This window comes from Bidens hawaiensis, unplaced genomic scaffold (genome assembly GCF_021521415.1).
Source record: "Bidens hawaiensis isolate Kalapana, Puna unplaced genomic scaffold, B.hawaiensis_p1.1 tig00023395_1, whole genome shotgun sequence".
Lineage (NCBI taxonomy): Eukaryota > Viridiplantae > Streptophyta > Magnoliopsida > Asterales > Asteraceae > Bidens > Bidens hawaiensis.
Window position 1 is genome coordinate 1 of NW_027493665.1, and position 72,089 is coordinate 72,089.

General features: G+C 35.5%; 1 protein-coding gene and 2 pseudogenes across 2 annotated transcripts; all 3 read right to left on the reverse strand.

Moving 5' to 3' along the window:
- Nucleotides 1–3,057: 3,057 nt before the first annotated feature.
- Nucleotides 3,058–19,045, reverse strand: LOC143567376 (caffeic acid 3-O-methyltransferase-like; annotated as a pseudogene).
- Nucleotides 19,046–23,044: 3,999 nt separating this feature from the next.
- Nucleotides 23,045–26,074, reverse strand: LOC143567375 (caffeic acid 3-O-methyltransferase-like). The gene is made up of 4 exons (XM_077053815.1): nt 25,660–26,074; nt 24,419–24,729; nt 23,551–23,615; nt 23,045–23,464 (listed from the first exon to the last, which is right to left on the reverse strand). Exons 1-4 carry the CDS (start codon nt 26,052–26,054, stop codon nt 23,150–23,152), a joined length of 1,086 nt encoding a protein of 361 aa, XP_076909930.1. The 5' UTR covers nt 26,055–26,074; the 3' UTR covers nt 23,045–23,149.
- Nucleotides 26,075–49,405: 23,331 nt separating this feature from the next.
- On the reverse strand, nt 49,406–51,971 carry LOC143567377 (caffeic acid 3-O-methyltransferase-like; annotated as a pseudogene). Its single transcript, XR_013141403.1, has 4 exons — nt 51,571–51,971; nt 50,334–50,646; nt 49,865–49,929; nt 49,406–49,770 (listed from the first exon to the last, which is right to left on the reverse strand). The product of XR_013141403.1 is annotated as a caffeic acid 3-O-methyltransferase-like (transcript).
- Between the last annotated feature and the right edge of the window lie 20,118 nt (nt 51,972–72,089).

Here is a 72,089-nt window from a genome sequence, read left to right on the forward strand (position 1 = left end):
TGGTGATTAGTAACAGACAACAGGTACAATACAAAGCTTCGACAAGGACTTTTGAAAAGTCAAACGTTATTATTTAGTAATCAGTTTATTAAATATGATTAATTATATTAAAAAGCATGCCTGCAACTATGCAAGAATGTATGTTTTTTAATAAGACGATTAGAGAAGATTAACATATATAAACAATAATCTGCACCGGTTTAACCTTTTATATTGGGTCTAAACCAGATTTAAAGTGGAGACATTTTTCGTAAAAGAAAATATATTTTTCCATAGAAATCTAACACATGGGAATATGACGGCACACATTTTATATGAACTTCTCTTGGATAAAATCATACTTCAAATGTTAAAAGTCACACAATTAAACATTTATAGTTGTGGTGAACAACTGATCCAACAGTTATAACAATTAAGTATAGTCAACATACACCCTTATAGACCTAAGTATAGTCAACATACATACACCCTTTAAAGTGACTTAATATAACAATTGACAGTGTCAACTTAGGATCAACTTAGGGTATTTTATTTTGGATTTTTAGGCTAATAGTTTTGGTCCAACAAAAACTCATCAAAATGAAGCCTTCTCTAGTTCTCTTCATGTTTCTTTTTGTCTTAACAGTTCTCTATTGGATCATTTCAGCACACAAGATGTTAAGTTCAAATATCTAACATAATATTGGTTCCATTTTGTTGGACTAGTTCAAGCTATACATGGTGACATGGTGTCAACGTTTAACTTGAAAGGGCACGTTAAAGCATATAGAAGCAGTTTCATTTTCTATTATAACTAGAACACACGGAGTCGAGCCAGGTAGAGACGGGGAAAGACTAAGAAAAAAGAGGTCGAACAAGAACCCCCGACCCGGTTTTTATCCCGGGTTACAACTTACCTATTCAAGGAAATTAAGTCTGTTTACTCCGTGTGTGTGCGTGCAGTGGCGAAGCTTGGACTAACACACCGAGGAGGCTGGACTCAAAATGTATACAAAATTTCACAAACGAAGGAGGCCGGGCTCAAATTTTCGGCCAAAAACGACTAACTTTACACTACGTAAACAAAATTTCGGTAGAAAACGGCTAACTTTGACTACAAATAAAAAATTTCGGCCGAAAACGGCTACTTTTTCACTATGTATATAAAATTTCAGCCGAAAACGGCTAACTTTACACTACGTATAAATTTTTTTGGATAAAAACGGGTAAATTTACACTATTGCTTAAAAAAACAAGGAGGGCCCGGGGGTGACAACCTTCGCCAATGTGTGCGTGATGCATGTTCCTGTTCCCTAACGGGCCGAATGACAGTTAACATTTAAAAAAAAACTTGTCCTACAAAACCGCTCAAACTTAATCAATTTTTCCAGACAAACTCTCTCAAATCTTAAACAAACTCTCAATATTCAAGTTTTTTTTTTCTTTCATAATATGGAATCATCATCAAAGTCGGCACGGAAACAAAAAGAATTTCGAAATTAAAAACTCTCAATTTATTGAGAATTTGTTTTTAGTTTTACATATTGTTTGATATTTGTTTAATTTAAAAATAATTAGTATTTTTGAATTTTAAAAGTAAATCAAAACGTGGAAACTGGGACAAAATTGGGCGACACCCTGCTGTATAGAGAATCATGAGAAGAAACTGATATGGCCCCTAATGCGAGATACAGTTAGGAAAAATGTAATAAATTAGGACTCCCAAGTTCCTATTAACATATATTTGGTTTCTTGTAATCAATCTCAATAAGCAATCTCTTTATGTAGAGATTGAAATTTGAAACCATAGTTATAAACAAGAAAGAGTAAACTGCGGTTTTCATTTTTGTGTTTTGTCTAAATCTGCGGTTTTCAACCTTGTGGTTTGTCTAAATCTGCGATTTTAGTCAAATAGTTTCAAATTCGTAATTTTCGTCATTGTGGTTTCATTTCACTTGCAATTCCCGGCCTCACTAACCCCATTATGTCTGGTCGTTAAACCCGTCTCCCCAGCCTCACTTGCCAAAAAAACTCGAAAAAAGCTCGCTCCAACCACCACCCCCTCTTCTCTGCCACCATCGCAATGGCGGTGGTGGCAAACACAAATTTGATTTTATCCCTTAAACTTTGAAAAATGACATTTTTTACCCCTAACACTAACGAAGTTAATGTTTCTTACTCCGGGAGTGCCAAAAGAAAATATGTTAAAAGTTGGGAGTGTTGGGGAACATTTCATAAGTTGGAAGTGTTATCTACCAATGGGTTAAAGTTGGGAGTATTTAAAACAAATATTCCTATTTCTAACTATGTTAGGTACCCATGCCCTACACATGTTGAACAACTTAAATTCTGTAAGTGATAGCTTATAAATAGAAGAATGATAAATAAAGTTAAGTATTATTACAACTACAATTCACAAACTTAAAAATAAATCATAAATCTCTTAATATTTTGTTCGATACAACATTATATAATATACTAAAAATATGGTAACAACTAAAGTAAAATAATATTATGAGAACATAAACAGACGAACTAGTCATCAATGGAAGAAAGCTTTCAATCAGTCGAAGAATATGCAATAAAGAGAATCATTAAGGTTTTGATCAACAAGATCAGTAAAAGAGAATCAATAAGATTATGGTTATAGAGGAAAAGAAGACGGATCATGTTCAGTTAAAGATCCACGTGTTTTTAACAATGAACCAGCTGAGTAAGTTTTAGAAGCTAAAATGTTTCATATATCTATAAATGTTTTCATATATAAAAAAATGATATAATTTATAGTAGACAAGGTATATAATGAAAATGTTCAGTTTATAAAAATGTTTTATAAACCAACCTAATTTAAAAAAATGTTTTGTAAAAGCAATTATAGAAATTATTAAACAAAAAAATATATAAAAAGAACTTTAAATAGTATGGATAATTAATGAATAATTAATAGGAGAGAGACGTGAAAAATGAGTAATAATGCATATAAGAGAATGACATTTGACAAAACAAAACATTTATTTATTATATAGTATAGAAATAGAAGGAACTTAGATATTAAGTCCAACTTCAAATCCTCTTACACAACCATGACATTCAAAATATAAGTTAGATATTTTTGTAAACTTCCATGACCCAAAAAGTAGAGACCCTGCAAACAAATTTCATAGAAGTGAATCCAACCTCTTTGGCCAACACGTTGAATTCTTTTGTGGTTCGCTCTTTGCCGCTAAGGTTAGCAATCAACATTATCATATCACCGTGGTGATGATGGTCTTAGGAGCTTCATCACTACAGCATATATCACTTTTCGGGTCGGGAATGATTGATTCCACCACCACCATCATACCACAATCTGGCAATGCCGCCCAACAGTTCTTTAGAAGCTTGAGGCAATAATTGTCATCCAACTATCATACCACAATTGGCAATAATTTTCATCCCAGTCATGAAGTATCCACTAAAAAAATCACTAAGGTTATTTAACAAAAGGAAAATATTATTATTTAAACATAGATTATACTAAAGAAAAGAAGTTGATGCGCCAACCTTCATGAAAATAACATCTCCTTTAGGAACGCTTTCGAACATATCTCCTCCCACATGCTCCACACCTATTCAAGAGAATCATGCCAACTATCATTAGATCCTTTGATAAAAGGGATATATCCCAACAAACTAGGACCATCGGTAACAACTCTAACCAGTTATTAATAATTACGTAACATGACCTGGCACGGATTAGAGATCACATGCGGGGGTCTGCCATCTGTGTTAAGGGAATGGGCGTAGTTACTACTGGATCTAGGATTTTTAGTTTGCGGGGATCAAAGGATAATGTTATAATGGGTTATGTACGTTAGACTATTCAGAACGGATTGTAAAAAAAGAAATTATTTCAACTCATAGCAAACTCCACGAATTATTCATAGTTTTAAGTAACAATATATGCTAAACTATTAGGTGGATTTGTGATATGATTCAAAGATTGTAATTAGTTAATTACCATGAGTATGTGTTCATTAAATTGAATGTATGTATACCTGAGCAAGGAGGTGCATCTTTAATGACATGGGGTAGGTCAATGTTAACTCCCTTAATATTAGGGTACTTAGAAACAATAAGCTCAAGATTTGCACCTAAACCATCACCTACATCTACCAACTCTTTAACCCCTTCAAATCCCTTGTACTTACAAGTATCATATTCTTCGCTATTCTTGTGTTATCATACATGCTTTTGTTAAACACCTCGTTGAATCTATTGTCTTTTGCAGAATACTCAAATGCATTCATCCCATGGGCCTTGTCAAATGGGTCTGATCCCTCAATAACCGCATCTTTTAGGTTATACCTATCCCAAATAATTTAAAAAATGAAAATTAGATTAAATAATCTCAATTATGACTATGGAAAATAATCGTCCCAACTAATTAAGGAGTTGGATGATGGTCCCATCTTATGTCATTTTTGGTCCCAATGGTCTTCGAGTAACAGAAGTTTTACTTCGTTAGTCTGATGATGGCGTGGGATGCCAAATTTTTGCCAATCACGTCCAAACCGCTAACCGTGTTAATTTTTACCGTTAAGTCAAGGGTAAATGTGTCTTTTCACTTAAATATATGAAGGGACATTTTTTACATAAAGTACAAATTAAAATTAAAAAGAAATCTAATGTCTATAATCATGTTTGATTTCAATCTATATACTATTTATAATACATGAGAGACACTTGATTTTAAGAGTTTTATAAATGCTTATGCATAAAATATATGTGTTAATAGGGGTTAATTTGTTTTTTAAGCATGATTTATCCAACTTACAACCTTGCCCCTAATCTTTAACCATATTATGTTTTTAATTTAAATTTTAAACTAACTTCCCGCCTATGATTTTTAAACGACTAAAATTACACCATGAAAATGAGCATTTTATTCTCTTTAATTTGAATATAATACTTTTATAATTTTTTCAATTTAAAGAAAAATTAATATGTTATGTAGAGGTGTTCAATGCCGGTTTTGATGGTTTTTAAGTTAAACATGTGAGCCAACTACTCACCGTTTTTTGTTGTCCAAAACTTAAACTGAACCATTGAAAATTGAAACCTAACTGTTACTAAAGGTCTTGTTCCCGTTTGGCCTCATAGTTTAAGCTTTGATAATAAATTTTGTTTAAAATGATTATTAATTTAATTGTACCATCAATCCTAACTAAGTATCAACAAAATACGATACTTGAGAGGATAAGGAAGATAATTCTAGCCACAAAAATCGTAAACATTAATGGAAGACCTAGGAGGCGAAACAATAAAAAACCAAAGATTGTAACATATCATACTGAAATTAGGTTAATTTAAAGTTGTAGTATCCAAGTTTACTTGTATTAAAAAATATTTTGTCAAATTATATTTTAACTATATGTAATTTATATAATAAACCATATCTAACACTAAGTGTCACACCCCAAACCACGGCCTAGGAGTGTGACGACTATGTTTGTGACAACTGTCCAATCCGATCCGACCCATGTACCCGTTTTCGAATCCGATTCTTTTTATGATTTAAAATTTGTTTATTAATCTTTGTAAATTTAACATTTAATAAATTATATATATATTTTTATATTACTTACTAATAATAATAATTTCCTTTCCGCCATCCCGCCCCTTTCTCCCTCTTGTCGCCGTCCCGCCTCTTTTTCTCTCTTGTCGCCGTCCTGCCCCTCTGCTTAACCCTTAAGCCTTGAACCCCCCTTTTTCTCTTAACTCTTTGCTTGTCTTTTGGTTCTTTCCGCCTAAGGATGTCTGCAGCTCCACGCGCCAGACTCCTTACAAGGAAGCCTGCGTGAAGACCAGTTGTTCCTGCGATACGCGAGGCGAACTGTTCCTGCAGCGCGCTAAGAATGGTAGTTCTTCCCGCGGCGCGCTAAGGATTATAGTTCTTCTCGCGACGCGCTAAGGATTATAGTTCTTCTCGCGACGCGCTAAGGATTATAGTTCTTCCCGCGGCGCGCTAAGAATTGTAGTTCTTCCCGCGACGCGCTAAGGATTATAGTTCTTCCCGCGGCGCGCTAAGGTTTGTTCTGTCTGCCTTCGCCCTCGCGCGCGCTCGAATCTTCTCGCGCTAAACCTTAAGTCTTTTCTTCAGTTTAGGTCAGCCTGTATGCTTTGTAATATCTTATCTTTTGTATGAGCGCTCTAGGTCAGTCCGACATCTGTCCGAAAAGCCACTTTCGGCGCAGCATGCGCACCAATCCTATTGGTTGACAGAAAAAGTGACTGACATTATCTTTTGAAATCTTCTTTTGCATGTCTTGAACAGTGTTTTATCTGACACCTCCCATGCTTTGACCTGTAACCTGTCAGCCTTTCCCCATCCCCCTGCAGCTGCCGGCATATCTTTTGATATCTTTTGCTTTTGTCTTCTTGTACTTTTTAAATATCTTTTGCTTGATTTGATAAGATCTTTTCCTCTTTTTAAGGGATTGTGTTCCCTAGGGTTTTCCTATAAATAAAACTATTTTTCTTGTTTATTAACACTACACACACTACACTTAAAACTCTCCCCAAATCTCTCTTCCTTTGCTCTCTGCCGGAGTTTCTCAGCAGCGCCATCCCTCTCTTGCCTCCGTCTTCTCTTCTGTTCTGCCCAGAATCTCGGTAAAAATAAATATATATAATTCGTTTTAAATTGTTTAACTAACAAAAATAGATACTTACTGCATATATTCAAGACATAAAAACCAATCGTTAAACCAATAACCTCTTATTTATAGGTTAACTTGTGCTTGTTTAAAAGTTGGTTCTTGCATTATCTTTCAACACACCTTTTTCAGGTGAGTAATCTCGTACTTAATCCCCTTTTATTTTTAACGTTTTGGGATGTTCATGTGTTCGTACAACTTGAGTCTTAAACTTGTTTATGAAATTTATGTGCGCAAAACCCCATGTGTTATGGACGTTTACTTGGCTGTTTATTTGTATGTGTGAATCATTAACCGCTTTGACGGCCTATTCCGAAGTTTTCATGGATCCATTAGATGAACACGGGAGACCTATCGTTTACGGTTTTCTTGTTTTGTTACACATGCACGTATGATTTCTCGTTTTTGTGCTCAATTGGGAGCACGGATTGAACTATGAGCTATGATCTAAGGCTTGATCACAATCTGATTACACCCTATGTTAAACCCCAGTTAAGCACATGTTGCGCGCTGAGTTTGTATTATCTATTTATATCTATTAAACTTGATTTCTCACTGACACGCAAGTGTTGACGTTTTATTTTAACACATGTTCAGGTTTGCTGTAGCTGCTTTTGGGAATCTCAAGGACACGTAGGATGTTTTCTTTTTCTTTGGACCTAGATTAAAATGTAACAAGACAAATTATGTTATTTGAATATTTTAAGTTATGATATGATTTATGTTACTTTATGTCATGTTCTGCGCGTGCGCAATGAAAGTATATTTATTAAATATTGACACCCAAATAGTGTCACGAGTAATGAAACAATACGTGGCGCCCCGATGTATAATCCGCCATCGGTCGGGGTGTTACAATGTTGGTACCACATTTGTAAATAAATCAGAGTTACGTTCAATTAGCGGAAGTCTTATAAACATGTGGATTTATCTTATAAATATTTACATACAAAAGAAGGGATATAAAAGTTTCCCGTTTTAGTGTTTACAACATTACTTGTTTTACAAAACCACCATTTTAATAAATTAAGTTTATACAAAACAAATCCGAGCCATCGGATATTCATAGCACTTTGTCACTCCAAGCGCTATCATTGTTCACCCGCAAAATGTAAATAAAATACACCAGCAACGAATGCTGGTGAACACGCTGACGCTAAAATATTTTCTTTTACTTTATTACCCCTCGAGACTACACCTGCCTCGGCCCATCGTGGCTTAGGAATAACAAAGTTAAATAACACAATTATAAACTCGAGCCTCTACACTAGGTCACCTCAGCAAACACCGCAGCGTTCGACTTAGTTAAGTACCCGTAAGTATACACATGGTCGTGCTTCCTATAGGAAAGCGTCCAACGACCAGGCGTGGTGCGGTGTGCCCACCGCGTACTACCACATATGTAAGGATCCAGACAAACGTATACTATAGCCTGAGGGCTAGGCTTATACCCTTATTTATAACGGTTTTAGGAACACGTAGTTCCTTGTAAATAATTTTCATATAACATGTTTGACTCGTTTTAAAATAAGTTTGTAAAAGTTTTGGGGCGTATTCACCTTTTCATTTTAGGATCGGCTTCAAACACCGTCCGAGGGTCTTTCCCTTGCTATCTCACACCTATAGTACGAGTATAACTATTTGTTAGTCGGATATACAATCCGGCTTAAGACCTTTAGTCTTATTTTATAAACTTTACCTCGATGAACCTTTAGTTCATAAATCTCTTTTACTTAAAAGCCTTTAGTTTAAAAGTAATTATAAACCTTTAGTTTATTTATAAAACCCGACGTTTCTTATTCTCCAAGAAACATATTCTTTTCTTTTTATTATTTATGAATAACTATTATTGCTTAAATAATATTTTTCATAACCAAGAATAATATATACTTACAATAAAACACACATATATATTATCAACTATTTATATTCTTATCTTTTTGTTTCTTTATTTGTTATGTTTTCTTTTCTTTTATCGAGGCATCGAGTATAACCTCGACTTAAGGTTTTAGCCTTTAATATAATATTCCATTATATTTAATTGACGTTACGCCTACCTTGTTGGCGTTTTGGAAACCCTAGGAACTTGAGCAGCACTCCAACGCTACTTGGTCTCCCTTGCCGTCTTGAACAACTCTTAGTACGTCATATGTTCAACACCAATTTCAACACTCGTCGACACGCCTTTCGAGATTCATTGCAATAACAAACACCTTCTTAATCATATGTGGGTGGTGTCACACCTTGCCAATAGGGGGCCTGGGAGTTTCAAAGACAAATTGGTACCAAGGGTAAGCAGCGGAATGTTATTGAAAAAAGAAATAAGTTACAATGTTTGCACTAAGTATTTATGACAAGGTGTAACTACACAACTATCTCTTCTCTGACACTGCTACAATCTCGAGGTTGGTTCTACTAATCTTCTTGGTATCTATTCTTCATAATTCATGTTCGGCATACGCCTCTATCCTTAAGCATTCTCATTACAAAGCTAATCCAAATTGCTAATCCCCATAGTACCTGAATACATGCTGAAAAGTGTCAACTAAAGAGCTGGTGAGTTCGTGAGTTTAGCTCACATACACATAAAACAGATCATTTATAAAAGCGCGTAAGTTTGCGTGTATGTGAGTATAAAACATGGTGCACATCAATCAAGTCCACAATCAAACCTACAACTAGCATAAGTATCCCCAACTCATACTAGAAGTTAAACTGTCCCGGATTATCACCCTGCTAAAAGCAATAATCAAACACGTAGGTTATATGCCGCAACGATCCACAGATCTCAGTGTGGTTTACCCAACATAGGGTCACTGTGCGTGGGGGTCTCCCAAATAGTACTATCCATACAATCCTCCAGCCCATTCCCTCGGGCTAATGATTGTGTAAAAGTTGGGACAAAATTTCGCAGTAAAACACCTCTTGATAAATATCACACCATAAGTAAAACCAGCATGTATCCAGCCCAAAAAGTTTAAGTAAAAAGGGCAGCACGAAACTCACCTCAGTCTGTATGCAATATATGTAAATGAAAGACAATCTATGAGCTTGCAACTACGCTATAAGCCACCAAGTACGCCTAGCATATATTAATCAGCAATAAGTTATTTGACAACACAATAAAATTCATTATTGGTATTTTATATTAGTTAATTCTAAGTGTTGCCAAAGTGTGTGGTTCGCGATGATTAAAGTTTCCTTTTATGGACGGTTAACGTTTATGTAGTCTTATGATGTTGGTGTTATGCATTAAGTTATATATTTCTGGTATCAAGAGCATTAGACACATTAGTTCACTTGGTCGGTTTCAGCAAAGTTTCTACTTTTAGAAAGTTCAGGACCTCGGTTGGACTTCGGATTACCCTATGACCTTAGGGGTTATGTGTTTATTTATATCCAAGGTTTAATGGTTTTAGTTTGAATCAACACGTCATCATGAGGTTACAAAAGCTAACAATGTTGGTTACCACCGGTGTTGTCGGGCTTTATCGATGTCTTGCAAATATAGTTTACACAAACAAATACCCTTGTAAGTGTAGGTTCCCAGCCGGATCTACACAGAAGTATCTCGTAACACGAGGGTGCGGAATCCCCACGTAATACGATACGAGCGTAAGATATGTAATACGTTGAGACGATTCACAAACACACGTTACAATACTAATAAACACGTTGTATTGCAACACTTCAACACGTGATCTCAATTATCACTTACACGTTCTCTAAAAACTTCTAAAAAACTTATTCTAAACAAGCCGAAGTTAGGCATATATAGGCCTCGACAACTTCGCCTAACAGACCAGGCGAAGTTGTCTTAACTTCGCTTGTCCACAAGTTCGCTTACATCAGGCGAACTTGTGTGACACCATATCTAAAACCAAAACAACCAATCTAACACGATTATAGACACATACAAAACACTAGATACTGAACTACTGACATTATGCACCAACAGACTCCCCCTTGGCAGTAGCTTCATATCTCTATCTTCAATCACGTGTCTAGTAATCCCAAAATCTTGTGTCACCCGTCTTCAAGCATGAACGCCCTGTCTGACACACACAGATACCTGTCTCTGATACTTCTTGGCTTCATCTTTCCATGCAGGAATATAGAATATCTTCTTATCGTTTAGCACCTGCAAGTCAGCTTGAGACAAATTTACCAAGTGCATGGGATCATACACTCTCAGAATTTCTTCTTCATCTTCATCTTCCATAACCACTTCAGCTATTTGACTATCAACGTACCACCACTTGAGATTCTTTAAGACATCCTTAGGCATTATCTTCATCGGTACTTCTTTTAAACACCGAACCGGCTTATATTTCATCACCATCCAAGGTTTACCATCAGCTCTCATTCCTCTTTCCTTATCTTCAACAAGCTTCCCTTTCTGTGGCTTTAACAACTTAAACTTTTTCTCTTTCACACTTTCTTTCCACACAATCTTCCCAATAATTCTGGCCATATTATCATCACTTCTATTAATCAACCCCAATTTAGCCAAATCCTTCACCTCACACTCAGGCAAGGTATTGAGAGATCTCAACATCCTCTTAAAGTACTGAATCCCATCAAAGCGTTTAATCACAAATAACCTCAACTGCTCATCATACAACCAGCATATAATACCCTTCTTCGACTCAGCATACCCTTTGATATTGTAACTCTTCTTGAACATGGTTGGAACCGCTGGCTTCTTTGTCTTTACAAACCACTGAGCGTATCCTTCTTTCCATCTCGGCTGCTCTTCCCACTCAGACTCATCTGACACATCCATATCTTGACTCACATTACTTTTGTCAACGTCTGGAATATCATGTTCTATACTGTCATCCACAATCTCTCCCTCTTCAATCTCACTATCAATCATAATCTGTTCTCCTATCTTTTCTATCTCCTCAACAGGTAACACATCATCATCACCCACAACATCATCATCCAACATTTCTTCATCATCCACAACCACAACATCTTCACCACCTGATCCACCTGTTGTACCAGTTGACTCCCCCTGAGATGTGGAAGTCCCAAGAGTTTGTTCAGTTCTTGGCAACTCACCACCTGCACCTTTCTATGCATTGGGATCATCGTCTCTATCACGACTTTTCTTTGTTCTAAACACATCGCCCTTGCAGCTCGTTTCCCCCTGAGATGCTAAGAACTGTTTTAAAGCATCAAAAAGTTTACCGTGCTCAACAAGGAGGGACGATTGGATCTGATTTTCTGCTAAAAGGCGCTGGATAGCTTGTGTCTGGATTAGATTTATTCTCGACTGTTCAGCAACCACCCTTTCAAGAGCCGCTAACCTTTCAGAATCAAACAAGGTAGCATCAAAATCAAACCGCATGTGAGAGACGTCTTGAGCGTAAGGTGGAGGTAATCCCAGACTGATTGGAGTATCAGAAGCAGGCTGAACAGTAACCACGGGTGGTAATGTAACAGATAACCCCGCAGTAGCTACCAACGTCGACTCAACAAATCCTGCAACAACCTCCGATGGAGTAAGAGTAGGAGGTGGCAAGGAGACTATCTCTGGAGCCGAAAACTGAAACGTGGTTAGTGGAATACCAAATGATGATAATGTCACCACGGGAACACTGGAGGTGATCGGTACTGTTACAGTCATCGAAGCCAGAACCATGGTCATACCAGATAACGAGGGTCGAGAGAAATGAACCACCCTTGAGCTTTCACCAGCTCTTGAACCCTCACCAGTTCTGGCCCTCTTTGATCGACGTATCAACTGGTCTAACTCCTCCTCGAAGTCAGATTCACTGTCATCTGAGTCTTTCTTACTCTTACCGAGTATTCTTTCTTGTGTGACCAGAATCTGTCGTGCTTCAGCAATATCGTCAGCGGAGGAGTCAGAGTCGGTTCTCTCAGAATCTGCTACAGACGTATCTACCATCGAAACATTCACACCAGATGCCTCAGCTTTTGGTGCTTGAATCTCTGTTTTTTTTAATAATAAGGATATTAATACAGCTTAAAATAGTATATAACTGCAAGTCCCGAATCTAGATCACTGCAGGTACTTGACGCTCCATCTTCTCGGGAATCAGAACACTCACGGGCTCGTGTATGACTGGGTAATCACTTTTCTGCCAATCATTCGGAAAGATGTATATGGAGACATGCACAACTCAGAATGATTCTCCACATTAAATCGAGGAGATTTAGTTTGTATCATTTCTACTTTTACGCACCATATAAAGCTACCATAACTTACAATGGCTGTTCTAGAGTCTTTTAGGCCTAATAACTTCACCAGTTAAGCATACATAAATAGTTTTTCTATCACTTTCCAAGGTTAGATCAATTTTCTTGTAAACATGGTATAGAAACTTCTTACGAAGTTATAGACTTGAAAAATTATATCATCTCCCCTTAAAAAATTTTAAATTCTATTGCCCCGATCAAGTCAAAGTCTTCAGGTAAACGGCTATCCTGAAGATCCAATGGATCAGCTGGACCGACCACATACGAGTATGTGTCCTTCTAACTAAGTATGAACGACTATTTTTCAGCGAAAGAATAAAAACCCATCATAAACCGCCCTGGTCACCTTCAGTCATCTGGTTAATGGCTATCCTCATAATCTACTAGTAGAAGTAAGGACCAAACATATCCGAGGATGTGTCCTTCAAACTGAAGCAACCGACTTAATTCTAAGCGTTAGTGATTATTTTTTATTATTATTTTTATTATTTTTTTTATTTTTTTTTTATTTTTTTTATCACAAAGTGTACCCGGAAGCAAAGTGTACTCGGAAAGCAAAGTGTACTCGGAAGCAAAGTGTACTCGGAAACAAAGTGTACTCGGAAAGCAAAGTGTACTCGGAAGCAAAGTGTACTCGGAAAGCAAAGTGTACTCGGGAAGCAAAGTTTACTCGGAAAGCAAAACACTTGTGATTTTTCAATTTTTCACCGAGCACAGAGTGTGTTCGGGAGCAAAAGTGTGCTCGGAATTACAAGTGTACTCGGAAACCAAAGTGTACTCGGGAACAAAGTTTACTCGGAAAGCAAAACACTTGTGATTTTTCAATTTTTCACCGAGCACAGAGTGTGTTCGGGAGCAAAAGTGCGCTCGGAAGTACAAGTGTGCTCGGATTACTTACTATCACTAAGTGTGCTCGGGAATACTTGTGATTTTTCAATTTTTGCACTAGCACAAAGTGTACTCGGAAGCACTTTCCTAACACAAAGTGTATCCGGAAAGCAAAACACTTGTGATTTTTCAATTTTCAACTAGCACAAAGTGCGCTCGGAAGTAAAGTCTACTCGGAAAGCACAACACTTGTATTTTTCAATGTTTAACTAGCACAAAGTGTACTCAGAAGCACTTTCCTAACACATAGTGTACCCGGAAAGCAAAATACTTGTGATTTTTCAATTTTCAACTAGCACAAAGTGTGCTCGGAAGTAAAGTCTACTCGGAAAGCACAACACTTGTATTTTTCAATGTTTAACTAGCACAAAGTGTACCCGGAAGCACTTTCCTAGCACAAAGTGTACCCGGAAATCAAAACACTTGTGATTTTTCAATTTTCAACTAGCACAAAGTGTGCTCGGATTACTTAGTGCTCGGAAACAAAGTGTGCTCGGATTACTTAGTGCTTTTTCATTTTCTTTCACATAACACCAAGCATGCTCGGGAGAAAAAGTGTGCTCGGGAGCAAGGGTGTGCTCGGGAGTACTTGAGATTTTTCATTTTCTTTCACTTGTACATCATTTTGCGAAGATGTTTATGCCCCATTCTTCGATGCCATAACTCTGACTCAGACTCAGTTGCCTTTGACAGAAGACATGATTCTTCGGTTGTCATCTCAGTTGACCTCATATCCATTACATAGGTGTTCTTTTCTCTTGGAGCTCTCATCACCACCCATGCCTCTGGTATCTTGAAACCAGGATAAAGGACGATTTCCTCATTTTTAGTAAAATGCACCGTGTATTATTTGTCACAAATCTGAGACACACTCAACAGGTTATGCTTCAACTCTTCTACAAAATTCACCTTCTCTAACTTCATTTTTCTATTTGTTACCGTTCCTATTCACTAATTCTACCTCCACTCTCTCCAGCAAAACTAACTCTTCCTCCTTGAACAGATTTCCAGTCACGTAACAAATTCTTGTTACCAGTCATGTGCCGGGAACAGCCACTGTTCACAACCCACAGATTGTTTACAGCCCTTTTCAACTGTTCCTGCACAGTTGAAGAAAAAGATTAAAATCTGGGGACCCAAGACCTACTGGTCTTGGGTCGATTAAATCTGTTGACCGGCATCCAGTACTTTGGTTGCCCAAAGTCAGTTTGAGAATGATTTCTGTAAGTTCTGAAAGGAAACCTTCTCGAGGATTGACTATGAGGCCATCCAAACCTTAGTGAATTAACTGAGTTATAATTGTTGGTTTGGTTGTTAACTGGGAAAAACTGAGATCGATTTCTTTGAAATCTTGGATTAGACCAATGTCTGAAATTTGGTGTGTTCACATTCTTACCATTATTATAATTAAAATTCATTTTATTCTCAGTTTTCGGTTGCCTCATACCTCTAACTTTTCTCTGGTTTAGAGGACAATCAGCAATAAGGTGTCCTACTTGATTACATCTGAAACAACTTCTGTGTTCAACTCTCGTCTTAACAGTTGTTGTAGAGGTCGATGTTGCATTACTACCCGTTTGTCTAACATATGGAGGGACAAACGGGTTTAGGGAAGAATTCTTTTCATCGGGCTTATATTCCTCCCCACGTTTTAGTAACACTACCTCTTCTTTTATCTCACCCGATTCGGATGACTTGTCCGAATTTGATGAGACGGAGCTAGGAACAAAAATCTTAACATTAGAAATTGGCTTACTCGTTTCGCTCTTATCAACTTCACGTTCTTTAGTCGAAATTTTGACTGGAACTGTCTGACTAATCTCAACATTAGCAGATTTCTGATTACTAAGATTATAAGTATAGTTATTGTTATACGGTGGTGGAACTTCAGAAAATCCAATTCCCCCTTTGTTAACCGGGGAACGTTGAACACTTATAATGTGATCTAGCATATCTGATGAATTTCTAAATTGTTCAATTTTTCTGTTTAGTTCTACCACATTTACCTGGTAATAAGCTATCTGTTTATCTCTTTCAGCAATTAGTTTGGTTTTTTCTTCTAACACTTCATAACTAAGATCAATTACTTGTATTTTATCAGCTAGACTTGCTTTAAGACTTCTGATATCCTTTTCACTAGCTTTTATTTTTACCGAGTAACTGTTTTCTCTAGTTTTAGTGTAGTGATGATCTTCTTTTAACGTTTTAAATTGTGCATCCAAACTAATAAACTGATCAGTTACTATTTTCAATTGTTCAGACAGATTTTCACATTGTATACAATGAGGTTCAGAACTTACCTCAAAGAGCTGATCGTTCACTTCTGCCATATATGCTTGATTTTCTTTCGTCTCCCTCTCACTTCCTCCAGTTTCGATGTTTACTAATTAGCATGTTCGAACACTTCCTCAACTTGTATATTCCAGTTATATCCACCATTTTGTCTAGATACCATAGCCCTATTCTCACTACCACCCCCATTCTGTTGTGCAGGCCTGTTCTGACTTCGTTCGACTCTCTCATTTGTACATTCCTTAGCAAAGTGACCATTCTGTTGACAGTTGTAACATCGAACCCGGTTCGGTGACCAGATTGTAAAATAAGAAACATGACGTTTATATTTTGGATACCCGGTAAAGTGTAAATAATTATGGAATGATTAGTCATATAATATCTTTGTTTTCTTTTCTTTTTGTTTCGAGTTATTGAGTTTGGGTTCAACGAGTTCCGGTTCGTTTTGTTTCTATTTTGGTCAATCCTATAGACATACGGTTCTTTTCGACCAACATTTCACTCGGTATCTAACAAAAATTTTATTTTATAGAAAAAAAATTTGGCCCATATTTTGAGTTGTTACAAGTGGAGGGTGGCAAGAACTTCGAGAAAACGTTGACACGGAAATCGAGGAAATCGGGGCACGCTTATCGAGGTATTATGGCACGAACTTCGAGGTATGATAATATGGCTAGAGAGATGTTAGAGAGAGAGAGTTGTACTGAAATTGGGTGTGGGAAATGAAGATCCCGGACCTGCTATTTATAAACAAAATCTTGGGTCCCATCGCGGTACGCGATGGCCTCCTGGGCACCCGTCGCGTACGGCCGCGACGTAGCCCTGGCCAGTCACCCAGTAGGTCTGCCACGTGGCAGACGGTGTGCCACGTGTTGACACGTGACGGACGATGTGCCACGTGTGGCCACATGTCGGGACACGTGGCGGACGATGTGCCACGTGTGGCCACATGTCGGGACACGTGGCAGACAGTGTTCCACGTGGCGAAACTGGTGCCAGACGTGTCAGGCCACGTCATCGCGGTACACGATGGCGTAGGATCAACCAGCGATCGCGTATCGATATTGACCCTTATAGAATCCTTGACCAAGCCTCTTCGTGATACGCGATGGGCTTGTGTTTTGTCCCGTCACGTATAGCGAGAGGACAAGAAAACAGATTTTCAATTTTAACCCTAAGGTTTGGAATTTGACAAGTTTAGTCCCTATACTTCATCTTTTTGACATTTTGAACTCGAAATATTCACGATGTTACACTAAATAATAACAAAAGATTAAAATTCGTTCAACATACGGCTGATTTCCTTTATAAACTGCGAATCAAACCGTTTGCTATGGTTGGAAATATTTGAAACCAACCGAAAGTACAAAAACCAACTATGAAACTACACCGATGACCGGTCTAAACGATTTTAAATGTTTAAACCGAACAAAAAAAGATGGGAACTTCTTCATTGTTCACAAAAGTTAGGTGCTACAATTGCTTGACATGATACCTATCTACTTATTTTACTACTAGTGCCATGATATCATGTCACCATGAGATCATGTCACCAAATCCAAATTGTAAGACCATGTGTAAAGGAATTATTATTTTATCTTTTTTATAACTATAAAAATGTAAGTGAGATATTTGATTGGTTAGAATTGTTTGTAGCCCCACCTCCGGAGCCCTTCCCTCCGTTATTGTAGTAGCGCTCAAAGGAGCTTCCCCGGCCCCACCCCCACCCCACCTACCCCACTACACCTATGCTAAGGAAGCTAGATATAAGAAGTAAATGAAGATAACTAACCAACAATCAACGAGTACTTTATTGTAGGTAAAGAGAAGCGATGAAGCATGAGACGTCCCGTCTTGTCTTCGGACATAATTATTGGATAGGGCTGTCATGCCATACAAGTTAGGGGTGTGTTTTTTATCTGTACCCGAATAAGGAACCCGAACCGAAGCGGCCCAAGACCCGAATAACCCGATCCGAATTCACCTGGACCGATTAACTCCTAACCCGAACCCGAGATAAAATATTCGGGTCGGTATTTGGGTTAAAATACCCTTATTCGGGTTGACCCGAATAACTCGAAGTATGATACATCGATGTATGTATCCTAATTTTTGGAGGGTAGTTTAGCAGTGAAGTAACATAGTGACCATATGTATTCTTGTTCGGCTATTCTCAATACTCCAATTAATATTTGGATCTATCACATTGGATCCAAATTTATTAATTACCATAAAGCATGTTAAGAATGTATCTTCAATTCAAAAACTTAAATAGTATAATATTTAAACCAATATGTATTGGGCATGTTTCTTCAACCTACACAAGTATTGATCCACATGCTACAACACTTCATCCCGTCTAATGCATGCTTATATGATAAATTTCAGGTTTTGCTAAAAATTATAATTCATTATTGAATATGGTTGTATATTACGGTTTTATAACGGCTTAGAATATGTTTTTTTATATTGTTAAAGGTGGATAAAATTTTTTAATTTGTTAAACCCGGAAACCCGACCCGAATTAACCCGACCCACTTAACCCGAAACCCGAACAAACCAAACTTATTTGGGTCGGTTCTTGGGTCATTGAGCTCAAACCCGAACAACCCGACCCGAACAAACCGAAACCCGAATAAATAACCCGAAGAACACCCCTAATACAAGTTCTTAGAACCTCCTTCGCCATCCTTTACTACGGTTGATGTGAGCACCGAGTAGCTAGCGAGAAACCGAAGAATCCGTTCAATTAATGCCGGGGTTTTGTGGGTTCTTTTAGGAAGACTAGAAGTAACATCAAAACAAGAGAAGCGGGTACCAGGAGTCTTCGCCATGATCTCAAAGAGATCGAGTTCTATAGCGGTTTTAACGACCATAGGAAGAACTATGCGCTCATTGATTTGATGTGCTCTAAATAGCCCTTCCTCTTCTTCGGACATCTTGTAAGAGTCCATGGTTGAAGGAAGTGGTGTGGTGTGGTGTGGTGTGGTGAGCCTTAGTTTTGTATGGTGTTATATATAGAGAGAGACACCACACGAAAGTATTATTATTTTTAATAAATATATTTTCACTTTCCAATAACATGATGTATTTCACTCAAAATATATAGTATTATTTCCTACTGCTTGTTAGTGGATGGGCAAAGTCACGTCAACACCTCAACATTGTATCATACTATGAGTACTTGAGTAGTCCATAACTAACTCGACGTTCTGTATTATGTGACGTCACGTCTCTACTTAGGGCACTATACATAAAAGGTGTGTACCCCTTTTCACTCATTAGTCCATTATTATTTTATATTAATATTAAAAATAAACATAAAAACACATCCACCAATCATTCCCCGCCCATTCATCGCCCTACCAGTCACAATCCTTCAACACCTCAATTGCTTACTTTTGTTGGAAGAAGTCCCACTACGGATTATTGCTTACTTTTGTTGGAACCATTTGAAATTAAAACACAGAAACAACAAACTTGATCTTGATTCTATTGAAGCTTTTGGGAAAAAAAAACTCAAATAACCATTGAGGGTGGGCTCATCCAAATTCGAACTCACATTTGTCTTATTCCATAACACACACGCACACATTTAAATCAATATCAATTAAATAAAGGGAAAAGTAGGTAATAGGGTAGCGGTTTGAAACAAGAACGGGTAATAAACTAATAAACATTAGACGAGAAATAAAAGTTTTTGTAGGTTGGTTTGAAATCAGATGGGACATGATGAGTTAACAATTTAAAACAAAAACGAGCGTGTTACATTGATGATACTCTAATAATGACTACTACACAAACATTAAAGGTCGGGTTGACGGGTTGGTCAGTATTCCACCAAATACATTTGCATTACAAGACAAAAGACGACTGTTAGGCTGAAAATATGGAAAACCAAATTTGTGATTGTGATAGCAAGAAGTCATGTACTCATGACCTATTGTATTAGACTTTTAGTGATGTTGTGTCCTTTCTTGTTAGAGGTGTTCTACAGGTTTAGGGTTTTTTGAATGGGGTTATTTCGTATTTCAAAGTTTTAAGTCTTGACCCGAAATTCAACCCAAATCCCTCACAAGATTTTCAGATTCGGTTTTTTTGCGGATTGGAAGTCGGATTTCGGGTATCCTAGAAAAAATAAATTAAAAAAGTACAATGCTAAAATTAAAACACACATTTTTCTTCACTCGTAACGTAAATAACTAAGTAGTAAATCAAAACAATTAACAACCTAATAAAACAATTCAAAAGAAAAGTAAAACAAAACACTAGTACAAAAAAATCAATAAGACGGTTAAGGGAAACTTTTTAAGGCGGTTTTGAAGAAAACGTCATATTTGAGACTTAAATTAACAATAAGCAGTTGATCCATAATATGTGGAATGACAATAGTCAATTAGAGCTAGATTTTGATAACTTCAGTGACTAAGACTAGATTATTATACCTAAAAATATATTTGGTCTTATAACCAAAAGTTAATCGGGTTCTTCGGGTTGACCCGAAACATATAAATAAACCCAAGAACCAACCCGAATTACTTCGGTTCGGGCTTGTTTAGTCTTTTCTCGGATTCAGATTTTACGGGTTGGGTTAATTTGGGTACAGGTTTTTCCGGGTGGAGATTTGTTATCAAGAAAAAGAAAAAAAAAAGAATAATTTACGTGTTACTCTATTAGATTTAATATACTATTGTCACATGCCCAAAATAAGTTCACTCTAAACATCAAGTGGAGATAAACAATAAAGTTAATAGCTTTTAGAAAATGATTTATATCTAACATTTGTGTGATGACTGATGAGTGGTGAACATTGACCATATAAAAAGAACGAACGTTTACGTTTTCTATGGTAGAAAAGAAGCCAAAAGAATGGATGCTTTAGTTATAGCATTCTTAATCTATCATAATATATATTATGTTAATTTATAATGTTGAAACTGATTTAAGGTGTTATGAGTGAATGAAAGAGAACGTTATGATTTTTTTAATGTATATTTGAAAGTTTATGTAGCATTCTATAATTTTTTTAATATTTTTTAAAAATGGCGGTGAGTAGGGGAGAGAAAAAAGATACTCATAAATATATATAAAAAATGTTATTTTACATAACATGAAAGAGAAAACCTAGTAATTTTTAGTGTAAATTTGAATTTAAAAATATGGAAATGGATGAGAATGCTCTTAGGAGTGGTTAATTCGCGTTTGTGAGGAGTAATGTTTTATAAAAAGACTGGTCATTGAACCGGTCGTTTTACCGAGTTATTAGTTAGACAAATTAAATCACACTTAAAGATCGACTGAGATAATAAACAATATTGAAAAATATTTGAATATCAAATATTTATACTCATATATAGAGATGATTATTAAGCTTGTGTGACTGGTCAATACTTCAAATATATGAATCGGCTTTACGAGTTAAAAAGATGTGTTCATTTGAAAATATGGAAAGTCAATCTTTTGAGTATTTTTAGACTTTTTTTTTTACTTTCATATTAAAGTATTTTGTTTATATGAAATTTCTAATCAGATAAGATAGAAATTTCATCTAGAGGATTTAATATGTGAAATTCGACCATGAAAACTCAATCATTAAATCAGACCATATGATTTCCTCATATAGGGGATTTACAGATGCGATTAACTTTTGCAGTCCTTTTCGAATTGTCGGGATAGTTTAGGTTATAACTATCCTAACCAATGTAGTTACAACAATTTTTGTATAGAAAACAAAGTTGATTCTGATCAACAACTTTGATTCTTAATACCAAAGTTTGTATTGAGGGAATGTTTGGGATTGCTTATTTTCATCAACTTATAACTTATAACTTATAAACTATTTGAAAAGTAATAAGGTGTTTGAAATTGCTTATATTACGTGTTTCATTTCCTAAGACATTTGAGAAATCTGGATTTTCAACTTGTGAGTTCGAGCCTCGGGGCTTTGCTTTGTTTTGGGCTTATAAAGTTGTGGTCCAACAAAAACTCTTGTAAATAAAAGCCCACTCAAGATCAACTCTCTCTTCATCTTTCTTTAGTACAACACTAACACGCCAAAAGTTTAGGTTAAATATTTCACATACCTGTATGGCTATATATATAAATTATTACTCGACAAATTAATAACCTCAATAAAATTAACAATTTGTTCAGTTCCAACTTGGGACCAGTATAAAATTGGGTCACAATCAACAAAATAATAAAATAACAACTTTTTTAAAATCCTAGTGTATATATATTGGTCCCAACGCAACTATAAATTAACAATTACTACAAGATTACAAATATTGTTGAGTGCATCCTTAATTATACTCGCATAATAGTTTTCGTTATTGATTGGTCATGGTTAATTTTTTAAACATCTTTTAGTTTATGAGCCATAGTTGATGTGGTATTAAAATATTTCAACGGACATATTATAGTGATCAATTTCGACTAACCATGTTTAATGTACGTGAAGAAGAAATGCGTCTTGAAACTTGTTTTTGTAATTTAATTTTTTGGTTCAATGAACTAACTTTTTAATTATTCAAAAACAATGAACTTAACAAATTCAATTAATTTGTGAATGTATATATTGCACTTGGAAATTTTAAGGGTCATACATAAAAGCTTTTTAAGTTGATAAAATATCTCTGTCCCAACATTATTAATTTACGGAGGTTATACTTCAGTTTGTTGCACCTGTCAGTTCCATTTATGGTTATTTATTTTTGTTTTTTTTGCGTGTAGGCGTGTGTTATGTTAGTGATTCCCCACTCCCACTTACTGTAATTCTCTATAATAAGTATCTGTAGACAATCTCTATTTATAAAGTTTGATACCTTTATAAACCAGATAATACAATATAAGTAAATTTCAAATTAGCCTAATCCCAACTCTACCAAAAGCTTATTAACTTTACTCATTAATTTCAGACCGAACTCATTAATTTGGTCACCTTTAGTGACTAACAGAGATGAAGGCAATGTTTTTGTTTATTGTCATATAGAAGCAACATGTGTGTTAAGTCCAAACTTCAAACTCTCTTACATAGCTATGAGCTATTACACTCAAAATATAAGTTAGATATTCTTGTAAAATTCCATGACCCAAAAAGTAGAGACCCTACAGACAATTTCCATAGAAGTGAATCCAGCCTCTTTAGCCAACACGCTAAATTCTTTTTTGGTTCGCTCTTTGCCGCCAGGGTTAGCAATCAACATTATCATATCACCACCGATGACGGTCTTAGAAGCTTCATAACTACAACTTATATCACTTTCAGGGTCGGGAATGACTGCTTCCACCACCACCACCTTACCACAATCCGACAACGCCGCCCAACAGTTCTTTAGAAGCTTGAGGCAATAAGTGTCACCCCAATCATGAAGTATCCACTAAAAAGAAATAAATCATTGAAGTTAATTAACAAAAAAGATTATTATTTAAACAAAGATTATCTTAAAAAGGTTGATGTGCCAACCTTCATGAAAATAACATCTCCTTTAGGAACACTTTGGAACATATCTCCTCCAACATGCTCCACACCTAGTCAATAGAATCAACCATCATTAGACCTTTGATAAAAGGAATATATCCAACAAACTAGGACAATTGGTAACAACTCTGACCAATTATTAATAATCAAGTAACAAGAATTGGCACGGATTAGAGATCACATACGGGGTTCTATGTAAAGGGGATAGGCACAGTTGCGGGTGTCAAAGTATAATGTTATAATGGGCCATGTACGTTAGACTGTTTAGAACGGATTGTAAGAAAAAAAATTATTCCAACTCATAGCAATTAAACCCAACGAATTATATCATCGTTTTAAGTAACAATGTATACAACTAAACTACAATAACAATATATAAATTGCAAATGAGTTTGGGATGTCGATGTTTAGTGATGCATATACTAGCAGAATATGTCTATTCATCTTTAAGTCCATTATAAAAAAAAAATATCCCTTGCTTATTCTTGATAAGGAAATTGCATATAAGTTTGATAAGGAAAACAATAATTCCTTATACATTTAAAAATTCATGTTTGCTTGATAATCCAACAATTATTTCACACTAGGATTCAGGACCACTTTCTTCAAGAAACAAAGTAAAATCATATGCATATACAAATATAAAATTCAAGAAATGTTAGGGCCACTTTCTTCACAAAACAAAGTAAAATCATATAGATACAAAAAGCATAGACTATCCACATGCGATCAATGTCGATGCTACAGTTTAAGGTCACCTATCACTAGTTTAAGGTCACCTATGACCGGTTACGATCTGTTAATGATATGTAATACAATGAATGTGTATGTGCTTATGAGATTAAACATATACCTTGATAATGCGGTGCATCCTTAATGACATGGGGCAGGTCAAAGTTGATCCCCTTAACATTAGGGTACTTAGAAACAATAAGCTCAAGATTTGCACCTAAACCACCACCTACATCTACCAACTCTTTGACCCCTTCAAATCCCTTGTACTTTTCAAGTATCATCTTCGTCACTATTCTTGTGTTATCATACATGCACTTGTTAAACACCTCATTGAATCGATTGTCTTTTGCAGGATACTCAAATGCATTCACCCCATGAGCTTTGTCAAATGGGACCCCTCCCTCAACAATTGCATCTTTCAGGTGATACCTGCCCCCAAGTAAATGGGTCAATCATAAAAAACTATTTCATTAATAAAGGGTTAACTAGGTAAATTTTTTATAAAATAGCTATAAAAGAAACATACCAAACAATTTAAACTAATAATTACTTAAACCATTTGCAACTCACTAAAATTTGTAAATTAAAGATATTAATTAGGTAGACAAGTAAAATCATGGGTCATTAACCAAGCATTTAGAATATCTAAAATAGTATAGTTTAAAATGTTTGGATAACACTGTGTCCATAATAGTTTTGTAATCATGTTATTTTAGGTGATTTGCATCAGAAGCAACACATTTTCATCCTTTTGTGATTATATACAATATGTTTGTTTTTTAATCATTTGTTAAAGCAACTGAATGTAATGTTGTTACATCAATTAGTTCAAAAAATTAAAAGTAATTATAAATACACAATTACAAGAAAAAAGTATGTCAAAATTTAAGCATGCCATATAAAATAATAAAACAGTGTTGTTTACACCATACACAAACAGTGAAACAAAAAGGTAAAACTACACCACCATAACCAAACTAAACTACACAACATTCTATAATTCATTATATTATAACTAAAATATTATATTATATTATTATGTTACGTTACATTATGTTACGTTATGTTATATTATATCATATCTTACTATACTATATGATATCTAATCACATCATATTACATCGTATTACATAACATTACATCAAAAATATGAACGGGTTAAAATAAGATTGGTATGGTAATACCTCGTTTTTTGAATCATAAAGCATTAATCTATTTGTAAGAAAAGAAAAAGGAAAAACAATTGATCATGTGAAGAACAACTTGTTTCACATGTTAATCCACTCAAGAAATACTTTATCATAGTCTATATATATATATATATATATATATATATATAAGATATTACGGATAACTAACCAACAATCAACGAATACTTTATCATAGATAAGAAGAACTGATGAAGCAAGAGAGGTTCCATCTTGTTTCCGGATAAAGTTATTGGACACGGTTGTCATGCCATATAAATTCTTAGAATCTCCATGTTCATCCTTCACTACGGTTGATGTGAGAATCGATTGGCTAGCTAGAAACCGAAGAACTCGTTCAATCAATGCCGGGGTTTCATGGGTTTGTCTAGGAAAACTAGAAGCAAGATCAAAACAAGAAAAGTGAGCACCAGGAGTCTTCGCCATGATCTCAAAGAGATCGAGTTCGATAGCGGTTTTGATGACCATTGGAAGAATTATGCCCTCATTTATTTGAGTCACTCTAAGTAGTCCTTCCTCTTCTTCAGACATCTTGTAAGAGTCCATGGTTAAAGGAAGTGATGTGGTGAACCTTTGTTTTTGAGTGGTGTTATATATACCACTTAAAAGTATTAGTTTTAATAAATATATTTTTCAATTTCCAATAATATGTATACTACTCAAAACAGTATTATTCCTTGTTGCTACTTGCTAGTGGATGGGCAAGTCTCACCAACACCTCACCAATAAATAATAATCATGAAGTATTATATATTTTAATGTGTTTTTAGAGGTGATTGTGAACCAATTAATTGAAGCTAGCGTGTTGTGTAACTGCCGGGAAAAAAATGGAGTTGTTATAAGGTTCATATATACACAACATTTTAGTTGTTAGGTTGTTTATGGTTCGGTTTGAATTGGTGAAGCCGACTAAAACGACTATTGGTAGTCTTATTTTTATTTTTTCTAGAAGTGGATCTACCCTTGTGGTATGGAGGCCAGTTGTTTCCTGTGAATGTTTTTTTTTTGTATTATTATAGTGTAAACATATCTACCGGCCCCTTGAGTATATAGCAATAGTCAATCGAGGAATTTTTTGATACTTGTGAGAAATTTTCCTGGGTTCATCACTGATTAGGATTTACAGCAATTTTGAAGTTAAAAGATATTATTTGACATGAAAATTTATATAACTTGTGAAATTTTATGTAGCAATTGCCTCACAAGTTGCGTGTTAGATACTATAACTTTTGAGTTTGAAAACTGCTTATGGCTTTTCAAAAAACTATTTGGAAAAGTCAAGATTTAGGGCTTTTGGAAAACTGCTTTTTAACCCTTTTAAAAAGCTAAAATAAAAGGTTTTTTTATGATTGCCAAACACTATTTAACTTATAGGCTTTTTGAAAAAACCAATAAGCCAATAAGGTGTTTTCAAACACAATCCCAAACATGAGTAAGCTAATTTTTGACTGAATAAACTTAAACTAGGTCTATTTTCGACTGAATAGCAAACAAATTGCTAGTAACAACTTGATTTGATTCGATTTCAGTAGCCAACTTGCCATATGTTTTGTCTTTTTATGATGATTAGAAAATCACTAATATATAAAGTTATAAACCGTTCAATCCTCGTCATGAGTCATGACTACTACCCAATACATACTGGATACCACTAGCGTAAGCACAATAAATAATTAGTTTAAAATAATCAGGTTAATAAAATATTTTAAAAAATGGCCAAAATTACTTGTTTTAGGTAATGAATCAAATTGTGACATTTGTTATTTTTGTTGGTTGATAGAAAAAGAAGTAATAAGTTAACACAAGTTGGCAGACATTTGTTATTCACACGACAATATTTTATTTACACATTATCTTCATATTTTAACTAACTGCTTCATTTAACAAAAATATTCATTACACGTATTTCATGTTAGAGAAAGATCAAAGATGGATGCCAAGGGCAAAATGTACAAAACTGGTAACGGACCACTTTCTTTTGTCTATTATTAACAACTTTACGTATCATTTTGATCCAGCTTAGTATATTAACCAACCCTAGGGCTATTAAAAAAAAGTACTTTTTTCTATTTTTGAAAGCTCTTGTTTTGAACTTGTGTTTGTGCATCTTTTATATGTCGTTTAGGTCCGTGAAGCTTCGCTTACTACAAATTTAGACTCAACGGGTTGGGTTATTAGATATAGTTCCTCGAGTTAGTCCTCTATATATAAGAACATTCACATTTTCTCCACCATCCCCTCTTATGTCTTCGAAACTTTTAAAAGAACTTCTAAAGTACACTACATCCCATCCACAATTTCTTTACACAAATCCTAAATTATAAAAGCTACTACATTAATTTTTGATATATGAAAAATTACTATTCATAAATTATCAAATTCTGTCATTGTATAAGAACGAAAAAAACAACGAAATAAGTTTTTGTGAATAGAATAAAAATAACAATAGTCAATAGGGAATAAGATGTGAACGATTTTTAAAATGAGATGCAAATTTAAAAATAATGATTTCATAGTTAAACTATAAGATAAAGTATAATGGAGGAAGTATAAATTAGGGCTCAATTGATAGTGCTTTAATCGAACCAATGGTAATTTATAATGTAAGTGCACTAAGATTTTGACGTCAGCAGAAATGACCATTTGACGGTGGGACGCAGAGTGTAGGGTAAAGTAAACGGAAAAAGGCGTAAGGAGTCAAATCTTAAAGATAGGGTTGCAACCAATTTCGGTCTTTTTATCAAATTGACGTAAATTGTACTTTACTTTGTAATTAAATAATTGATAAAGACCAAAATACCCATTTATTTAACGAAGAACTCTAACAGAGATAGGGATCAGCTCGGGATGGTACCGATACTGGCACCGAAAATCCCAATACCGAAAATTTGAAATATTTGGTACCGGTATTTTGTGCAAAATTCGGGAAATACCAGTACCATACCGAAATGCACCGATACCGAAAACTAAAAACTTGATATTGATTCGGTACCGAATTTTATACCGCAAATATAATAAGGTGGACTTAAATCTCATTAAAAAATAAAACGTCAAGGACTAAACTTGCAAAATTTATCTATTTAACCAAAAAATCTAAAATAGCCAAATTGAACAAACAACAGCGTGGACGAAGTCACGATGCCCACAATTAGCGGTGCACAAAATACCTAGTTTCAGACTCGACCCATAACCGGTTCCTACCCGTACCGGACACACGAGTATGACATGGTATCGGATTTCTCCCCGGAGCCGTACCCGAAACTAGAACCAGCCTGGACCTGCCGGAACTGGAAATACTTGGTCAAAACCCGACCCGACCTACCTAAGACATGGAAAACTCAAACAAATACCCGGAACCGGTTCTTACCAGACCTGTTTTTGACTTTTATTAACCATACCCGGTTTGTGCACCTTTAGTGTAGGTTCTAGCCGGATCTACACAGGAGTATCTCGTAACACGAGGGTGCGGAATCCCCTACGTATACGAATACGAGTGTTTACAAGATTACTACGTAAATCACACACACACACGTAAACACAAACAAGCACTTGTTGTATACTTAGTAGAGAGCCAAAAGAACCAAACAAGTAACAACTTTGTTACGTAAAACTTTGTAGCAAAAGTCTACCAAAACAGTAGCCGAAGTTAGGTTATAATGTGTGACTAACATACTAGGTGAAGTTGTCCCTAACTTCGCTACTTAACAAGTTCGCTTAAACAAGGCGCAAACTAACACGTTCAACACAATAAGAACAAAGTAACGATTACAGACACAAATAAACACGAGATAAATGAACTACTGGCATCATGCACCAACAGACTCCCCCTTAACAGTAGCTTCATATCTCTAACATATTTCTCATGTCTTGCAATCCAAAAAGCACGTACCCTTCGTCTTCAAGCATGAACTCCCTGTCTCACACACACTGAGACCACCCTCTGGTATTTCTTCGCTTCATATTTCCACGCAGGTATATAGAAAATCTTCTTATCATTAAGTACCTGCAAATCAGCTTGAGACAAATTAACAAAGTGCATTGGATCATACACTCTTAAGATTTCTTGTTCATCTTCATCTTCCATAACGGCTTCAGCAGTTTGGCAATCAACATACCACCATTTGAGATCCTTCAACACATCCTGGGGCATAAGCTTCATAGGTACCTCTTTCAAACACCGAATCGGCTTATACTTCATCACCATCCAGGGCTTGCCATCATCCCGCATACCTCGTTCCTTATCTTCAATCAGCTTCCCCTTTTGAGGCTTCAAAAGCTCAAACTTTTTCTCCTTACCACTCTTCTTCCACACTATCTTTCCAACCCATATCGCAAAATCATCATCACTTCGATTTATCAATCTCAACCGAGCCAAATCTTTCACTTCACACTCAGGCAAAGTGTTAAGCGACCTCAATGCCTTAGCAAAATACTGAATCCCATCATATCGCTTTATCACAAACAGCTTTAACTGTTCATCATACAACCAGCAAATAATACCTTTCTTCGATTAAGCATAACCCTTGATATTGTAACTCTTCTTGAACATCGCGGGTACCACAGACTTCTTAGTTTTGATAAACCATTGAGCACAGCCTTCCTTCCATATTGGCTGCTCTTCCCATTCAGAATCACTCGACACATTTTCATCTTGAACCACATTTTCTTGATTAACACTTGGAATATCGTGCTCAACACTATCATCAATTATCTCTCCTTCCTCTAACCCACTGTCAATCTCTATCTGTTCACCAATTTTTCTCAATCTCACTAATAGTCAGCACATCGTCATCCAACTCATCCTCATCATCATCAACAACCACTGTCTCACCACCTGAACTGCCTGACGGACCAGCAGACTCCCCCTGAGATGTGGAAGCCCCAAGAGTTTGTTCAGTTCTTGGAAGCTCACCACCTTCATCTTTAGATGCATTGGGATCATCGTCTTTGTCCTGTCTTTTCTTCGTTCTCAGTTCATCACCCTTGCAACCAGTTTCCCCCTGAGATGCTAAGAACTGTTTAAGAGCATCAAAGAGTTTACCGTACTCAATGAGAAGTGATGACTGAATCTGGTTCTCAGCCACAAGCCGTTGAATAGCTTGTGTCTGAATGAGGTTTATCCTTGACTGCTCAGCAACAACTCTTCAAGTGCTGCAATCCGCTCAGAATCAGACAGGGTGGCATCAAAATCAAACCGCATGTGGGATATATCTTGAGCATAAGGCGGTGGAATTCCCAAACTTGCTGGAATATCATATGTAGATTGAATAGTAACCGTGGGTGGCATAGAGACAGATAACCCAGCAGTCTCTACGAATGTGGACTCAACAAATCTGGATACCACCTCCGATGGAGTAATCGAAGGAGGTGGTAAGGAAACAATCTCTGGAGCTGACATCTGTGCCGTGGAGGAAACAATAGACGGTGCAGACACAACCACCATAGCCATACTAGAGATCACTGGTAACAGGTCATCAGAAGATAGAGGAAGCATAGACATACCAGTTAATGATGGGGCAAAGTGAACGACACTCGAACTTTCACCCACTCTGGCTTTCTTTGATCGTGGTACTAAGCGATACAACTCCTCCTCAAGTCTGATTCACTATCATCTAAATCTTTCTTCCGTTTACCATGGATTCTTTCTTGTGTTGCAAGAACTCTCTGTGCTTCAGGAATGTCATCAGTGGAGGAATCAGATAAAGTTTCCTCAGAATCCTCCACAGAGGCAACGGATGGGCCCACAGATGGACTAGCCACAGAAACATGTACACCAGAAACTTCAACCACTAAGGCTTGAACTTCAACCGCAGGATCAACTCTTTCCATATCAAAGAAACCTTACCCTCCAAAGGCAACCTCAAGATCAACTTGTTCTTCGGGAGCTACAACAGGGTCAACATTAGGAATTTCTTGAACTAACGGTGGTTAAACCACAGGAGGTGGTTGAGGAATATCAACTTGTTGCGGAGTCGGATCATTGAACTCATCCTCTGGCGGAGCAACATAAGCAGGGTTCACAAGATACCCAAATAAGGCAGTGTGCCTTGGACGAAGTTCAGGCTTGCTACGTGCACTAGGAGATAGGACGACGTTGTGGCAAATTGAGGGCAACATGATTGAGAATCATCTGTAAGAATCTTGGGTACATAAAGAACCGTTCCCGTGCCACTGCTCGTCGCTGACGATCAATCTCATAAAATACCATCTGACTGAAACTATAAGGCTTATTGTAAGTCAATGCAGCCATTCCAGATTGCATCGTCGCACCCATACCATCATAACCAACCTTGCGACCAAACATGCACACAATCATCAAGTGCATCAAGAAATGCCACTGATCCAATAGAAACCCCTTTCGCCTTTGAGAATCTTCCAACGGACCTGAATACCCCATACGAAGAAAAGCTCCGTTTCTGAAAGTAGCTGAAAACTCAGTAGGATCCTGAGTGGTTTCAACCCCGAACTGTAAAGCTTCCCTGATCTGATTGGCCGAGAACTGCACCACTTGATTGTTCACAGTAGCACGCATCACTGGTGGTTCAACCCGACAGTCATATTCCACAGTTCTCCCGAAGTCTTCAATGTTAGGTAGAGATATCGGTAGAGTAGTTGTAATGGCATGAAAGATACGTGAACGCATGAGAAACGAGATGATCTCACGAAAGTCATCAGCTCCACGACTATCCGGATCCAAAGTGACATACATGTTGTGACCCGGAAAGAACTGTCTCTTATCACCGTCACCTTCGTCACCACCTGTACCACCAGCACCGGCCACAGCAGCCATACTTGAACAAACAAACGAGCTAAGTTAGATTACTGGTGCATACAACTTAAAACTTCGCTGAATTAACTGGGGCGAAGTTGAGGCATTGGCGAAGTTGTTATCTTCGCTGGGGATAGATCTTCGCTTGTATGCAACACAGCATAATAGGCAGGTAACAGATAATAAACGAATTACAGCCTCAACACACAAGTAAAGTAGCGAAGATTGACTAAAGGACAGGTGACTATGCAACGAAGTTAACTTGTGGGCGAAGTTAGGGTTAACTTCGCCAGACCTAACTTCGCTGCTTAAACAGCTTAAATCCAGACCCTGTTAGATGAAAATATGGACAATCAGACATTGATCGCGTGTATAGGATAGTACGATTTAGGTTCCGAACATCCATTTATCCTCAAAACAATCTTAAATCAATCAGAAATAGTGTCAATAGGGTTTGTTAATAAGACTGATTAAAACATGACATTGTGGAACAGATTAACAAACAAAAGATATGAATTATGACACACCAGAGGACGACGAACCTTAATTTCAGACGAGAACCATGTGTTCACCTTTTATAGTTTTTGAAAAACGCAGTGGCGAAGTTAGGATAACTTCGCCCTATAGTTAAGTTCGCCAGGAATTTATGTTCGCAAGAAAGTCAACTTCGCCATAGCGAAGTTAATTAAATCGATCAAAACGAGTAACCAAGATTTTGATGAGAATAACCATAAGACAGACTACATAACAAAGGTTGAATAAATAAAAAGACGGGATCAAATTTCAGTCTTCCAGAAACCCTGCATGTTTAGGAAAAGATCCTAAAAGGAATCATACTAATTAACAGGTTGTCACATGGATTCATGTTCAGCGGTATTATGACATAGAGAAACAGGTTGTAGGCAGGTATAAAACTTAGTATGGTTTTCATTGCTTCGGTGATACGAATTATGTTCAATTAAGCTTAAAATTTAGAAGGACATCACTGATGCCTCCTATCTATTCTCAAGGCGTATTTGGCTTTCCGCAGATCACCCCGATTTGGCTTCAACCCGTAGTGTCTGATCAAACAAAATTCACGAGTCGTCTTTCCAATTCTTTGAATATGCTTTCACTATACTCAGTCGATGTCTCATCCTTGATATTTGTGAACAGATCGTCTATGTAAGACATACCGATAGAAAGGAGTTTTTTTTCCTTGTAAGTCCCGGGTGCGATGGTGATCGATACGAGATCCGCACGATGTCTAGGAGTGTGGAATCCTCTTAGACTCGTTTGTGGTGTTGGAGACGAAGAACACGCTTACACACAAACAAACACACGAACGAAATAAACGAATCTGCAGATCCTTTATATAATATTCAAAAAGCATTACATACCGAAAGAGAAAACATGTTACAGCCGACCCGAGGTGAGCTCTACCTCGGGTCTGCCCACGAGACTCTCCCTATCTGATTTCTCTAGACAACTTTTTGCTCTCACTCTCTCTTTTTTATTCAACAACATAACCATAAACATAACACCCATATATATAGATACACAAACTCGTGGGCTTGGGCTTGGGCCAGACGGCGAACTTGTCCTAACACGTGAAGTTGTATTAACTTCACCAACACGTGAAGTTGTTCCTAACTTCGCCAACACGTGAGTTGTTCTAACTTCATCAATGACGAAGTTGGCTCCCTCCACAACTTCTCCCCAACTAGTCGGAATTGCATAGCGACGGTCACAAAATGCACCAACATTTAGTCCTTTTCCCGCAACTCACTCAAAAAATAAAAGATCAATTAAGGTATTTAAAAATGGGTGAAAACTTGAGAAGCCCATACTAGAATGCCCAGCCCGTTAAGAAATAACCAGAGATTTAGAGTTCATTGGGCTCGCTCTTTCTCATTTTAGTTTTTTCTACTTGAGAAGATAGATCGGCCATGGAAGAATCGGAGCAAATTTCTGACGATTACTTGATATTGTAACAACCAACTTATCTGTTTAGGGTCAAATATTGTTGCATTATTATATTACATAAAGGGATCAATATTGTTGCATTATTATCTATAACTATACTATATATAATACACCAAACGAGGGCAAATTAAGACACCAATTTTTAAGTAATTTACAACACTTAAAACATGATGTACATGTGTTAGTAAGGGTAAACATTTCTTTTAAACACAATCCACTCAACTTACAAGTTTGGTCCTTCATCTTTAACCATATTATGTTTTTAATTTTACTTGTAAACTAACTTCCCACCCGTGATTTTTAAACGACTATAGCCTTTCCATATGTTAATATTTTTATAAACAAATTGCACCATAAAAACGAGCATGTTATTCTCTTTAATTTGGATATGATACCGTTGTAAGTTTTTTTCATTTTAAATAAATTAATATGGTACGTAGGGGTGTCAGTGTCAGTTTTGATGGTTTTTAAGTTAAACTTGTGAGTTCAACCGTTAATACTGATTTTTTGTCGTCCAAAACCAAACTCAACCATTGAAAGTTGAAACCAAATCATTACTAACGGCTTGGTTCCAGTTTGGTTTCACAGTTAAAACTTTAATAATAAATTTAGTTTAAAATAATTAATAATTATATTGTACCATCAATTTTAACTAACATAATTTGATACTTGAGATGATCATAAATAAAAAATGATAATTTTAGCCACATACATGGTAAATATTATTGAAAGATCTAAGACGTGAAATAATAACAACAAAGATTACAAAAGGAATCATATGGCAATTAGGTTAATTTACAGTCTTTTCTGGTTTCATATGGCCGGTTGCGGTATAAACCGCGAACCAACCGTTCACTATGTTTTGAAAATTTTGAAACCGCCAACAAACCGAAAGTAAAAAAGAAATGACCGATTTAAACGATTTCAAGGTTTTAACCGAACCATAAACACTTATATTTGTACGTGATTGACAGGTTCAAACTCATGCTGCATCGCGCGAGCACCCATCTAGTATTACATAAAGAGCTGTAAACATGAATTAAGAAACACATAATATGTTTGTACAATTTATAACTAGGATGAATCAGCAGGTTCAATCCAAGGGGAGAGGGCAGGTGGCGGGCTCAGTCCACAGACCCACTAACCTTTAAGGGCCCATGAACTTTTAATTTAATTTAATTTTTGTATATATATTCTGGACTAGTGTAAGGCCCCGTTACCGGTAGCCCTACATTTGGTGTTGGATTTACTCATAAACACAGTTCTACAAATCAGAGTTAATTAAAACTTTACGCGGAATATAAAACTTCAACCATAATATCTTACATAACCTTAAAATCTTGTCTTATAAAACATTCATAGTCATTTAAAACAAAACATAATCTTGAAAACATCACAACATTTCTTCGAGATGCCAGTATCTTCGATTCTATGCTTGTGTCTTCAATCACGCGAGCTGCCTCAACCTATTTGCCTGCATGCATACTAAAAGTCTGCTACACTGAGTGAGTCCTAGTTAATCACATAACTTACTTTACATACACATATACATTCCCGAAGGTACGCATTACATACTTAACCTGTCCATCAGCCCTTTATATACATTCATAACTAACCTTACATTACAAAGAGCATTCGCCCTACATACCTCGGATATTATTAGGGTCCGGTACCCTCCATCCTCGGATATTATTAGGGTCCGGTCACCCTTCATCCTCGGATATTATTAGGTACCCTCCATCCTCGGATATTATTAGGGTCCGGTCACCCTCCATCCTCGGTTTTATTAGGGTCCGGTACCCTTTCTTCCATACCTCCATATCATACCTTCCATATACATAATCGTAAAGTTTCATACGTACATACATCATTCATTCTTCATCCTACAACATACATATAACATCAAACCATTTCCTGGCAGTACATGCAATTCCGAAGATCGTTCATGTACCGACAAGAAGTCATTTATACATTTCACATAATACATATATGGCATACACTTATCACTTAGGATAAGTGAATTAACTAATCACGCCGAGTATGCAAACAACCTCGAAAACATAACAAGGAATGGGGCTAGAAACTCACCTGAATGCGGTTACGTTCGCCGTTTATAGTTATTCTTTTCTTGAGCTGTGCACGACTAACTGTATAACAATTACACGTATCAATTAACTATCACTATCTATATCACGTTTCTAGTTGATATATAACCCACAACGAATGGGGGTCCGGGGGCATCGCCCCTGGCAGCTAGGGGTGTCCAAAATACCCGAACCCGATTAACCCGACCCGACCCGAACCTAAATAAGCTAATTAGGGTCGGGTTAAATAGGGTCAACAAGTATTAATCGGGTTATTCGGGTTGACCCGAATAACCCGAATTGTTAATAGGGTCGGGTTTCGGGTTTATTATTGGAAAATAATCGGTTTTGGGTTAACCCAAATAACCCGATTAGTGATGATACTTTACTTCAAATATAATAATTAAAATGTGAAATAAGCACTAAAAAGTCAATACTGAAAGTTTTATATAAGAGTTAATTATTCTTCTACTTGTTCATGAACCGTTAGACTAAAAGTTCTTTTAAAATAAACGAACGAACATGAACAAATGTTTCACTCGTTCATATATGTTCGTGAACACTCGTTTATGATCATTCATTTAAGTTTGTTTACGTTCTTTCATGTTCGTTCACATATAATAGAAAATTATTAAATATTATTTGCATTTAGAAATTATAACACCATAATATGTTTATATTTGTGTTCATTTAAATGCCTTCATTTATGTTCGTTTATGTATGTTTGTGTTCGTTAATGTATGTACATGTTTCTTCAAGTTCGTTTATCTTGGTTTAATTGTATTCATTTATGTTCGTGAACTGTTCATTTAGATTTGAAATGAACAATCGTAAAAAAACACGAACATGTTCATTTATTTACGAAAGAACATGAACACAAATATTTGTTTGATTAAGTGATCGTGATCGTATTCGTTTAAAGTTAAACAAACAAACACGGGCATGCCTTTGTTCATGTTCATTAGGTTCGTTTATAAATCTATATGTAATTATAAGATAATTACTTGTGAAATAAATTGAAAATTGATTGAAATGAGAAATTTTGCAATCCACGAGTTACAAACATAAAAATCAACTTCAAATTATAACGTAACATGGTCAACCCGATTAACCCAACTAATCTGACCCAACTAACCCGAAACCCGAATAACCCGAACCCGACTAACACGAACCTTAATAGGGTCGGGTTTCGGGTTAGATGTTTTTTAAGAAAAACCCGACTAACCCGACCCGATTAACCCGAAACCCGATCGGGTTGACCCGATTAACACCCCTACTGGCAGCGGCGTCTAGGGGCGGCAGCCCCTAGCAGGGTCCAAGGGGAAGAGCCCCTGGCTAGGGTCGAGCTGCCAGGTTAGCTTGGAAAAATTTTATTTCCATTAATTGTCGTAACACATTTTCCATTAGAATTTTAAATCATTACTTAATTCGCTAACTCAAAAGTTCAAGGGCTTAATTTTAATTAATTCATTCTTTTTCTAAGTCCAGGGACTGTTCTGTCATTCTTTCAAAGTTCTAATTCGTTATTCAGTCCTTAACGAATGGGAGTTCATAGCGAATTAACTATTATAACGAATCTGGCTTTGTAACGAATCAAGCATTATAACGAACTGGTCCTTATAACGAATTGGACCCTTTCACGAACTGGTCCATATAGCGAACTGTTCCTTATACGAACTAGACCTTAGTGAATTGGGCTAGTTAGTTGTTCTTTTCCTTTAACGAATCAAAGCTAATTCGTCAGATTTTCGGTAACGAACTAGGGTTAGGTCAGAGAATGTCATAACATTCTCTAACATTCCCTTCCTCGTACACACCGCCTTTCCGGCGCCGCCGCCGGAAAACCGCGAACACGCCGAAAAAACCACCGTTTTTCGTCCCGTTCGATCCAGATCTGAGCTAGGGTGACCCCTAAGCTCATCATAGGTTCGGTGTATGCCCGATTCCACCCGAATCTCGTGACTTAGATGGTTTAACGGTGTCGGCTCGTCGTTTCGTGACTATATCTAACGGGTTAAGCTCATACAATATTAAACTATCATTACCTCGGGTCGGTAATCGGTTTCCTTCCTGGTCTCGGCTTAGGCAAGGACAGAACTAGAGAGAAAGCTTAAGTGCATGTTTTGGTGGTGTATGGAATATGTGTAAAATGAGGAATTAAGTGGTGATTATGGTTTATATATTTATGGATCATGGGCTTAAGCTCATGGTCTTTTCCTTCTTTCTTCCATAACCCAAGTCCATAACCCATATCCATTTACCCAACACTAGCCCAACTCATATTCTATTTATCTAAACCGATAACGACCCACTGTAAAATAGACGAAATTTATTTTATTATTATAACCAAAAGTGGGATGTTACAAGTCTTCCCTCCTTAAAGAGATTTCGTCCCCGAAACCTAACTAATACATAAACAAATTTGGGTAAAACTTGTGCATCTCATCTTCAGCTTCCCAAGTAGCATCTGAACCCTTACGATGCTTCCATATCACTTTCACTAAAGGTATAACCTTGTGACGAAGTTGCTTCTCCTTGCGGTCAACTATCTCGATCTGTTGTTCAATATAGTTCAACTGTTCATCTACCTCAATGTCCATTAATGGCACATGAGACGTGTCATCAGCTAGGCATTTCCTTAGGTTAGAAACATGGAAGGTTGAATGAATTCCTTCTAACTCTTCTGGCAAGTCTAGCTTATAAGCCACTTCACCTACACGATCTATAATCTTAAACAGTCCAATGTACCTTGGACTCAACTTTCCCCTCTTCCTGAAACGAATGATTCCTTTCCAAGGCGAGACCTTGAGCATCACATTGTCACCAACGTTAAACTCAATCGGCCGTCGCCGCTTATCAGCATACGACTTCTGTCTGTCTTGAGCAGCTTTCATTCTTGCCTTGATCTGATCGGACTTCGAAGAGGTTTCTTGCACAACTTCTAGGCTTCCCATCTCTTTCTGGCCAATCTCTCCCCAACACACCGGGGTCCTACATCGTCTACCGTAGAGCATCTCAAACGGTGGCATAGCAATATTTGAATGGTAGCTGTTGTTATAGGAGAACTCTGCTAGATGCAGATGATCATCCTAACTTCCTCCAAAGTCTAAAACACAAACACGTAGCATATCCTCAAGGGTTTGGATCGTCCGTTCAGACTGTTCATCGGTTTGAGGATGATACGCCGTACTGATGTTCAATCTCGTTCCCATAGCTTCATGGAACTTCTTCCAAAACCTCGAAGTGAATCGAGTATCTCTATCAGACACGATCGATAACGGCACTCTATGCTTGGTCACAACCTCTTTTATGAACAAATTTAATAACGTTTCTGACGAGATGGCCTCTCGTATGGGCAGAAAGTGAGCACTTTTGGTCAAACGGTCCACTATCACCCAGATGGTATCATTGTGCTTAGCTTTACGAGATAGCTAAGTTATGAAATCCATGGTGATGTGTTCCCATTTCCATTCTGGTATCTCTAGAGGCTGCATCTTTCCATAAGGTTTTTGGTGCTCTGCCTTGACTTGCAAGCAAGTTAGGCACTTACTGACATAATCTACTACATCATTCTTCATGCCTGGCCAGTAATCTCTTTCCAAATCTTGGTACATCTTCGTAGTTCCTGGATGAATCGAATATCTTGACTTATGAGCTTCATCTAAGATTCGACCTCTGAGATCTCCATGGCGTGGAATCCACATACGGTCAAACCTAGTCTTAACACCTTGAGTGTTTTCCATAAACTCGTCTTTCTGACCGAAAACCCTTTCTTTCTTCACTAGCCCTTCATCTACCAACACTTCAGACTGTACTTTGATGATTTCATCAAAAAGACTTGAATTCATAATTAACTGGTATGACTTCACTGTTGCAAGGACTTCCTCGTTCTTACGACTTAGCGCGTCGGCGACCACATTAGCTTTACCAGGATAGTACTTAATGTCGCAGTCGTAATCCTTAATTAACTCCAACCATCTCCTCTGTCTCATGTTCAATTCTTTCTGCTCAAAGAAGTACTTTAAACTCTTATGATCTGTGTAAATGGTACACTTAGTACCATACAGATAATGTCTCCATATCGAGCATGCACTACTGCTGCTAGCTCTAAATCATGCGTCAGATAAGTACTCTCATGGACTTTCAACTGTCTAGACGCGTAAGCTATCACTTTTCCTCGTTGCATCAACACGCAACCTAACCCACGATGCGAAGCATCAGTGCAAACAACCAAGTCCTCGTCACCATCAGGTAAAGCAAGGATTGGAGCTTGCATGAGTCTCTTCTTAAACTCCTGAAAAGCTTCTTCTTGAAACTTACCCCAACTGAATACTATCGACTTTCGGGTCATACAGGTCAACGGCGAGGCTATCTTGGAGAAACCTTCGATGAATCTCCTATAGTAGCCAGCTAACCCTAGGAAGCTTCGTATATAAGTCGGATTCTGTGGAGTCTTCCAATTCGTTATTGCCTCAATCTTAGCTGGGTCCACGGTAATCCCTTCAGGATTAATCACATGACCAAGAAATTGCACTTCTCGCAACCAGAATGCGCATTTCAAAAACTTAGCATACAACTTCTCTTTCTTCAGAGTCTCCAATACCTCTTTCAGATGCTCAGCATGATCAGACTCGCTCTTTGAATAAATCAATATATCGTCGATGAAGACAATAACTGACTTATCCAACATTGACCGACACACCCTATTCATCATGTCCGTAAATGCGGCGGGAGCATTCGTTAGACCGAATGACATAACGAGGAATTCGTAGTGCCCATAACGCGTCCTAAACGCTGTTTTAGGGATGTCTGCCTATTTCACTTTCAGCTGATGATAGCCTGATCAAATATCTACCCGTGAGAACCAACTTGAACCTTGCAGTTGGTCGAAAATATCATCAATCCCTGGCAAAGGATATCTATTCATTATCGTAAGCTTATTCAACTCGCGATAGTCTATGCACATTCTCATGCTTCCATCCTTCTTCTTCACGAATAACACTGGTGCGCCCCACGAGGAAACACTTGGTCTAATAAAACCTTTGTCGAGGAGTTCTTGTAGTTGGGACATCAATTCTTTCATCTCGGACGGTGCTAGACGGTAAGGCGCTTTCGCGACGGGTTGGGCTCCTGGTACTAAATCTATCTAAAATTCTTTCTCTCGCTCCGGTGGCAACCTGGGAAGATCCTCAGGGAATACTTCTGGGTAGTCGCGCACAATAGGAACATCTTTCATTTCTTTCGTCTCGGCCGTAGCATTAACAACATACGCCAGGTAGGCACCACACCCTCGCCTTAACAATCCCTCGGCTTTTATCGTCGAAATGAAATTAAGACCAAAACTTTCCTTATCACCATAAACTGTCACCGCACTACCATCCAAGGATTTTAACCTTATTATCCTACTCTTACACACTATCTGAGCTTCATACTCAGACAACCAATCCATTCCCAAAACTACATCGAACCCTCCTAAGGTCATAACATACAAAGTAACAGGGAACTCATGTCCCTCTAATTCTATCTTACAGTCCTTAACCATTTTCATTATTTTAACCGAAGTGTCACTAGCAGTTTCTACTATAAAGGTTTCAGACACTCGGCAACATTTCATTTTAGCTAATTTACTAAATGGTGTAGCTACAAAAATCTTATTCGCACCCGAATCAAATAATACCGAAGCAGAAGTACCTTTTACTAAAAACGTACCAGTCACAACATCCGGAATCTGTTTGGTCTGTTCCTGGGTCAGCATGTAGGCTCTAGTCCTTGGCCTAGTTTGATCGGCATCTCTCTTCCCACTACCTCCAGCTCCACCATCATCACACTCTCTCGCCATATGACCCGTCTTACCACACTTGTAGCATGCGGGTTTTATGCCACATTCGTTAGCATAGTGCCCCACCTTCCCACACTTATGACTAGCGTGTGGACTTTATGTGCCAATCCCCTCACATAACACCTGATCCTCTTAGCCTCAGTGTTAACCATATCGGGTACCAACCTAGACATTCGGTTGAACTCGGTAGTATACTCATGATGTGTCATCGTCCCGGCCTTCAGGTTCAGAAACTTCATCTCCGCCCTCTCAACCTCGGCGTCAGCACATAACCTCTTCATCACTAACTCTTTCAGATCCTCCCACTTCATGGCCTTAATCTCGTCCTGAGTCTTCCTCTGATCCACACTTTCCCACCAATGCATCGCCTCCTCTTCAAATGATTGGGTGGCATAACCGGCAGCTTGATCGGGATGACACTCGCTAATGCGGATAATTTTATCCATGGCGGTTATCCATTGAAGGGTAGCGATTGCGTCTCCCAAACTAGTCAGCTTCGGCGGGTCACAACCCTTAAAGGACTTATAGTTGCAACCACCTCGGCCCCTCTTCCTATCATCAACTTTCACAGACCTTACCACACTCGAAGCCTCCCTCTCTCCTTCATCATCTTTCCTACCACCTCCTCCCGCTCTTCAGCTGTTCTTTCACGGTCTCCAGCAGACCTCTCTGGGTTCATGTTCTTCACAGTTGTGGCTACTGCTTGGACAATAGCTGCTTGGATTAAGGGATCGAGTTGAAACCCTTCGTTGTTTTCAGGGTTTCTTCCAGCTGCGCTCCCTTCAGCTCCGGTGTTGGAAGCTGTTTCTACCGAAGGTCGTTGGGCACGACGAGGCCTGCCACGACGTCCAGTGCGGCCTCCGGCTCCAACAACTGCCCTAGATCCAGTCATCGTATTCTGGAAATGAAAACACAAACGTCATCACTCAAGGAACTATTTAGTACAAGGATAGTAAGGCTAACAAGTAATAACAGTGGCCAGCTGTGATTAGCTGATCACGTTACTTTCCGTGTCCTATACACTTCCTCTTATAAGTCTATTTGTGCTGGTTCTACTCTAAACAGTTAACCAATCGAACAATCAATTAATCCTATCCCTAACATTCACATATTCTTTCTTTAGCAATTAAGCTAACGTTTACATACATATTAATCATACACATTACCGTTACTGAGCTTGCTTGAGTGACACATGGCTATCTCGAACTGGCATCTTCTTTCTTTTCATACTTTAATCCCATTCTCTGTTCGAGTCTAAGCATATAGGATGCTTAAATCTCTCGAACTTTGCTCTGATACCAACTTGTAAGGCCCCGTTACCGGTAGCCCTACATTTGGTGTTGGATTTACTCATAAACACAGTTCTACAAATCAGAGTTAATTAAAACTTTACGTGGAATATAAAACTTCAATCATAATATCTTACATAACCTTCAAATCTTGTCTTATAAAACATTCATAGTCATTTAAAACAAAACATAATCTTGAAAACATCACAACATTTCTTCGAGATGCCAGTATCTTCGATTCCATGCCATTTGTCTTCAATCACGCGAGCTGCCTCAACCTATTTGCCTGCGTGCATACTAAAAGTCAGCTACGCTGAGTGAGTTCTAGTTAATCACATAACTTACTTTACATACACATATACGTGCCCGAAGGTACGCATTACATACTTAACCTGTCCATCAGCCCTTTATACACATTCATAACTAACCTTACATTATAAAGAGCATTCGCCCTACATACCTCAGATATTATTAGGGTCTGGTACCCTCCATCCTCGGATATTATTAGGGTCCGGTCACCCTTCATCCTCGGATATTATTAGGGTCCGGTCACCTTTCATCCTCGGATATTATTAGGGTCCGGTACCCTCCATCCTCGGATATTATAAGGGTCCGGTCACCCTCCATCCTCGGTTTTATTAGGGTCCGGTACCCTTTCTTCCATACCTCCATATCATACCTTCCATATACATAATCGTATAGTTTCGTACGTACATACATCATTCATTCTTCATCCTACAACATACATATAACATCAAACCATTTCCTGGCAGTACATGCAATTCCGAAGATCGTTCATGTACCGACAAGAAATCATTCATACATTTCACATAATACATATATGGCATACACTTATCACTTAGGATAAGTGTTTTAACTAATCACGTCGAGTATGCACACAGCCTCGAAAACATAACAAGGAATGGGGATAGAAACTCACCTGAATGCGGTTACGTTCGCCGTTTATAGTTATTCCTTTCTTGAGCTGTGCACGACTAACTGTATAACAATTACACGTATCAATTAACAATCACTATCTATATCACGTTTCTAGTTGATTTATAACCCACAACGAACGGGGGTCCGGGGGCAGCCCCCCTGGCAGCGGGGTCTAGGAGCGGCAGCCCCTAGCAGGGTCCAAGGGGCAGAGCCCCTGGCTAGGGTCGAGTTGCTAGGTCAGTTTGGAAAAGTTTTATTTCCATTAACTGTCGTAACACATTTTCCATTAGAATTTTAAATCATTACTTAATTCGCTAACTCAAAAGTTCAAGGGCTTAATTTTAATTAATTCATTCTTTTTCTAAGTCCAGGGACTGTTCTGTCATTCTTTCAAAGTTCTAATTCGTTATTCAGTCCTTAACGAATGGGAGTTCATAGCGAATTAACTATTATAACGAATCTGGCTTTATAATGAATCAAGCATTATAACGAACTGGTCCTTTTGACGAATTGGACCCTTTCACGAACTGGTCCATATAGCGAACTGTTCCTTATACGAACTAGACCTTAGGGAATTGGGCTAGTTAGTTGTTCTTTTCCTTTAACGAATCAAGGCTAATTCGTCAGATTTCCGATAACGAACTAGGGTTAGGTCAGAGAATGTCAGAAACATTCTCTGACATTCCCTTCCTCGTACATGCCGCCTTTCCGGCGCCGCCGCCGGAAAACCGCGAACACGCCGGAAAAACCACCGTTTTTCGTCCCGCTCGATCCAGATCTGAGCTAGGGTGACCCCTAAGCTCATCATAGGTTCGGTTTATGCCCGATTCCACCCGGATCTCGTGACTTAAATGGTTTAACGGTGTCGGCTCGTCGTTTCGTGACTATATCTAACGGGTTAAGCTCATACAATATTAAACTATCATTACCTCGAGTCGGTAATCGGTTTCCTTCCTGGTCTCGGCTTAGGCAAGGACAGAACTAGAGAGAAAGCTTAAGTGTGTGTTTTGGTGGTGTATGGAATATGTGTAAAATGAGGAATTAAGTGGTGATTATGGTTTATATATTTATAGATCATGGGCTTAAGCCCATGGTCTTTTCCTTCTTTCTTCCACAACCCAAGTCCATAACCCATATCCATTTACCCAACACTAGCCCAACTCATATTCTATTTATCTAAACCGATAACGACCCACTATAAAATAGACGAAATTTATTTTATTATTATAACCAAAAGTAGGATGTTACAACTAGGCCCAATGGAGTTGAAACAAACCCAAAGGGTTTTGTTCCAACGCAGCAGCGAGTCAAGGACCATCGGCATTCCAAAATATACTACCATCGCTATCAGAATTCCGAGTTCCGATGTACGACGACATTCTGGCAGGCGGCGACCAGCTTGATTTGGCTATTACAGGTTATTAACTTTTATACTTTATAACTTATTAGTCTTGTTTTAATTTTTTTTTCTTATATTAATTTTCAAATAAGCTATTTGTTAATTGTTAAATGTTATATGTTCACGGCAATTGTTAACAGTTAGTTAGTTAGTTAGTTAACACACTTAAGAGTTATTCAGTTAACTCTTAATCTCCAATCAGGGCCGGCTCCGAGAAAGCAAAAAAAAAAATTTTGGGCCGAAGGCAAAAAATATTTTGAGTCTTAAGTATAATGAGTATTTTCTTGAATTTAAACAATTTTATTTTTGTATGAGTTTACTTGTTTATAATTTGGGTTGTATAATAAACTTTTTTTATAAAAATAAGATTAAAAATGTCTCAAATAAGATTAGAACCCATGACCTTTTAGTTGGAAGTAATACGCTTTGCCACTAAACTAAACTAGTGGTTATCTAATTGAGTTTAAACATTAAATATACATGTTGTATTTAATAAAAATACATATAAATTTAAAAAAAAAAATAATTCGGGCCTAGCGGGATGTCGGGCCTGTGGCCGTCGACCACCCTGCCACCCCCCAAGGCCGGACCTGTCTCCAATTTATGTTCAGTCATTTAATGTTAAATATTTTTATATTTGTTATTTTTTTAATTTTATATTTATTATTTGTTAATTAGCGATGTTAGCATTCCTTTTTTAAGTATGTCTCCTAAGTTTAAACACGTATCCGATAGTCAGAAACGTAAAAAGAGAAAAATAGAAGACAAGTTAAGAAAGACACAAATTAAGAAGAATATGCTAAGATACATATGTCTTATATAGATAATTTTTATATAAAAAAAATTATTTTGTATTATTAGTAGGAATATTGGATTTTAATAATTCCTATTCATTTTATCGCCACTGGTGGTTCCAAATTCAAAAAAGTTGGCTTCCAATGATCCCCCGTTAAAAAGGACTTAACGACGTTATACTTTTTTCCGAATTTTCAAACTAACTTTTCAGGGCTATTAATCGGAAGGAAGATACGAGTCGAATGATATAAAACTTAGCTTCAAACAATGATCCAAACGACTTGATTTTGGTTTATTGTAATTTCAAACACCCGAATTAAAGCATTGTTTCGTTATTTTGAAGCACTGTTTCTAACTAAGTTTTACACCAATCAACTCGTATCCTCCTAACGATCAAAAGCCCTAAAACATTTGTTTGAAATTCAGAAAAAAAGTATAATGCCGTTAAGTCATATTTAACGGGGGACCATTGGGGGCCAACTTTTTTGAATTTGGGGCCGCCAGTGGCGATAAAATGAATAGGATTATTATCAGCCAATACCATTTGATAGGGATTATTAAAATCCAATATTCCTTATTATTATTATTATTATCACATTTGTCTAAATTATATAAGAGTTTTTAAGTTTGTATTTTAGGGCCTTTTGTTTTTCATGTCCCAGGCCTTTGTTTTCTTTTGCATTCTCAGAGACGGCCCTGGATGAATGTATCATCTGTTAGACAACGTGTAGTGGGAGATAATATGGGCGAATTTTGGCTTGAGCATCACCCCCCCCCCCCATGCGATATTCGAGCGATTTGTGGGGGGGGGGGGAGAATTTCTCGACGTGTTTGTTTTTTTGAATAATATTATTATTATATTAGTATGTGGGTGTAATACACACACACTAGTTTTTATTCCCCGTATTACGGTGGTTGTTTTACATTATACGTTTCTAATATTTATATCTTTTTATGGATTTTAATTTTATTTATCATAACTAAGTTACCAATATACTTAAGATTTGATGACGAAAGGGTTTCACAAATAAATGAGATTTCCTCACATGGGGGATTTACAGGTGCGATTAACTTTTGCAGCCCTTTTCGAAATGTCGTGATAGTTTAGGTTATAACTGTCATGAAACTCATAGCCAATGCAGTTACAACAATTTTTGTACTGAAAACAAAGTTAATTCTGATTAACAACTTTGATTCTTAATACCAAAGTTAGTACTGAAGAACAAGTTTCGCGTTTCATATCCGACATTTGAGAAATTTGGATATTCAACTTGGGAGTAGAGGTACCCAAACCGGGTTTCTTTAATACCAGGTTCTGGGTAGGGAACCGGGTTCGAGTATTGGAAAATCGGTATTGGCTATACTCGAATCGGGTCCGCGTATTGTTTCTAAAAACCATATGCTATGACACCCTGTTCGGGTCAAGTATAGAACCAGGTATCTGAGTACTCTATTTTCGGTTATTGAAAGAAACCATATATATATTCGGGTTTTTAGGGTATTTTTCGGGTGTAGATTGAGTTTTTAAGGGTCTGCACTTTTATGGAGTATTTTTGTGGCATTTTTCATGTTTTTTTTTGTAACTTCGGGTATAGATCGGGTATTTGAAATAACGATTCCCAGATACCAGGTATGGAACCGATTCCGGTTTTCAGTAATACTGTGTACAAATCAGATCTGGTTTCGGTACAAATCGGATCTGGTTTCGGGTAAACGTTTTCGTATTGAAATGCATACCCTATCCGTACCTTACAGGCTGGGTCGGGTATGGGCTCGGGTAGTAAAAACCCGGTATAATAAAACCAGTTTCGATTGTGGTCCAATTCTGAATTTGGGTGTTTTTCACCACTTCGTGAAGTTCGAGGCTTTTGTTTTGTGGCTTATAAAGCTGTGGTCCAACAAAAACTCTAGCAAATAAAAGCCCACTCAAGATCAACTCTCTCTTAGTCTCTTCATCTTTCTATAGAACACACCAAAAGTTAGGTCATATAACTAACAACAAACATACTGTAGTTAGTTGCACTTATCGGTTCCATTTATGGTTTTTTTTGTGCGCGCGCATGGTATGTTAGCGAGACATATAGCCCACTCCCACTTAATGTAATTCTCTGTAATAAGTCTTTGTAGACAATTTCTATTTATAAAGATTGATACCTTATAAACCAGAGAATACAATATAAGAAGTAACTTTCAAATTAGCTTAATCCCAATTCTGCCAAAAGCTTATAAACTTTACTCATTTCAAATTGAACTCATTAATTTGGTCACCCTAACAAAGATGAAGGCAATGTTTATGTTTATTGTCATATAGAAGGCCCCTGTTAACTTTCTCACGGATCCTATTGAAGGGAGGTCTACTTTACGACCAGCTGATATTCTTGTGTTCGGGTGGGCAGGGGGGAAACACGCCTGTGTGGATCTTACAGGAGTGTCTCCTCTTGTTGGGCTCAGGGACCGTGGGTTTGTTGTGGGTCAGGCTGCGTTGAAGGCTGAATCGGGCAAAGTTGTTAAACACGAGAAAGCTTGTTTAGATAATCAACATGTCTTTCTACCATTTGCCTTTGATACATTTGGTTTTCTGGCTCCAGAGGTTGTGAAATTTTTGAGTAGGGTTCAGCGCGTCGTACACGGAACCTCTTCAGCTTCTAGGTCTCAAAGCTTCGTTTTTAGCAGGATTGGCTTTGCTGTTCAAAAGGGGGTTGCGGCGCAGCTTGTTGCCCGTTTGCCTGCCACTTTATTGTAATCGTTTTATAGTAAATTATATAAAACTTCGATTATTTTGATTAAAAAAAAATATATATAGAAGGAACTTAAATATTAGGTCCAAACTTCAAATCGTCTTACACAACCATTACATTCGATATATAAGTTAGATATTCTTGTAAAACTCCATGACCCAAAAATTGGAGACCCCACAGCCAATTTCCATAGAAGTGAATCCAGCCTCTTTGGCCAACACATTGAATTCTTTTGCGGTTCGCTCTTTGCCGCCGGGGTTAGCAATCAACATTATCATATCACCACCGAGGCGCTCTTAGAAGCTTCATCAATACAACTTAAATCACTTTCAAGGTCAGGAATGATTGATTCCACTACCACCACCTTACCACCATTCGACAATGCTGCCCAACAGTTCTTTAGAAGATTGACGCAATAAGTGTTACCCCAGTCATGAAGTATCCACTAAAAAGAAGTAAATCACTAAAGTTATTTAACAGAAAGAAAAGATTATTATTTAAACAAGCATTATATTAAAAAAAGAAGTTGATGTGCCAACCTTCATGAAAATAACATCTCCTTTAGGAACACTTTGGAACATATCTCCTCCAACATGCTCCACACCTAGTCAAGAGAATCAACCAACTATCATTAGATCCTTTGATAAAAGGAATATATCCAACAAACTAGGACCATTGGTAACAACAACTCTAACCAGTTATTAATAATCAAGTAACAAGACTTGACACGAATTACAAATTTACGGATCACTTTCTTCAAGAAACAAAGTAAAATCATATACATATACGAATATAAAATGCAAGACATGTTAAGACCACTTTCTTCACAAAACAAAGTAAAATCATACAGATACAAAAAGCATAGATTATCCACATGCGATCAATGTTGATGCTATAGGTTGTAATTGATTCTGTATAAGATAAGCTAGGTCACCTATGACCGGTTACGATTTGTTAATGATACATGATACTATGAATGTGTATCTGTTTATGAAATTGAACACATACCTTGATAAGGAGGTGCATCCTTAATAACATGAGGCAGGTCAAAGTTGATCCCCTTAATAGTAGGGTACTTGGAAACAATAAGCTCAAGATTAGCACCTAAACCGCCACCTACATCTACCAACTCTTTGATCCCCTTCAAATCCCTTGTACTTCTCAAGAATCATCTTCATCGCCATTTTTGTGTTGTCGAACATGCACTTGTTAAACACCTCATTGAATCTACGGTCTTTTACAGGATACTCAAATGCATTTACCCCCATGAGCTTTGTCAAATGGGACCCCTCCCTCAACAATTGCATCTTTCAGGTGATACCTGCCCCAAGTAAATGGGTCAATCATAAAAAAACTATTTCATTAATATAGGTTTAACTAGGTAAACTTTTTTATAAAATAGCTATAAAAGAAACATACCAAACAATTTAAAGTTTAAACTAATAATTACTAAAACCATTTGCAACTCACTAAAATTTGTAAATTAAAGATTTTAATTAGGTAGACAAGTAAAGTCATAGGTACTTAACCAAGCATTTAGAATATCCAAAATAGTATATTTTAAAATGTTTGGATAACACTGTATACATAATAATAGTTCTGTAAACATTTTATTTTAGGTGATGATTTGCATCAGAAGCAACACGCTTTCATCTTTTTGTGATTATATACAATATGGTTTTTTTAATCAATTTTTTAATTTTAAAGCAATTGCATATAATGTTGTTACATCAATTAGTTCAAAATATACAATTATACGAAAATGTAAGTATATCAAAATGCAAGCATGCCATATATAGTATAACAAAATAGTGTATGTAGAAAATGTAAGTATACCCATGTACACCGCCATACCACACTAGACTACACGACATTATACTATATTTCGTAATATTACAGCTAAATCATTATGTTATGTTACGTTATATGTTATGTTACTTTGTACTATGCTATGCTATGTCATATCGTATCATACTATTTCACAATATCACATTACGTCTAAAACATGAATGGGTTAAAGTAAGATTGGCATAGTAATACCCCCTTTTTGAGTCGTAAAGCATTTAACTATTTGTAAAAGAGGGGAGGTGGGGGTGGGGGGGGGGGGAGTGAAGAAGAAAGACAATTGCATGTGAACTACAACAATCATTTAACTATTTGTTTCACATGTTATCCCCTCAAGAAATACTTTATCATAGTCCATATATATATAAAAGATATTAAGATGCAAATATGGATAACTAACCAACAATCAACGAATACTTTATCATAGATAAGAAGAACTGATGAAGCAAGAGAGGCTCCATCTTGTCTTCGGACATAATGATTGGATAGGGCTGTCATGCCATACAAGTTCTTAGAACCTCCTTGGCCATCCTTTACTACGGTTGATGTGAGCACCGAGTAGCACGCGAGAAACCGAAGAATCCTTTCAATTAATGCCGGGCTTTCGTCGGTTCTTTTAGGAAGACTAGAAGCAATGTCAAAACAAGAGAAGCGGGCACCAGGAGTCTTCGCCATGATCTCAAAGAGATCAAGTTCTATAGCGGTTTTAACAACCATAGGAAGAACTATGCGCTCATTGATTTGATGTGCTCTAAATAGCCCTTCCTCTTCTTCGGACATCTTGTAAGAGTCCATGGTTGAAGGAAGTGATGTGGTGAACCTTTGTTTTGAGTGATGTTATATAAATTTATTTTCACTTTAATTCCAATAACATATATATAACACTCAAAACAGTATTATTCTTTGTTGTTTGTGGATGGGCAAGTCTCTAACACCTCACCAATCTATATCTATACTATTTAATAAATAAAGCTTTTTAGAATTATCATGGTGATTCTTACAAAATTTTCCCTTTTCTTCCTCGTATTAAATATATTTTTCTTTCTTATTAATAATTTTTTATTTCATTTTTTTTCTTCTTAATCTTCATTTCTCTTTTTAATAATTCTTTTCTGATTTAAAATTTTAATACCACCATAAGTATATTACATTGTTTTATATAATATATTATATTAGTTATTAATATTTGATTTTTATAATTAACTAACTTTCACGATGATTTTGAATATTCATTAAAAAAAACTAAGGTTTTAAATTTATTATATTAGCTAATTAATGTTAAGGTTTTATAAGAAATGATATTATTGGATGAAGAGACAAGATTAATATCAAAATTAAATTTCAATAAATTTTAACTTATTAAATATATATGATATTTACTAAATTACAAGTTTTTTCTTTCAAACCCTTAAAAGACATATTCACTATTGATGTATTCGCAGTGTTTATGTTACTTTAAACGAGCGGTTTTTTTAAGCGATTAAAATATCAAGCATGGTTCAGGTTAAAATAGTTTGTGATTATAATGAGTTTCGGTCCACATGATGGTTTAAAGAAATAGATACATACAACTTCTTTTTTTAATTGACTATTCATCAACTCATAATTTATGTTAAGTTCATCATAGTAAAAATCCACAAAATATATAAACACTAGATTACATGCATGTTTGGTTTTTCAGGAGGATAAAACTAGGGGTATTCAAGAAATCCGAAATTCGAAAAAAACCGAAATCGAAACCTAAATAAACCGATCCGAATTCTTATTCAGATCGGATCAATCCGAATATCCGAATAACTAATTCAGATTCAGATCGGATTCTGATATGGAATTTTTAAAAATTCGGATTGTTCGGATTATTCAGATATCCGTTTAATTCAAATAAAAACATGTTTTTAGTGATATTTTCCGGTTTAGTATATTTATTAGACTATTATTTGAAGTTTAAACCATAAATTTGTGTTAAGAGTAATTCATTTTTAAATGGCCTCAAAATCTAAGATTGTCAAGTCATAGGTTATGCCTGAAGTACATGTGAAAATACAATATGATAACCGTGTTATAGAAGCGAAAAGCATATCCGGAAATAATACTGGAACTCACAATTTTACTCTTAAAAAGAAAAATCTAACATCTTTAGATAAAATGATTAATTTCAAAGAACAAAAATTTCACTTTATTTTTGTTTTGCAATAAAGATTAATAAAAACAAATGCCAGTCACTATTGATGGTTGGTTTGTTTATAGACAATTTATTTTAACTCATGACCAGTTATGTGTTGCATTATTTAGATTTAAAAGCACAAACAATGTGAAACTACTAAGTTTTAATAACCGTGTTTATGAATTTTCTAACAACTTTTTATATTTATATTATGTAATGAGCAATTTATTTTACCATATAGTATCTCTTAATATCTGTTGAACATATTTTTTTATATTTGATATATGTTATATTTAAATAATTTTTTTTATATCAACCCGTATTACACGGGTATTTAACCTAGTAAATAATAATCATGAAGTATTTAACTTTATTGTGTTTCTAAAGGTGAGTGTATATCACAGAATTGGGCGTTACACGCCGGGAAAAAACGGAGGTGTCATAAGGTTCATATATTATTTAGCAACATATGATCTAATGAGATTATCTACAACATTTTAGTTGTCAGGTAATCTAGATATTATAAATGTTTATGGTTTGGGTCAAACTAGTGAAGCTGTCTAAAAGTGGTTATTGGTACTGTTTCAAAGTAGCCTTTTTTTTAAAATAAAAATAAAAATGGTCGATCTAATTGTAAATGTTTAAACCATGCATGTTGATTAGTTTGGTTTATGATTTATACAAAAATAACTAGGTATCAATCTTATATTACCGTTGTCAAAAGAATATAAGTCGTCATTGTCATTACCATGATGATGTTTAGAGTAGACGGCATGACAAACAAGATAGAGTATTTATGAGAAATATATCCGGGCTTGTTTTATTTTATAGTTTAGAGATAAATAGGTTTATCTTTAAGATTAATTCATATTTATAATAATGTTGTAATTAATTCTTAGAATTAAATTAGATCGTCATGTTTTTTTTCGAACGGTGACTTTCTCAATTAAGGGTAATCACAATTCCTACGAGAGGAGCCCCACCACCCCACTCAGGTCAGACCATGTTGTCTTAGCCGGATCCACGCTGGCATCCGAGTTTGACTTGGACGTTCCTGGTAAAACCCCACAGCCCCAACCCGCCCGAAGGCACGACAGTCGAGTTAACCAGCACGAGTCTGGATACAAAAGGTAAAATCCAGGCGGCATCAGGATTAGAACCCAGGCCAAAGGCCGGGTCATCTATCACTTGCCATGTGAATGACCACTCCGATGGAATGGCACCCACTAGATCGCCATATGGTATTCGTTTATAGTTATTTCCCTTGGTCTATTTCTATGCATGAAGCGACATGAGATGAATATCGAACCAAAGTATACGAGGTACCACTTCTGTAGTTCTATGTTTTTGACTTTTATATTAACTTTAAGCTTTTTTTAATTGCACATTCAAATAAAGTAATAATAACTTTATGTCATGTTTTACATGGTATTACTTTATAGTTATTTCCCTTGGTCTATTTCTATGCATGAAGTGACGTGAGATATAAAAATCGAACCAAAGTATACCAGCTATCACTTTAATAGTTCTACGTTTTTGACTTTATATAACTTTAAGGTTTTATTAATTGCATATTCAAATAAAATAGTAATAACTTTATGTCATGTTTTACAAATGAGAAAATTCTCATAATACCTTTTTTTAGGAGAGATAAAACATAAAATAGCCCAAAATTCTCAAATATTCTCAAAATAGTCCACTAAATTGGGACTGAGGCGATGCATAGAGAAATGATACGACGAGAGTTTTAAGCCATAAATATTTGACATGTATAAAGTTTTCTGAAAATCCAACGAAATATTTGAAAATATTGAGGAAGCCTTCCATATTTCACTAAATCTTCTTCTAATAAAACAGTCTTGCCCGATTATTTAATTATGTTTCTTACCAGATCCCTTCAAATTCCAAAAAACATGGAAATTATGTATTTAAACTAGTCTTTCAAGACACATTTTGTACCAAGGAGACGAGCTAGTGGTTTATTTCTTATGAGTTGAACTCTAGTCCACACCTACAAGATTAATTTTTATTCTGTCTACACCGACAAGATTTTAGGTAATTCCGTCTACTCCGAGATGATCATCTTCCAATGAATATAGCTCTCATTATTTTTCATATACAAATATATGTTTCATCTTCTTCTTCCTCCTTTATATATATATAAACTTTCATACAACCCTAAACCTTCATCTTCCATGAAATTTGATAATGTTGTTTGTTATGATGGTAACTGGCAAATCAGTAATGGAAGCTGTGATTATGTTCCAATAAACTATAAACGGGGAGGTGTTAGTAATGCTTCAAACATCAACCATTCCAAGCTAATTGATTTACTTGAAGCTAGGTTTAAAGTAACACAACATTTCACTTTTGATTCAAGAACAAGTGTTAGTGACATGATTGTGGAAGAGAAGGTGGATGATTAAGGAAGATGAGATTCTACATATACTATAAAATATGGAGAGGCCCAAAAGATATTACATAAAACCTCATCTTCTTAGTACAAATTCACCACATATGCGCCTTGAAAGACTAAGTTGAAAGACACATTTTCCATGTGTTTAAAAGTTGTAGGGGTTAAGTAGGAAACCTTAAAAAACCGTCTGGCAAAAAAGCTTTTGAGAATAAGATTTAGTGAGAAATATGGTCGGGTCCCTCAATATTTTCAAAATTATGGTCTCCTTATACAAATTTACCACAAATGCGTCTTGAAAGACACATTTTTCATGCATTTAAAAGTTGTAGGGATCGTGTAGGAAACCTCAAAATATCATCTTGCAAGACAACTTTTGAGAATAAGATTTAGTGAGAAACATGGACGGGTCCCTTAATATTTTCAAAATGATGGTCTCCTTGGTACAAATTCAATGCAAATGCGTCTTGAAAGGCTGAGTTTAAATGCACAATTTTTCATGTTTTTGGAATTTGAAGGGATCTGGTAGGAAACATAATTAAACCATCAGGCAAGACTGCTTTATTAGTTGAAGATTTAGTGGAAAATATGGACGGCTCCTTCAATATTTTCAAATATCTCGTTGGATTTTCAGAAAAACTTTACACGTGTCAAATATCTATTGGCTTAAAGATCTCGTCGGATATTTTCCTTATGTGTCGTCTCAGTCCAAATTTAGTGGGCTATTTTGAAAATATTTAAGGATTTTAAGCTAGTTTATGTTTTTTCTCTCCTAGAAAGAGCTATTATGGGAATTTCCCCTTTACAAATACATTATCCTTTTTTGGGACGGACAAATATGTTATATCTACGTAATCTTTGGTGTTTACAGTATGTTCTTATAATTGATAGTTTAACTGAATGCATGTTATCTCTTAGTGTATGTTCTGCATGTATATTGTATGAGCTATATCTCTACACACATCAATATCAGTGATTCAATAGTACACTTACATAATTTTATAATACACTGTATAAAAGTAGGTACGAAGTTTTTTTTGTTTTTTTTTACCATAACTCTCAAATTGGAGAGCGCCGTTGTTTCACAGTAGGCCAGAAGACTACTGTGATATTGAATTAACCGGAGTCACTGAGTTCAAACACTACAATAGAACTTGAGATCATGGCGATAATAATAATAATAATAATAATAATAATAATAATAATAATAATAATAATAATATATAAAATGAAATATTTTATAATATTAAGAATTAAATAAATATAAAAGTAAGTAATAATATGAAAAAATAAAGATTGTTTGAGAATGTGTATTATGATAGTAAAAAGCTGATTTAATAATGACACTTTATGATCATATTAAGCTGATTTAATAAGGGCCATGAATTGTATTTCTAATTAGAAATCAAATCCAGGAACCAACCCGAATTATTTCGGTTCGGGTTTGGGTTGGTCTTTTCTCGGGTTATGTTTTCGGGTAAAAGTGCAGCCCTACTTTCCATTGGGTTGGTTCGGGCTCAAAGGGGCAAGCACCTTATCAACGTTTGATTTTTAAATTGACTTTCGAATCTATTTAAAAAATTCCGGGTCGGTTCGAGGTTCGAGTCAGTTCCATTACATAATAAAATGCGATAAAATACTAAAAAAGACACTGTCATTAGAAATCAACAATTACAAACTAACAAATTACAACTAACAAAAACTAACAGATTAAAAATAAAATTTAACAAATAACTTAACAATTAACAACATTAAAAACAATTAACAAGAAAAAGTAACATTTAACAAATGTTAAATGAATCTAAACTTCCCTTCACACAAATGAATCTAACTTACCTTCACAATGGAAGAATTCGAAGAAGAGTAGCAAGGCATGAGGAAGGCGCAATGGACCAACGCTGGTGTGTGGTCGGCTGAAAAAGCGGCAACGGTGGTTGGGGTGACAATCAGGCGGTGGTCGACGAGTAGTTTGGTAGTGGTATGCCGTGTGCGTCAACAGAGTATGAAGAGGTCAAGAGAGGTGAGAGAAAGGCATTTGTCTAACTGTGTGTTTATAAAACCCTAAAATAATTTAGCTGATTAGAAAAAAAAATAGTTCTGAAAAATCATTGGTGCACAGAATCAAACCCATGACCTCCGGCTTACAAAGCCACCAACTTACCAACTAGACTAGCGACCATATTGTAAATTAGGTGGTTCCGGAGAACCACCCACTTGTTAGCTAGATCCGCCCAACAACATGAAAGTTTATATGACTTGTAAAGTTTTGTGTCGTGAGTGTTTCACAAGTTGCGTGTGAGATACTTAGACTTGTGAGCTAATTTTCGACTGAGTAAATTTAAACCAATAAACCAAATAAAAAACAAATTGTTAATTACAACTTGATTTGATTATATTTCAGTTGCCTTATGTTTGGTTTTAATTTACGATGATTAAAAAATCATCATTAATAAACCGTTCAATCCTTGTCAAGTGTCATGATGACTACCCATATTAGATGCCACTAGCATAAGCGCTAAAAATAATTAGTTTAAAACAGTAGCGAAGCTTGGACGAAGACACCGGATGACCTGATTTAAAACGTATACAAAATTTCACAAACGAAGGGGGCCGGGCTCAAATTTTCGGCCGGAAAGGGCTATATTTTACACTACGTAAAAAAATTAGTCCGAAGAGCAGCAAAATTTTACACTACGTGTGAAAATTTTCGATCGAAAATAGCTAAATTTTAGACCACGTATAAAAACTTTTGGGCGAAAACGGCTGAATTCACACTACGTATAAAAAATTTCAGACGAAAACGGATAACTTTACACTAATACGTAAAAAACAGGGGGCCGGGGCCACCCAGGCCTAAACAACCTTCGCCCTTGGTTTAAAATAATGAATTAAATAGAAGATTTAAAAAAAATTGCCAAAATGACTTGTTTTTGTTATGAATTATTGATGAATGATGGATGACACAATTATCAAACACCTTTATTCACACGAACACTCCAAGTGAAATACAATAGTTTAGATTGTCGGTAGTTTACTTTTTGCACAGTAGTTTTTGCCTTATAAATAGAATGTATTTGTACGAAGGTTGATATCCAGAAGTAACAAAAATATCATATTGTTTACTCAGCATATTTCTTAGTTCAATTATTACTTCGAAAATATTGTTATAATTAGGGCTAATATCATAACACGTTATCAGCACGAGCCGCTTATATCCTAACCAAGAAAGCAACAAAATGTCAAATATAGCAAAACTCGAATTCCCTGCACTCAACATTTCTGGAGAAAATTATATGTCTTGGACAGCAAATGTCAAAAGACATTTAAAATCTATGGATGTGTTAGTAACAATCCAAGAATACAATGATTGCTCTGACCAGGATAAAGCAAGAGCTGATGTTTTCATCCATAAACATATTGATGAATTACTACAGCATGAGTATTTTAATTATGATAACCCATATATGATATGAGAAGATTTGAAAAGCAGATTCGGTCATCTAAGGGAAGTTTTACTTCCTACTTCTAGAGATGAATGGAACAGTCTTAGGTTCCAAGATTTTAAGAGGGTAAATGATTACATCTCTGCTTTATACCGAATTTGCTCAAAGCTAGAATTTTGTGGGTATCCCGTAACAGAGGAAGAAAAGTTAGAGAAAACTTTCTCCAAGTTTCATGCATCAAACATAAACTTGCAAACACATTATCGTTTGCAGAATTTTAGGAGATACTCTGATCTAAATGCATTGCTCCTTGTAGCAGGGAAAAATAATGAATTATTGATGAAAAATCATCAATCTCGTCCCACGGGTTCATTAGCAATACCAGAAGCACATGTTGCTCACAAAAGTTCTCATAAAAATTCTGGTCATAAATGGGAACAAAGTCGAGGACGAGGCCGTGGACGTGGCCGTGGTCATTTTGACAAAAGACATTTTAATGATCGTAAGCTTTCATTCAAATGAAACAATAATTCTTACGGTCGTGGTCGTGGCCGTGGTCGTAACCAGAGAGCCAATAATTATCATGTCCCACACAATACCAATTCCAACCACCAAAATAAATGGAATGAAGCTGGTAGGTCCGAAAACAATGGCACTTCATGTTTTAGATGTGGAAGTACAAACCACTGGGCAAAGGCTTGTCGCACAGCTCCACATCTGTGTGAACTGTACCAAGCATCTCTAAAAGGAAAAGAGAAAGAAGTGAACCATGTTGATAACTTTAATAATATCAATGCTGAGCTGAGCGTTGAAGACTTTGGGGTGGAACTTTGAAACAAAGTTGCTTGACTACTATAATTAGATGCAATTATTAAGTGTGTTCTCATTATCTTTAATTATCTAGTTTCTCTTTCATGTACTACTTGTGTTTCAATTAAATAAAGTTCTTATTAAAATATCATATGTCTTCGTTATACACTTATTTTTTTTTCTTAATATTTTTCAAGATTTAAAATGAAAATCACCGGAGCACAAGATCAAACAAATGAAGAAGATATATGTATAGCGGATAGTGGAGCCACGCATACTATACTTAGATCTAAAAAATATTTTTATAAACTGAAACCAACAAAAGGGATCATCAATACAATATCAGGTAATACAAACTTGATAGAAGGAGTGGGAAAAGCTAATTTAGCATTACCAAATGGTACAAAGCTCAAAATAGAAAATTCTTTATTTTCCCCAAAATCAACAAGAAATTTGTTGAGTTTCAGAAACATATATCATAATGGATATGATACTCATTCAAGGACTGTTAGTAATGAAAAATATTTGCATATCATAAGCAAAGATCAAATATTGAAAAAATTGCCAATGCTCCATTCTGGTTTGCATTATACATATATAAATGTGCCTCAAGCACATATGGCAGTCAAAGAAAATTGTTGTGATTCTGGTATCATAAACTTATGGCATGACAGATTAGGCCATCCAGGATCCACAATGATGAAAAGGATCATTGAAAATACACATGGGCATCCACTGAAAGGTCAAAAGATCCACAAAATAGATAAAATGCCTCAATGTACATCTTGTTCTCTTGGAAAATTAATTACAAGGCCTTCGCCATTAAAAGTCGATAAAGAAACACCAATGTTTCTTGAAAGAATTCAAGGTGACATATGTGGACCAATTCATCCACCATGTGGACCATTTAGATACTTCATGGTCTTAATAGACGCATCCAGCAGATGGTCTAATATCTCTTTATTATCGACTCGTAATATTGCTTTTGCAAAATTTCTTGCTCAAATTATCAAATTACGTGCACATTTTCCGGATTATACCATTAAAAGAGTAAGGCTTGATAATGCGGGAGAATTTACATCACATGCTTTTGATGATTATTGCATGTCTGTGGGGATTGTTGTAGAACACCCTGTTGCTCATGTACACACACAAAATGGCTTAGCCGAGTCGTTGATCAAACGCCTACAGCTAATAGCTAGACCATTAATAATGAGGACAAAACTCCCTGTTTCTATTTGGGGTCATGCAATTATGCATGCTGGATCATTACGCGTGAGACCAAGTGCAAATCATAAATACTCTCCCACACAACTTGTTTCTGGAAATGAGCCAAATATCTCTCATCTTAGAATTTTTGGTTGTGATGTGTATGTTCCTATTGCACCACCACAACGCACAAAAATGGGTCCCCAAAGAAGGTTGGGAATATATGTTGGATATGAAACATCTTCCATCATAAGATACCTTGAACCTTTAACATGTGATGTATTTACAGCACGTTTTGCTGATTGTCATTTTAACGAGACAATGTTCCCGACATTAGGGGGAGAAATGAAAAAGAAAGAAAGAGATATATCATGGTGTGTGCCATCATTGTAACACCTAGACCCAAGATCAAAACAAAGTGAGACAGAGGTTCAAAAAATAATACATCTACAAGAAATTGCAAATCAGTTACCTGATGCATTTACTGATATAAACAGGGTCACTAAATCTCATATACCAGCTGCTAATGCTCCAGCTCGAGTTGAGATTCCAAGCAAGCAAAACCATAATAATGCACCTCATGAATCTCAAAAACGTTTAAAACGTGGAAGGCCAATCGGTTCAAAGGATAAAAATACTCGAAAAAGAAAGGGTTCTGAGAAGGATACTGACCCTAAGGAAGGAATGATTGACAAAACCTTCCCTCAGGAAAGAATAAATGATATAACATTTCCTCAGGAAGAAATAAATGATTCCAATAAAGAATTGTCAATAAACTATGGTAAATCACATATAATGTGGGATCGAGATGAAATGGAAAATATTGATGATATATTTTCTTATTCTGTGGCAAGCGATATCATGGAAGAAAATGATGACCCTGAACCAAAATCTGTAGATGATTATAAAAATCGACAAGATTGGAACAAATGGAAAGATGCTATGCAAGCTGAATTAAACTCACTAAACAATCAAAAGGTTTTTGGACCTATTGTCATTACACCAAAGTCAACGAAACCTGTAGGATATAAATGGGTTTTTGTGAGAAAACGAAATGAGAAAAATGATGTTACAAGATATAAAGCAAGACTTGTAGCTCAAGGTTTTTCTCAGAGGCCAGGAATTGACTATGAAGAAACGTATTCTCCTGTTATGGATGCTATTACGTTTAGATATTTAATCAGCTTAGCAGTCTCTAAAAAGTTAGAGATGCGTCTTATGGATGTTGCCACAGCTTACTTGTATGGATCACTAGATAGTGACATCTATATGAAAATTCCCGAAGGATTTAAACTCCCCAATGCAATAAGCTCAAAGCCTAAGGAAATGTATTCCATCAAATTACAAAGATCCTTGTATGGACTGAAACAATCTGGAAGGATGTGGTACAATCGTTTGAGTGATTATTTGATAAGCAAATGATACACAAATAATCTTATTTGTCCATGTGTCTTCATCAAGAAGACAACATCAGGATATGTGATCATAGCTGTGTATGTTGACGATCTAAATTTAATCGGGACACAAAAAGAAATTAATGAAGCAATTGCTCTTTTAAAGAAAGAATTCGAAATGAAAGATCTTGGAAAAACCAAATATTGTCTTGGTTTACAAATTGAGCATATGCATAATGGGATACTTGTGCATCAGTCAACTTATACTGAGAAACTCTTAAAACGTTTCAATATGGACAAAGCAAATCCTTTAAGCACACCGATGGTTGTTAGATCACTCAATGTTGACAATGATCCATTTCGTCCTTGCGAAGATAATGAAGAGATTCTTGGTCCCGAAGTACCATACCTCAGTGCAATTGGAGCACTTATGTATCTTACTAACTGTACAAGACCTGACATTTCTTTTGCAATTAATTTATTGGCAAGATTCAGTTCATCCCCTACTGAAAGACATTGGAATGGCATTAAAGATATTTTTCGGTATTTAAAAGGAACTGTTGATGTAGGTTTATTTTATCCTAACGATTCAAAAGAAGGGTTAGTTGGTTATGCAGATGCAGGTTATTTATCTGATCCCCATAAAGCAAAATCTCAAACTGGATATGTATTTAAGAATGGAGGAACTGCGATTTCATGGCGTTCTCAGAAACAAACACTCATTGCAACATCTTCAAATCATGCTGAAGTCATTGCATTGCATGAAGCTTCAAGAGAATGCGTATGGTTAAGATCTATGTCACGACACATATTGATTTCTTGTGGACTAGAGAAAGATCGAATTCCAACTCCTATCTATGAAGATAATGCAGCTTGTGTCTCGAAAATGAAGGAAGGATATATCAAAAGTGACAGATGAAAGCATATACCACCAAGATACTTTGAGTATACTCGAGACCTTATTAAAGACGATCAGGTTGAAATGAGACATGTCCAGCAACAACTCAGCTGATCTTTTCACAAAAGCACTTCCCATAGCAACATTCAGGAAACATGTTCATGATATTGGCATGCGCCATGTACAAACAATGTAACGACCTGCAATTTGAGGGGGAGCTATATACTGCACTCTTTTTCCCTTAGCTAAAGTTTTTTCCCATTGGGTTTTCCTTTAGCAAGGTTTTTAATGAGGCAATACTTCAAGACCCCGACGTTTTGAAATGGTGTCATCCAAGGGGGAGTGTTATGAATTATTGATGAATGATGGATGACACAATTGTCAAACACCTTTATTCACACGAACACTCCAAGTGAAATACAATAGTTTAGATTGTCGGTAGTTTACTTTTTGCACAGTAGTTTTTGCCTTATAAATAGAATGTATTTGTACGAAGGTTGATATCCAGAGGTAACAAAAATATCATATTGTTTACTCAGCATATTTCTTAGTTCAATTATTACTTCGAAAATATTGTTATAATTAGGGCTAATATCATAACAGTTTTAGCCTTTTGGATAATGATTCAAAATGTGACATTTTGTGCGGTTGATAGAAAAAGAAGTAAGTTACCACAAGTTGGCAGACATTTGTTGTTCACACGAAAATATTTTATTTACACGTTATCTTCATATTTAACTAACTGTTTCATCTAACAAAAATATTTGTGAATCATGTTAGGCCATGAGGTAAACTCTAACTAATCTTAATTTCATATAAGCTTCACATCACTTATTTTTTTATTTTTCACTCCATGTCATTCAAAGGAAATGATTTATTCCATTTAACTTTATCTCTCTCCTATTAATACATAATTAAAATAACTAATTTATTAGTAATTAATACATAATTAATAAATATTGTTCATTTTAGCTCGTTAAAAGCATAACCCATGGACCTTTTTAACACACTTAACAAAAGTGAGGAGTGGTTTAATCCATCTTTAAAGTGACATGTCATTTTAACTCGTGTAGGGATTAGTATATACCCCATGACCTTAGAGAAAGACGGATGCCAAGGGCAAAATGTACAAAACTGGTAACACGCCACTTTCTTTAGGTCTATTATCAACAACTTTACGTATCCGTTTTGATCCAGCTCAGTTTATTAATCAAGCCTAATTAAGGCTATAAAAATAGTGTTTTTTTCCTATTTTTCAAAGCTTTTGTTTTGAATTTGTGTTTGTGCATCTTTTATATGTGGTTTCGGTCCATAAAGCTTCATTTACTACAAACTTAGACTCTACGGGTTGGGTTATAGATATAGCTCCTAAAAGCATTCACATTTTCTCCACCATCCTCTTTTATACTTCTAGTCTTCTAGAAATACATTATATTCCATCCACAATTTCTTTACACAAATCCTAAATTATAAAAACTGTCACATTAATTTTTCATACATTTATTTTATTATTTTTATACATAAAATTATTTTACTTGGAAATATATATTTTTTCGAATGACTAAATGTTGTAATATACGGGGACTAGACACTTGACCTTCTATTTTATACCTTACAAATCTTACACTTGAAAATATTTAATTTCATGTTTCTCAATCTCAACTAAACATGAAAGGTACAAGAAACTTGGATTTGCATACTTTCCGCTCTTTATAAATAAAAAAAACAGTTGATATTGATAAGCATGTATGCAGTATTTCTGTGTTCAAACTTTGTGCTACTTATGTATCTATGTTACCTTTTTGGTAATTGGTGAGGCTTTAATGTGTATACCTCTAGTTTGTAAATAATTACTGAATTATGAACTTAAAATGGACTAGCCTGTGTTATACATATATAGTCATGTTAGTACAATGTAATTGGTGAGGCTTTAATGTGTATACCTCTAGATGTATAACTTTTAATACATCTAGGGTAAGGGCAAACTTGTCCACTAAAAGAGTCGAAAATACGGGTATTAAATAATAATTACAACATTGACCCCTTTACTTTGCTTAACTTTTGTAAATTTTAAAAATAGTTATAACTATGATCTTTGATCTGACACTATTATGTGATTTTTATTTTCATTTTTAACTCAACTTTCCTCATGAGTTTTAAACATTAATAACTTTTTTATGTGCTAATATTTTCTTAAAGAAATTACACCATAAAAACGAACATGTTTTTCTCTTTAATTTGAGTATCATATTGTTATAGTTTTTTTTCATTTAAACAAATAACATTTTATGTAGGAGCGTTTGCAGTCTGGTTTTGATAGTACTTAAATTAAATCGCGGGTCAAACCGTTAGTAACCGGTTTTTTTTTGTCGAAAACTGAAACGAATCTTTGAAAATTGAAACGACCGGCCAAAAGTTAATGAAAAAAATCAATGGTGAAATCAAACCAATGACCGGTTTGAACGTTTTTTCGGTTTCAAATCGAACAACGAACACGCATAAACTTGTTACATCATTACAATGGTATGTGTTTCCTGCTGCATCACGCGTGCACCTGTCTAGTAATAAATTGTGCACAAATACATTTATGTGTTATTTGTACTTGTGTATATAGTATATACCCAACTATAAAATTGTGTTTCTTATAGATACATAAAATTATTTTACTTGGAAATATATATTTTTTCGAATGACTAAATGTTGTAATATACGGGGACTAAACACTTGACCTTCTATTTTATACCTTACAAATCTTACACTTGAAAATATTTAATTTCATGTTTCTCAATCTCAACTAAACATGAAAGGTACAAGAAACTTGGATTTGCATACTTTCCGCTCTTTATAAATAAAAATAACAGTTGATATTGATAAGCATGTATGCAGTATTTCTGTGTTCAAACTTTGTGCTACTTATGTATCTATGTTACCTTTTTGGTAATTGGTGAGGCTTTAATGTTTATACCTCTAGTTTGTAAATAATTACTGAATTATGAACTTAAAATGGACTAGCCTGTGTTATACATATATAGTCCTGTTAGTACAATGTAATTGGTGAGGCTTTAATGTGTATACCTCTAGATGTATAACTTTTAATACATCTAAGGTAAGGGCAAACTTGTCCACTAAAAGAGTCGAAAATACGGGTATTAAATAATAATTACAACATTGACCTCTTTGCTTTGCTTAACTTTTGTAAATTTTAAAAATAGTTATAACTATGATCTTTGATCTGGCACTATTATGTGATTTTTATTTTCATTTTTAACTCAACTTTCCTCATGAGTTTTAAACATTAATAACTTTTTTATGTGCTAATATTTTCTTAAAGAAATTACACCATAAAAACGAACATGTTTTTCTCTTTAATTTGAGTATCATATTGTTATAGTTTTTTTTTCATTTAAACAAATAACATTTTATGTAGTAGCGTTTGCAGTCTGGTTTTGATAGTACTTAAATTAAATCGCGGGTCAAACGTTAGTAACCGGTTTTTTTTGTCGAAAACTGAAACGAATCTTTGAAAATTGAAACGACCGGCCAAAAGTTAATGAAAAAAATCAATGGTGAAATCAAACCAATGACCGGTTTGAACGTTTTTCGGTTTCAAATCGAACAACGAACACGCATAAACTTGTTACATCATTACAATGATATGTGTTTCCTGCTGCATCACGCGTGCACCTGTCTAGTAATAAATTGTGCACAAATACATTTATGTGTTATTTGTACTTGTGTATATAGTATATACCCAACTATAAAATTGTGTTTCTTATAGATACATAAAATTATTTTACTTGGAAATATATATTTTTTCGAATGACTAAATGTTGTAATATACGGGGACTAAACACTTGACCTTCTATTTTATACCTTACAAATCTTACACTTGAAAATATTTAATTTCATGTTTCTCAATCTCAACTAAACATGAAAGGTACAAGAAACTTGGATTTGCATACTTTCCGCTCTTTATAAATAAAAATAACAGTTGATATTGATAAGCATGTATGCAGTATTTCTGTGTTCAAACTTTGTGCTACTTATGTATCTATGTTACCTTTTTGGTAATTGGTGAGGCTTTAATGTTTATACCTCTAGTTTGTAAATAATTACTGAATTATGAACTTAAAATGGACTAGCCTGTGTTATACATATATAGTCCTGTTAGTACAATGTAATTGGTGAGGCTTTAATGTGTATACCTCTAGATGTATAACTTTTAATACATCTAAGGTAAGGGCAAACTTGTCCACTAAAAGAGTCGAAAATACGGGTATTAAATAATAATTACAACATTGACCTCTTTGCTTTGCTTAACTTTTGTAAATTTTAAAAATAGTTATAACTATGATCTTTGATCTGGCACTATTATGTGATTTTTATTTTCATTTTTAACTCAACTTTCCTCATGAGTTTTAAACATTAATAACTTTTTTATGTGCTAATATTTTCTTAAAGAAATTACACCATAAAAACGAACATGTTTTTCTCTTTAATTTGAGTATCATATTGTTATAGTTTTTTTTTCATTTAAACAAATAACATTTTATGTAGTAGCGTTTGCAGTCTGGTTTTGATAGTACTTAAATTAAATCGCGGGTCAAACGTTAGTAACCGGTTTTTTTTGTCGAAAACTGAAACGAATCTTTGAAAATTGAAACGACCGGCCAAAAGTTAATGAAAAAAATCAATGGTGAAATCAAACCAATGACCGGTTTGAACGTTTTTCGGTTTCAAATCGAACAACGAACACGCATAAACTTGTTACATCATTACAATGATATGTGTTTCCTGCTGCATCACGCGTGCACCTGTCTAGTAATAAATTGTGCACAAATACATTTATGTGTTATTTGTACTTGTGTATATAGTATATACCCAACTATAAAATTGTGTTTCTTATAGATACATAAAATTATTTTACTTGGAAATATATATTTTTTCGAATGACTAAATGTTGTAATATACGGGGACTAAACATTTGACCTTCTATTTTATACCTTACAAATCTTACACTTGAAAATATTTAATTTCATGTTTCTCAATCTCAACTAAACATGAAAGGTACAAGAAACTTGGATTTGCATACTTTCCGCTCTTTATAAATAAAAATAATAGTTGATATTGATAAGCATGCATGCAGTATTTCTGTGTTCAAACTTTGTGCTACTTATGTATCTATGTTACCTTTTTGGTAATTGGTGAGGCTTTAATGTGTATACCTCTAGTTTGTAAATAATTACTGAATTATGAACTTAAAATGGACTAGCCTGTGTTATACATATATAGTCATGTTAGTACAATGTAATTGGTGAGGCTTTAATGTGTATACCTCTAGATGTATAACTTTTAATACATCTAGGGTAAGGGCAAACTTGTCCACTAAAAGAGTCGAAAATACGGGTATTAAATAATAATTACAACATTGACCTCTTTGCTTTGCTTAACTTTTGTAAATTTTAAAAATAGTTATAACTATGATCTTTGATCTGACACTATTATGTGATTTTTATTTTCATTTTTAACTCAACTTTCCTCATGAGTTTTAAACATTAATAACTTTTTTATGTGCTAATATTTTCTTAAAGAAATTACACCATAAAAACGAACATGTTTTTCTCTTTAATTTGAGTATCATATTGTTATAGTTTTTTTTTTCATTTAAACAAATAACATTTTATATAGGAGCGTTTGCAGTCTGGTTTTGATAGTACTTAAATTAAATCGCGGGTCAAACCGTTAGTAACCGGTTTTTTTTTTGTCGAAAACTGAAACGAATCTTTGAAAATTGAAACGACCGGCCAAAAGTTAATGAAAAAAATCAATGGTGAAATCAAACCAATGACCGGTTTGAACGTTTTTCGGTTTCAAATCGAACAACGAACACGCATAAACTTGTTACATCATTACAATGGTATGTGTTTCCTGCTGCATCACACGTGCACCTGTCTAGTAATAAATTGTGCACAAATACATTTATGTGTTATTTGTACTTGTGTATATAGTATATACCCAACTATAAAATTGTGTTTCTTATAGATACATAAAATTATTTTACTTGGAAATATATATTTTTTCGAATGACTAAATGTTGTAATATACGGGGACTAAACACTTGACCTTCTATTTTATACCTTACAAATCTTACACTTGAAAATATTTAATTTCATGTTTCTCAATCTCAACTAAACATGAAAGGTACAAGAAACTTGGATTTGCATACTTTCCGCTCTTTATAAATAAAAATAACAGTTGATATTGATAAGCATGTATGCAGTATTTCTGTGTTCAAACTTTGTGCTACTTATGTATCTATGTTACCTTTTTGGTAATTGGTGAGGCTTTAATGTTTATACCTCTAGTTTGTAAATAATTACTGAATTATGAACTTAAAATGGACTAGCCTGTGTTATACATATATAGTCCTGTTAGTACAATGTAATTGGTGAGGCTTTAATGTGTATACCTCTAGATGTATAACTTTTAATACATCTAAGGTAAGGGCAAACTTGTCCACTAAAAGAGTCGAAAATACGGGTATTAAATAATAATTACAACATTGACCTCTTTGCTTTGCTTAACTTTTGTAAATTTTAAAAATAGTTATAACTATGATCTTTGATCTGGCACTATTATGTGATTTTTATTTTCATTTTTAACTCAACTTTCCTCATGAGTTTTAAACATTAATAACTTTTTTATGTGCTAATATTTTCTTAAAGAAATTACACCATAAAAACGAACATGTTTTTCTCTTTAATTTGAGTATCATATTGTTATAGTTTTTTTTTCATTTAAACAAATAACATTTTATGTAGTAGCGTTTGCAGTCTGGTTTTGATAGTACTTAAATTAAATCGCGGGTCAAACGTTAGTAACCGGTTTTTTTTGTCGAAAACTGAAACGAATCTTTGAAAATTGAAACGACCGGCCAAAAGTTAATGAAAAAAATCAATGGTGAAATCAAACCAATGACCGGTTTGAACGTTTTTCGGTTTCAAATCGAACAACGAACACGCATAAACTTGTTACATCATTACAATGATATGTGTTTCCTGCTGCATCACGCGTGCACCTGTCTAGTAATAAATTGTGCACAAATACATTTATGTGTTATTTGTACTTGTGTATATAGTATATACCCAACTATAAAATTGTGTTTCTTATAGATACATAAAATTATTTTACTTGGAAATATATATTTTTTCGAATGACTAAATGTTGTAATATACGGGGACTAAACACTTGACCTTCTATTTTATACCTTACAAATCTTACACTTGAAAATATTTAATTTCATGTTTCTCAATCTCAACTAAACATGAAAGGTACAAGAAACTTGGATTTGCATACTTTCCGCTCTTTATAAATAAAAATAATAGTTGATATTGATAAGCATGCATGCAGTATTTCTGTGTTCAAACTTTGTGCTACTTATGTATCTATGTTACCTTTTTGGTAATTGGTGAGGCTTTAATGTGTATACCTCTAGTTTGTAAATAATTACTGAATTATGAACTTAAAATGGACTAGCCTGTGTTATACATATATAGTCATGTTAGTACAATGTAATTGGTGAGGCTTTAATGTGTATACCTCTAGATGTATAACTTTTAATACATCTAGGGTAAGGGCAAACTTGTCCACTAAAAGAGTCGAAAATACGGGTATTAAATAATAATTACAACATTGACCCCTTTACTTTGCTTAACTTTTGTAAATTTTAAAAATAGTTATAACTATGATCTTTGATCTGACACTATTATGTGATTTTTATTTTCATTTTTAACTCAACTTTCCTCATGAGTTTTAAACATTAATAACTTTTTTATGTGCTAATATTTTCTTAAAGAAATTACACCATAAAAACGAACATGTTTATCTCTTTAATTTGAGTATCATATTGTTATAGTTTTTTTTCATTTAAACAAATAACATTTTATGTAGGAGCGTTTGCAGTCTGGTTTTGATAGTACATAAATTAAATCGCGGGTCAAACCGTTAGTAACCGGTTTTTTTTGACGAAAACTGAAACGAATCTTTGAAAATTGAAACGACCGGCCAAAAGTTAATGAAAAAAATCAATGGTGAAATCAAACCAATGACCGGTTTGAACGTTTTTCGGTTTCAAATCGAACAACGAACACGCATAAACTTGTTACATCATTACAATGGTATGTGTTTCCTGCTGCATCACGCGTGCACCTGTCTAGTAATAAACTGTGCACAAATACATTTATGTGTTATTTGTACTTGTGTATATAGTATATACCCAACTATAAAATTGTGTTTCTTATAGATACATAAAATTATTTTACTTGGAAATATATATTTTTTCGAATGACTAAATGTTGTAATATACGGGGACTAAACACTTGACCTTCTATTTTATACCTTACAAATCTTACACTTGAAAATATTTAATTTCATGTTTCTCAATCTCAACTAAACATGAAAGGTACAAGAAACTTGGATTTGCATACTTTCCGCTCTTTATAAATAAAAATAACAGTTGATATTGATAAGCATGTATGCAGTATTTCTGTGTTCAAACTTTGTGCTACTTATGTATCTATGTTACCTTT

Excerpts from the sequence above, each read along its gene's own strand:
- LOC143567375 (XM_077053815.1), bottom strand. The coding sequence starts at position 26,054 with ATGGACTCTTACAAGATGTCTGAAGAAGAGGAAGGACTACTTAGAGTG. Across the intron at positions 24,730-25,659 it reads AAAGTATTCGTTGATTGTTG|GTATCACCTGAAAGATGCAA; the intron begins GTTAGTTATCCG and ends ACTTGGGGGCAG. Across the intron at positions 23,465-23,550 it reads GAGATGTTATTTTCATGAAG|TGGATACTTCATGATTGGGG; the intron begins GTTGGCACATCA and ends ATTTCTTTTTAG.